At 50.4% G+C, this 69447-nt stretch overlaps 3 protein-coding genes across 3 annotated transcripts; all 3 read right to left on the minus strand.

Moving 5' to 3' along the window:
* Nucleotides 1–1955: 1955 nt before the first annotated feature.
* Nucleotides 1956–36602, minus strand: LOC144235792 (BPI fold-containing family B member 1-like). Its single transcript, XM_077769394.1, has 16 exons — nucleotides 36584–36602; nucleotides 19531–19687; nucleotides 18334–18475; nucleotides 17637–17744; nucleotides 16608–16757; nucleotides 15768–15849; nucleotides 12796–12859; nucleotides 10990–11075; nucleotides 9861–10040; nucleotides 8889–8942; nucleotides 8251–8409; nucleotides 6385–6452; nucleotides 5781–5826; nucleotides 4912–4975; nucleotides 3937–4013; nucleotides 1956–2017 (listed from the first exon to the last, which is right to left on the minus strand). Exons 2-16 carry the CDS (start codon nucleotides 19643–19645, stop codon nucleotides 1985–1987), a joined length of 1428 nt encoding a protein of 475 aa, XP_077625520.1. The 5' UTR covers nucleotides 19646–19687; nucleotides 36584–36602; the 3' UTR covers nucleotides 1956–1984.
* A 7466-nt stretch (nucleotides 36603–44068) lies between these two features.
* On the minus strand, nucleotides 44069–48916 carry LOC144235793 (BPI fold-containing family A member 1-like). Its single transcript, XM_077769396.1, has 8 exons — nucleotides 48757–48916; nucleotides 48434–48593; nucleotides 46862–46969; nucleotides 46568–46717; nucleotides 45618–45702; nucleotides 44961–45024; nucleotides 44519–44594; nucleotides 44069–44081 (listed from the first exon to the last, which is right to left on the minus strand). Exons 1-7 carry the CDS (start codon nucleotides 48914–48916, stop codon nucleotides 44554–44556), a joined length of 768 nt encoding a protein of 255 aa, XP_077625522.1. The 3' UTR covers nucleotides 44069–44081; nucleotides 44519–44553.
* An 8396-nt stretch (nucleotides 48917–57312) lies between these two features.
* On the minus strand, nucleotides 57313–67908 carry BPIFA3 (BPI fold containing family A member 3). Its single transcript, XM_077769397.1, has 7 exons — nucleotides 67586–67908; nucleotides 62659–62809; nucleotides 60789–60896; nucleotides 59792–59941; nucleotides 58520–58604; nucleotides 58052–58115; nucleotides 57313–57534 (listed from the first exon to the last, which is right to left on the minus strand). Exons 1-7 carry the CDS (start codon nucleotides 67698–67700, stop codon nucleotides 57500–57502), a joined length of 708 nt encoding a protein of 235 aa, XP_077625523.1. The 5' UTR covers nucleotides 67701–67908; the 3' UTR covers nucleotides 57313–57499.
* Between the last annotated feature and the right edge of the window lie 1539 nt (nucleotides 67909–69447).

Consider the following 69447-nt stretch of genomic DNA (forward strand, 5'->3'; position numbering starts at 1 on the left):
GGACCCCAAACAGAAGGAGGCTGGCACAGAAGACCACCCTCATCCTTCTTTATGGAAAGTAGAGATTGTAGGCTGGGGGGAAGGCGGAGATGAAGGCACAGAGTGGAGGGGGGCAGTGTGGGGTAATGGTTAGGGGCTGCTTGGTAGTCACGGTGAGTGTTCAGAGTCTCAGACTCTTCATTTGTCAAGTGGGGCTGCCAGAGGCCATGGGGAAGAGACCTTCAGCATGATACCTGCAGAGCAAACGCTTATCTTGGTTTGGGTTCCCCAGAAGCCGACCCTGAGAGCCAGATTTGAGTGCAGGCGCTGATTTGAGAGGTGATTCTGGGAGTTGCCGGTAGAGGGAGAAAGAGAGGTGGAGAAGGAGCTGGCCCAGAAAGGTGTGTTCACGAGCAAGTGACCCCTTTGGGCACCTGGGCTCGTCCTGTGCGGTGCTGTGTGGCATTGGCGTTGCCCCCTGCCCCTCCCAGGGGGTAAGGAAATGGGTTATTTATCCATCAACCTCCAGAAAGCCGCTCCTCCAGAAAGAGGTCATGCGTGGCTGGAACCTGGGAGCCATGGCTGTTTTGGAGAAGTGCCTCAGGCTGGGCGTTGGAGCGCTGCCCTTGGACAGGATCGTGGGTGGCACAGAGATCCCATCATTGGGACCAGATGGGACCAGAGACCAGAGAGAGGCCCTGCCTCATCTTCCGGGCTCCTCGAAACCTCCCTTCCCCTCAGATCCTTGCACGGCCCTAGGGAGCCAGAAGGGACCTGCCCCAGACAAGGTGGAGATTGACTTTCTCATCCTCCTGGTCAGAGATGGTTGAAACCTCAGAATCGGTAGGATTTAGGAAAATGGTGGGATGTGATGCGTGGGGAACAGATGGCGAAGTGTGTCTGGGAGTCGGGGGTGTATGTGGAAGCTGCCACGCGAAGCCTGGCACACAGCAGCTGCACAGCCAGTGTTTGCCGACCCTGTGTAAGCGTCTCGTGCAGGGTCTTGTCCTGTCCCCTTGTGTCCTTCGTAGCCGAGCCCATCTTGTAGACAGGAAAACTCCTTCCTGGCTGCCCTCCCCGGCTGTTCCCATGCCTGTTTATGCCCTGAAGGTGGGTAATGCCTTTTCCTGAGATACCCACTGTCCCTTGCTGTGAGGGCCTTTGTGTGACTGAAGGGCTCTGTGTCCTGGGCAACAGGGGCCCTATTGTCTGTCCTGAACCTGCCAACATCAGGGAGGCCAGGGAGACAATAGCAGTCACACACCGTCCAAGTGGGAGGGGCCCTTAGTGATAAGGCCCAACATCCTGAAGTCCAGGCAACAATAGTGACGATGACATCACCCACAGATGACATTGTCTGAGTACCTCCCATGTGCCAGGAACACTTCTCTCTCATTTCATCCTCATGATAGCCCTCCAAGGTGGGGATTATGATTCTCCTCATTTTGTAGAGAAGGAAACTGAGGCCCACAGAGCCACATCCCAAAGGTCAAACTACTATTGGGGGGTCATGCCAGAATTCAAACCCCAATTCATTTGCCTCCAGAGCCACACTGTTCAGAGAACCCTCCACCCATCACACGGTCTAGATCAATAAATCATGTGTCCCCTACCAAAGAGATGGTCCAACCATAGGTGTTATTGAGGCTGACACAGAAGGAAGGACCTCCTTATTCCTGAAGCCCAAGGAGGCAGCCATGATCTTGGACGTTATCTGTATATAGTCCACATATGGCCCAGGCATAGCTTGGGCATAGCCCGGATTGGCTGAGATGTGCCTAAACATGACCCAGATGTCGCCTGGATGTCCGGTTCCCAAACTTGCAAATGACTCCTGAATTGGGACAAAGATACACTCCACACTGTAGGAGTCACAGACAAGTGTTTATTTATTGCAGAGAGAGACAGTCTACACAGCTGGCCTCCATACTCCTACTGGGACCCAGCCTGCCCTGGGGGGCCACCATCCCAGTCTTCATGGGAGACAGGAGGGCAGTCCAGGGTTCTACTGGGAGGCCGGGATGATCACAAGGGAGTCCTGGAGTTGGAGGAGAAAAGCCAATTCAGTGTTTTACCCCCTACCTTGTTGTGGTTTGTGCTGATGTGTCTTCCACAAGGCGACCACTGGTGTTGGGAATCATGACCCTGAACTCACACAGAATTCTTGGACGGGTCAGAGGAGTGGGTTTGTCTGTGAAGAGTGACGCTGTACAGGGGTCTGGAGTACAGGTGAAGTATCTGCATGCAAAGTATGGGACTGTGTAGGACTGTTGTCCCCGAGGCTAGGTGATCACCAAAACTCCCCAAGAAGTTTCATAAAATGCAGATACTTGGGGAGATTCACTGAGTCCAGGCCAGCTAACTTTTTTTTTTTTTTAAATGTTTTTATTTATTTCTAGGAGAAAGAGAGAGACAGCATGAGCAGGGAAGGGTCAGAGAGAGAGGGAGTCACAGACTCTGAAACAGTCTCCAGGCTCTGAGCTGGCAGTCAGCACAGAGCCCGACGTGGGGCTCAAACCCACGAACCGCGAGATCATGACCTAAGCGAAAGTCGGACGCTTAACCGACTAAGCCACCCAGGCGCCCCTGGCCAGCTAACTTTTTAAAAATGCTCTGCCTTTTAAATTTTTTTTTTTAATATTTTATTTATTTCTAGGAGAGAGAGAGAGAGAGAGAGAGACAGCGTGAGCAGGGGAGGGTCAGAGAGAGAGGGAGTCACAGACTCTGAAATAGTCTCCAGGCTCTGAGCTGGCAGNTCTTTTTCTTTCTTCTTCTTTTTTTTTTTTAAACTTTATTTATTATGAAAGAGGGAGAGAGAGAATCCCAAGCAGGCTTCGTGCTGGCTATGCAGAGACTGACACGGGGCTTGATCTCCCATGAACTGTAAGGTCGTGATCTCCACTAAAGTCGAGTTGGACACTCAACCAACTGAATCACCCAGGCGCCCTGAATTTTCTTAATTCTTAATAATTCTGCTTTCTGGGCACCTACGTGGCTCAGCTCGTTAAGTATCCTTTTCTCGATTTCCTCTCAGGTCTCACGGTTTTGTGGGTTCAGGCCCTGCGCCAGGCTCTGCACTGGCAGCACAGAGCCTATTTGAGAAGATTCTCTGTCTCCATCTTTCTCTGCCCCTCCCCAACTCACACTGTGTCTCTCTCAAAATAAGTAAATAAACTTTAAAGAAATCTGCTTTCAATGTCTCCCCCACCTAGAGTGAACTAGAAACTCCAAAAAGGCAGGGTTTCTGTCTGTTTCATTCACTGTGATGATCAGTGCGTGGTACACAGTAGGTGCTCAGTAAATGCCTGCTGGCTGGCTGGCTGAGCTGGGCCCACCTCACAGTCATTGGCTCCTATAGAAGCTGGGGCCCAAAGCAGGTGTTAGGAGGGCAGGTGCACAGTACAGATCCCAGCTTTGCTACCTACTGTGTGTGTGTCCTTGGAAATGGATTTGCCCGTCGTGAGTCTCAGTTTCCCTACCTGCAAAATGGGGATTACAGCAGGATATACCACGTAGGGTGAGTGTGAAGACTGAACAAGATGCTGTTCAATGGCGCAGAGTGATTATGGGCCATTAAATATTATTAATGGTAATGTTTGGGGGTGGGAGTGATGCTGCCATAGCTCCCCTCTCTAGTTGGTGTCAAGGGGACATTACTTGGCGAGCATCTATTGAGCATTTACTGTGTGCCAGGCCTTACTCAATGAATGGGTGAATGAATGAATGAATGAATGAATAACAGGCAAACAGAAAGAGCTGGAGGCAAATGCACCCCAGGCTAGGAGAGTTGCACTCTTAAACTTACAGATGAAGAAGTGAGGCCATGAGAAGAGACTTGTTCAAGGCCCCCCATGAGTAACCGGTGGGGTCAGCATTGGTGTGCAGGCCCTACCTCCCAGCACAGGGCTCCCCCAGCCACCGTGCCCTCCCTGGGGCAGGATGTTTAACCCCACTCACCTTGGTAAGAAAGCTCGAAGCTTCCTCGAATCCCAAGGCCTTCACCATTGATATTGAGACCCCGGATCTTAATTTGCCTGAAATAACAAATGTGGTCAGAGACTGGTGGGCTTGGGGTGGGATTGAGCAGCCATAGGCAGGAAATGTGGGGCCTGGCACACCCAGTTCAGACTGTCCCCCTGCTTCTTGCCTGTTCTCTGGCCCCAGCATCTATCTAGCCTCATCTCCCCACCCCGTGCTTCCAGCACCAGTTGCTGGTGGCTCCAAAGGGCACTCTTCACCTCCTCCCACACCTCTGCTAAAGAACGATCCTGTCATTCACAAGGGTTGTGTCTACACATTGAGATTTCCTACTCTAATAAAACAATGAAAAAGGCGTAGTAGGCATAGCTTAGTAATTCTCCCCTCCCCTACAACTTGGGGCCTAATTAGAGTAATTGCACCTTTTCTCTTGACTTCAACCACCAGTAACACAAATACCAATGCAAACATCAGTAATAGTTAAGAGATGTTGAGACCCAACTGTGCCAGGCTCCTCTTTCAGCCCCTTATAGTCATTGTCTCCTTTATGTGCCTGAGAAATGTACTTTTATTTTCCCATTTTACAGATGGACAAACTGAGTTAGGAGGATAAGGCAGGTAGCCAACAAGAAGGGGAATCAGGACTTGAACCCAGGTCTACCTGAGGCACCTTAAGTGTGCTCTAGTTATCTGTTTACCATCAGCCCTGTGAGGCAGGGACATTGCCTGGTTCATCTTCGCATGCCTACGTACTGGCATTAGTAAAGGAACTGGACTGGAAGGTTGGAGATGGGAAAGGTCATTTCTAGTTGAGTGACCAGGAAGGCTTCCTGGAGGAGGTGGAATTTAAAGTCAGCTCCGGGGATGGGACAGAAAGTGAGATACAAGCAGGAGGAGTGAAGTACCCACCATCAAAGCCCTAGGGAGTGGGGGATGGACAGGAAAGGGACGTACCATTCTCGTTTGGCAGCAGGACAGAGGTGAGGATCTCAGTGGTGACGTTTTTCAGAAGTTCAGGCTGTGAGAGAGAGGGGCATTGTTACGCTGGCTGAGGATTCAGAGCCCCCCCTGGCCATTCCTAGGATGGGTATGGCCCAGCCCCATGGCCAGGGCAGCCGGGAGAGATACTGGAATCCCAGGCCTCTGCCAGTCATAGCTGTGAGGGTTCAGGGGGGATCAGACAGGCTGGGGGCAATACAAACCCATCTGGGTCTCCTCTGCTCTGTTCTAGCTGAACTTGCCCTGAGGGAATTTCACCCTGTCTCCTGAGTTTTGACTTCTCCAGTGAAGCCAAAAGTTCTGATTTTCATGTGGGAACCTGACCACTGAAAAATTAGCAGAAAAAAATTTCAAAACAAAACAAAACATGAGGACCAAAAACCAAAACAAAACAAAACCATGGCAGAAGACAGGATGCAGCCAGTTTGAGGTCTCTGATCCACTCTGTCTCTGGTCCAACAGAGGACCAGAGGGAAGGGGCTGTCCAGGGGCTGCCCATCTCATCTCTGAGATGAGTCTATGTGAGCAAAGTGAGATTGCAAAAAGAAGGGATTTTTTTTCTCATTTAGGACCAAAGCAAATGTGTATCTGTGTGTCTGTGAGTATTTGGCATGTTCTCAGTTGTGTCCGGCATACAGCAGGTGCTCAGTAAACACCAGAGTCAGGAGGGTGGACTTTGTGGCTGATAACGTGGAAGTTGGCCCGCCTGCCATGGGGCTGCCTGTGGGGACCTTGTTCAAAAGAAATCCTGGTCAGTGTCTCTTTTTGAAGTGGACCATCCTGGGCTGCCCCCTGTGCCCCAGGGATGATCTATTAATACTCACGTTGAACAGGCCAATGCCTGAGTTCATCAGGTGGATTCGATCAGAACTGCAACAGAAGATGCCAGTGAGAATGGCCCCTTGGAGGCTCCTTTCTTTCTTTCTTTCTTTCTTTCTTTCTTTCTTTCTTTCTTTCTTTCTTTCTTTCTTTCTTTCCTTCCTTCCTTCCTTCCTTCCTTCCTTCCTTCCTTCCTTCCTTCCTTCCTTTCTTTCTTTCTTTCAACAACTATTTATGGAGCACCTACTATGTAGAGCTTGACTTGTCCCAGCAGGCTCTAGTTTGCAACCCCTAAACTCCCTTTGGGGTAATAGGAGAGCTATGGGGGGTGGGGAGAAGTACAAAAGGCAGCTGGAGCCCTGTGCTTCTGGGCTGGGGTCAGCATCTGGGCTGGAGGTGTGCGGAATGGGCTGAGGGGGTGGTGCTGGGCAGGCTGTTCCCATGGTTGCTGCAAGGCCACTGTCCTTTCCGACATTTGGTCCCCAAGGTGGAATAGTTCAGGCAAGGACACCTTTCTGCCCATCCAGGAGTAGCCTCTACTCCATTGTCATGCCCCAGGGTGTGAAACATCCCATGGTCACAGGGTGAGACAGTGATTTACATGTTTACCTGATTTCGTTAAAGTTGAGCATAAGTTGGTCATCTTTGGTATAAAACTGGGCTTCTGAGCTGGCTTCCTGCAACGAGAGAAGCCCAGAACCCGTTTCTTTCAGGAGTTGCGTCAAGCATGGGGCGTGGGGTTATGGAAGGAGGATCTGGGGTCAAGCCGACACTGTCTAGATCTCAGCTACTGGCTCTGACTTTGGGAAAGTGTGACCTCCCTGGGCCTCACTTTCCTCTTCTGTTAAATGAGACAGTATTTGTACCACTATCTGCTGACCAGATTACAGCATGGGGTTGTTGTGGGCAGTGATGACGATGACTGCAGCCGAGATGCACAGAGCCCTCCCTGTGCGTCAGGCAGTGTTTTAATAACTTTATATGATTATCTCTTTTGATCCTCACAACCCCGTGAAGTGGCTCCTATTACTATCCCATTGTAAAGGTGAAGAAACTGAGGGACAAAGAAGACCAGTAAGCCTCCAGTGAATGCTAACCACTGTTATTATTGGAAGGTCAGAAGCTAGCAAGATCTCAAATATGGGCATCAAAGATATATATCAACTTGACCTGTGGGCTGGGGTGAGCCTGGGGGCAGAGCCAGGCTTCAGCTCCAGGTCAGATGCACCCAGAGAGCAGACTTGTCCTGCATGTCTGGGCTTGGTAGCCTTTTGAGAAGTGCCTGCCATGGCCATGGAGGGGCCAAGTCACCAAAGAGTGAGGCTGGCATGGGCAGTCCCTTCCTCCTGCGGGTTGCGGGATCAGAATATCCTCTAATATAGGAAACCAGGGCCCTGTGCATCCTGCATTCTTTGTGAACGGCACCCCCTGACAGTGTGTGTGGACAGCTTGTACAACTGTACACACCAATCCTGCTGTAAGAGAGTGTCAACTTTAGTCTTCTGCCAACAGTGAGATACTTCGAGACTCCTTGGTTAAGGGATGGTTCCAGTGCCCAAACATGAATCCTGCCTTGTCTCTTCCCTTTGCCCTCTGTTGTGGATGTGGTTGGCAACCTCTCCCCCCACAAATCTCCTCTATGGGGCTCTTCTGGCAGCCTTTCTTGATACATTACTTTTATGAGAATCCTTCTCTCAGGCTGTTTCTAGGGTCCGACCCTAAGATACCATACTATTGGGATTGTCCTTTGGTGATCCCCCATGTCCATACCTTTACCCACAGAGTCCTCCTGCTAAATGGAAACTCTGAGATGTGAGCTGCTGGGCTTACTGAGAAAATCAACTCAGAGCTCACCTGGAGCTGATTTAGTTCTGTTCCTATTTCAGAAGAGGAATTACCCTCCCCCCCTCGGCCTGTGTGGTTTGGATAGAGCCAAACTCCTGACTCAGGTATATTTTTCTGGCCACACTGATTGGTTCAGAAATGGGCACATGACCCGAGCTCATCCAATGAGAGTTAGCTTTGGGACTTTGCTGGAACTACTGGGTGGGAAAGAGGCTGTTTCAGCTGATGTTGCCAACCTGATGGGATATTATCTTGATAGAGCTTAGGGCCCTTCCATGAGGGGATAATCTGAGGAGGAAGGCAGCACATAGGAAAACAACTGTCAGATGGGAAGAGAAGAATGAAGATGCCATTGTTAGAGCACCTGGATCCAGCTCTTTCTGAAGCTAGACCATCTGGACTTTTCAGTTCTGTGCACATGAATTAAGTTTCTGCCCAAAGATCCTAACTAATAAAGTCACAGGACCAGAGTTGGACCAAAGCTCCTGATTCTTGGTTCAGAACCTCACCTCCCCCATCCCTGCTGGGTGACAAGAGTGGTGGACACAGCTAGCAAAGCAAGAGGGTGTGAATAAGAACAGTGAGCAGGAAGGCCCCCCAGGTTGCTGCTCATGCCACAGACAAACTCACAATGCCCAGGGTAAAGAAGGGGCGGCGGGCTTCATTGGTGGCGAATACTTCCAGCACAATCAGTTGGGCCACATTGGCACTGCCCTGGTCCAGAAGGAGCTCCGGGGTCTCCTGAGTTAGGATCTTCACCAACTGTGTGGGCCCCAGCTGCTGCGCAGCCTGCAAAGATACGAGATCCGCACGAGGCCTCCCATGTACCCCTGTGGCCTGGCTCCTGTCCACCTTCCTGGCCTCCCTACTTCCTCTCTGGGCTCCAGCCACTGTCTTTCTCTCAGGGCCTGGAATGAGTTGTTCTCCCCATCTCACAGCCTTTGGTCATGCTTCTCCCTGTTTGGAATACCCTTCTCTTCAGGGAAGCCCTCTCTAATTTCCCGGATATCAGGTGCCCCAGTAATGTCCTCATAACCCCTGGAATCCATCCTTGTTACCACACTTGTAACTGAACTATTATCTGTGTAATATTGGTGCACGTTGCACTGCCTTGTTAGACTGAAACCCTGTGAGGACAGGGACCCGGTCTGCTGCAGAAACTAGGGCTGGAAGGAAACAGAACTGTCCTACATGTATTTTACTCCCCAGAAGACAGTGCACAGATCACAGCAAGCACCCATCAAAGTGCAGACAGCAAGTGGACCAACCTTGGTACTGATCACATTGATGCTTGACTTCAACTGGCGGGCCAGCTCAGGAAGCTGAGGACGAGGGGAAGGCAGAGCGGGTCAGCTGTAGGGGAGAGGGGAGACGCCTCCAGCAGCCCCACTGCCCGGATCCCCAGAACCCCAGAAAAGCTAGTGGGCCTGATGGTCCAGGCCCCGTGACTGTCACTGGTGGAAAACAACCCCTGTGTCAGCTGCTGGGAGGTGAGGGGTCCTCACTGGGCTGGACTTTTACTGTGAGTTAGTTGTTGGTGGTTTTGGGTCTTGGGAAGCTCCCTGAGGACATAGAGAAGTGACCCAGTTCTTACTATTGCCATGAATGTGGTTGCCAGTGACCATTCCTCTTTCCTCATCGTTTCGGTTCCTTACTCTGAGTTCTAATCCCTGAGACCTTGGTTATGTGTTGCCTGTCGGCTGACCCGAACTCCTGCCACCCTCCCATAACTTTTGGCCTCAGTTTCCCCTTTGGTCACTCGGGAGGAGGTGGCACACTCCAGCTGACGGGTGGTGATTGTCTGCTATGCTAGGTTGATAGAAGGATTCTGACGCTGTGTTGGCAACTAGGCTCAATCGTAAGGAGGACCCTGATCGATTAGTGATGTCTGCCACGAGCCCCATAGTAGACAGCAGGGGTACGATTGCTGCCCCAGAACCAATCAATATCTAAGATGCCCTTTGGTGCGAAGGGACTCTTATTTGGTAGAGGAAGCCATTGTAACAGGTTCCAGAGGACAGAACTAGGTCTGGCGCTGGACGTTACAAGGGAAGTTGCAGCTTTAGAGCAATATGTCGGAGGCAGGGTCTGTTAGAGGAGCTCTTCATTACTGGAGGGATTTAAACTGAGCCCGACATGGGATTCCTGCTCAGAGGCTTAGGGCGTCCTTCAGCCCCCTTAATTCCAGAAATTCCCATGATGCGGCAGAGGGGGCCCCATCCTCTCACGCCAAGACTTACCACATAGTCCAGCAGGACTATGAGTTCTTCTGGAGGAAGCAAGGCCGCGATGGCAGCGTTCACCACATCCTGCCTCACAGTGAGGCTGAAAGGGCTGTTGTCCAGGGGGGGCACCGTCAGGGAAACCGCAGACTCTCTGAACCACTTGGTCACCTTTCCTTGATAGTCCAACAGCTTGGCCTAAGGAGACACAAAGCAGAGAGTTGGCTGGGAACCTTAAGTCCAAAGTCTCAGCCAATAGCAACCTAGAAGAAAATGGATACCATTCAGCCTATTTCCCTTTTTGCATTTGCTGACCGGAAGCTTAGCCTGGAATTCAGTACCTTGCCTGAGGTGATGAGTTATCTCAGGTGGCCAGCAACCTCTACTCCTCCAGCACCCCTCAGTTAATCTCTGTTTTTAAAACCTAGGTATCATATTTAGCATTTAGGTTTCAAGTTCTCAGATGTCCCACAAACCCTTTGGGTGAAGGAACAACTCAAAACTGCAACAAAATCGATAAAAATGTTGGATTGTGGCAGCTTCCCAAAAGATCCATGAAAACTGGTCTGGGATTCAGGCTTTCCAGGTGGACCTGGTCCCTCAGTGTGTGGGTGGGGACCCACATTTTATAGAGAGCGGCCCCTTCTGCCTGCCACTTCATCTTCTTGGTGACTTTATTGTCTACATTTTACAGATGGGGAAACTGAGGCTCAGCGAGATGACAAAGCTTGTCTGAAGTCACACAGCCAGGGCATTGTAGATCTGGGAGAGAAACTTAGGTCTGTGTGATCCCCAGATCCTGGGCTCTTGTTTCAAAGTCATCAGATATTTGGGGTTTGGCAGGGCTTGCCTGAGAGGAAGGCCCCGGTGCGTACTCTGGCCTCTGAGTGGGGAAACCGGGGTCGGAGGATAGGGCAGTGGGGCCGAGTTCTGCGTGTAGCCCTTGGACTCCACCTGCTGGTGTCCCTCCATCAGGATGGTGTACAGGGGACATATTCGGCCCGTGGAGAGTTTTCTAAATTGGTCTGTGGGTCCTAACCCCAAGCGGTATCTTCTCCCCTGAAACAGACTCACGGTGTCTGATCTCTGGCCGTGAGAGAAGGGCAGTGATGTCCCCGCTGTACTCTTGAGGCCCCATGACACTCACCTCCAGCTTGAGCTGGATGACATTACCCTTGATGGCAGGAGACAGAGGGTCAAACTCCAGGCGGTTAGAGCCGAGGGAAATGGGTGCTGCTTGGGGACAGAAAGAAGTTCTGTGAGGGAGGAGGGCAGTATTGGACGGGGGCTTTGGGGGCTGCATTTGGCTGGTTGGGCTTTTGGTTTGTAGGGAGGAGCAGGAAAGCAGTGTTGATATGACGATGGGAATGACATTTATTGAGCATATGTGAAGGGCCACAGTCTGTGCTAAACCTTTACACTTACACTCGTTTAGTCTTTACAGGAACCTTACCAATCAGGTCCTATTATTAATCCCATTTTACAGATGGAAAAATTGAGGCTCAGAAAAGCAAAATGTCTTGCTCAAGGTCGTACTCTGAAAGGATTTGAACCCAGTCGGTCCTATGCCAGAGTCCTGGTTTGGAACAAGATCGAACAATGCTTATAACTCTCCTCCAGAGGACGGTGATCAGCTCCCCCACCCCGCTCCCTAGTGTGCCTAGCGCACGCCCATTTATGCAATGGATCCCTTGTGTTCCTCAGGATGCCCCACTTGGCCGCCAGGTGGCAGTGGTGTCTCACTTGCCCTGGCTGTTGGGCAGAGAATGGTCTGGGCTGCAGAGGGGTTCAGGGACAGGCGGGGGAGTGAGTCCTTGGACCTCCTGCCCTGCCCCTGAGGAACAGAAGAGCCAGACAACTTCTGTTCGAGCCTCAGTAGCCTTGGCTATTCTGTTCCTAACTCTGAACCTCAATTTTCTCCTCTTAAAAGGGGGGATAGGTATAATAATAATATCTGCTTCATGGGTTGTACAGGACTGGTACCTATTTCAGTTGGCTCCTATATGAATGACACCAGACTTGAAACTTGCAGAATTGAGTTCAAACCTTCCTTATCACTAATTTCCTCTGTGAACGTGGACAAATGACTTAATTTCTCTGAGCCTCGTTTTCTTCTCTGTAAAATGGGGTAATGATGCCACTTCATGGAGTTATCTGAGGAGTCACTGAGATAGTGTATATAAAACACCCAGCCCAGCTCTGTTGGGTGCTCAGTGTGTACTGATTCCATTCTCTTCTCCCCCCTCCTCCCCGGTCACCCTTTGAGTGAGCTTCTTCAAATCCTGAAACAGTGAATGGTAGAATTTTCTTCTTCCTGCTAATCCCCACTCAGAGACCTCTGAGGACAGCACAATTGTGAGGTAGGGAGAGAAGCCTGAGTCCTCCTGTCTCTGCTACTCTTGGGAAGGGAGAAATGACCTCCTTCCTGAGCACACATTTTGTCTTTTCCCTTGTTTTTACTTTTCTAATAAGGCCGCAGTAGTTGCTGTATCATCTGTTCATTCATTGATTCATCCATTCAGCTCACATTTGTAAGCTCTTCTCTGTGCCAGACAGAGCACCTGCCATGGGCCTGGGACTTCCCTGTAAACTTGTAATCCTCACTAACAGTCTTGTGAGGTAGGGATGTACAAGCCCCATTTTACAGATGAGGAAACTGAGGATAAGGAGGTGGAGTGGCTTTCCCAAAGTGATGGAGCAAGTCAGCGGCAGACCTGGGATTCGAACTTAGAAATCTGGCTCACACAAACTTGCACATAGTAGGTACTTGTGAAGTCACAGCTGGGGTGAATTCCTGTCTGCTTATCTTTGGGAGGGGTCCATGGATGCTCATTCTCTTGCTGCTGGGCCAAGTTGCTGCTCAGATGTGACTTGGGAGGCCTCTTCTGGGCAGAGCCAGAGCGTGGAGGCCCACTCAGCAGCAAAGGAAGAAGGTGAGAGAGGGCTCACCTACCCCTCACCAGGTTCAGGAGGTCCTCATGCATGTCCTCAAAGGCCTCCTTGATCACAGGACACAGCTGCAACAACGCAAATGCAGAGGTCCCATTACTGAGGGGCCAGATCACAACCCCATGGTGATCCGTGCCTAGACCACCCAGCCTGAGCCCATGTGTCCATGGCTAGACAGGTGTTTGTCTATGGGATTAAGGGTGTGCTGTTGAGTCCATTCCGCCAGCCATCTGTGCCGTCCAGAGCCCTCCCCAGCCCTAGGGATCGTTTGCAGTGGTTTGTCCCTTACCCCATGTCCACGGTGCACCTGGCCAGCCAGCTGCCCTCCCCATCTGACTCTTTGTCCTGTTCACAAGAGCTCACGTTTTCCATAAGAAGGAAATGGAGAATTCATTTCTTCATTCACTTACTTACTCAGCCACTGTTTACCGAGTTCCTTCTGCATGTCAGACTCTAGAATGAGGACCGGCAAGGGAGACCCAGCCAGACTCATGAACAATCTCTGTTCCTTTTGTGGGTCTCTAGCTCCAACACGTCCCTTTGCCCAGTGAGCTCCTCTTCCCCTAAAACTGCTAGCAGTTCTCAGCAGGGGGCTGATTTTGTTGCCTAGGAGATATTTGGAAGTTTCTGGATACATCTTTAGTTGCCACAGCTCGGGGGCGGTGTTATCGGCATCTAGTGGACAGAGGCCAGGGATGCCACTAAACACCCCACAGAGTGTTTAGTTATATGACCCACAACAAACAGTTATATGACCCAACTGTCAGTAATGCAGAAGGTAGGAAACTCTGGCCTAACCTAATCCTGGCCTCGCCTGTTTTGCTTAAGGAGGAGGTTAAACCTTCCACTCACTTGCTCATGGGACTCAAGAGCCTGGTTCTCTGGGCAGCCCATTTTCCAGGGCAGTGCACTGAGATTTTGTCACTTTGTCTTAGATGCAGTATCTCTGGAGGAAGAATCTTCTGCTTGACCACCCATTGCCACTCTTGAGAGAGGACAGGGCACTTTGAGAAACTTTTCCTATGGAAGTTTTTTATGAACAGTTAACTTTTTCTGTGAAAAACCCACTTCCTGCCCCCAGCTGCTTTATCAGCCCAGAACCCAGGGAGGATGAGGGGCTTGAGCTCGGAGACCCACTCACTTGCCAAGGACCAGCCGTTCCTCATGGGAAGGATGTCACTGGCCACCATGGAATCGCCTCTCACAACTCTCTTCCGTTTCTACCAGCGGCTCTCAACCCTGACTACCCATTGGAATCCTCCGGGACACCAGCTAGAACCCTCTGGGATACTATGGCCCCACCCCCACCCATGACATTGGAGTATCTGTCAGTATTTTCAAAAGCTATCCCAGCTTGTTCTGATGTGCAGCTGGGCTGGGACCCACATATTTACCCTGAAAAGGGCTTCAGCATTTTCTAGGTGGGCTCCTGTCAGATATAAGCATGCTCTGCCTTTTCTCTTCATTTCAGGCAAGATATTCACATGACCATTGAATCAAATCCACTGAGTCATGGTGAGGAAACCATGGTGATGAACAGAATGCCAGTTTTCTCATATCATTCATTACACTTAACTTTTCACCCTTAAAAACAGGTATTATGCAAAGAGCATTTTTATGCCATAATTTCTAGTGGAAAATACATTTTTAGCTAGTGAAGTGGTATTTTATGCCAGTTAAAATATGAGTTTGCTGGGGACTGGTAAGAAAAATTTCTAGCTGGACTCTATTTTAAGAAACTCCCACCTCTAAGTAGAAAAAAAAAATCTTAAAAGAAAAAATATCTCATGTAAGAAGAGACAAATTTTACAAAATTCTTCACTTTCAGATTCCTTTTAGAAGTCTCTCTGAATAGTTTGGTAAAGTATTAAGTATGATGCAGCAGCTATTATAATTATGAATATTATACAGTGGCATAGAACATGGGTATAGCTTAAGGACTATCAAATTATATTGATGCTGAGAATAGCACATAAAACTATGAATGCATGTGGATGGAAATTGGAAGGCAATATATACACAAAAGAGAGAATAGCTACCAAGTTAAGGTAGAAGGATTATGGGCACTTTTCCCCATTTTAGTTATTATATCACCTTTTCAATTTAGTTATTATATCACCTTTTCAATTCAAAGAAGTATTATTATAAAGGGCGTCAGTTATCCGACAAGGTGTTTTGAACTCCAGGAAGCCCACTGTGGTGAACCCATCTTGAAATTTACAGTGGAAATCAATGGTCAAAGTGGATGAATCCAACTTTCAGTTATAAGGGATGTATACATTGAGATTGACGTATGTGTATTGCCTCAGAAAAAAAGATCCAGCAGGGTCTGGTGGGGGACAGACCCCTGACGACTACAGGTTGATGTGAGACGCTTGGATGCCAGAATCAGACTGTTACCACTTTGCAAGGGCCAAGGGTTAGCTTTTCAGGAATTTCTGAGCCATGTGCTAAACCCAGACATTATTAAAATTTAAACTAAATAAAATAAATAAAAGCAAAGCTCCTGAGAATTCAAAACTCATCACTTCCTGATTACTTTGTTATACTTTACCTTTATCTATTGCTCTTGAGGTCTGTTGTATCTGTGTGGCAGAAGTACCATACAGTAGTGTGCTCCTGTGCCGTTCTTCCCAACTCTGCTCACTGACCTCACATTGTAGCTGGAAATTGGCCTCAGAGGCAGTGTTTACACCAGAAAAATCAGCAAGTGCTACAAATCAGGCTTCCTTTCCCCTCAACCTCTCAAGAGTCAGTCGTTAATAATAATTTATCAGCACATCACTGTTCAAGGCCTCCTGAATGACTTCTGGCAGTTCTGTTACCTTTACCTCAATGATCTGCTGAAAGAATGGTCAGGCCCAGAGTTTCCCTAACTCATGGAGACACAGGGTCCCTTAGCACCAGCTTGCAGTTCCACCCCAGACCCATAGGGGAGCAATCTTTGCAGGCCAGAGAGGCCCTGATTCCACTCACCTGGGTTTTCACCAGTTTGGGCAGGGCTGGCACCAGGAGGCTCATGACCTTGTTGGCTAAGGAGTTGACCAGGAAGGAGAGCCTTCCGGAGAAGAGAACAGGAGAGAGATAAGGAAGGGTCAGACGCTGACGCTGTTTTACAGAAAGGAACTCAGAGCCCGGGGGAAGAAGGCACTTGCTGGTGGTCACACAGCCTGTTACAGACAGGGCTGGGAGTAGACCCCGAGCCAGATGTGGATGGCGGCAGAGAGCTCTCCCAAACTAGGGGCTGTCTTTAGAAATGTGTGCTGGAGACTGGGATGATGGCATTGGCATTTCTCCCCATTCTCTTGATAAGAAGTGGAGGGAAGCATGGTGTTGAGCACCTGCTGTTTGCCTTGCATAGTGCTCAGTGCTTATGGCTATAGCCCAATCTCGTCCTCTCACTGTGGCCTAGAAGTGGAGCCATAGGGACACACCTTGCCAGCATTGCACAGACAGTAAATGAAGGTGATGCATTCGCCTGACTCCAAAGTATGTTTTCACCCAATGCTCCACTCAAGGCTTCCTGAGGTGGTTGGAGGGGCCCTAGGAATGTGGCTCCTCTCCACCTTCAAATATTTGCCCCACTTCCTGGCATGATACCTGAAATCCCACCATCCTTGTTTCTGTTCTCGATGTCTTGAACTTTCTTTGGCACCACAGATGCCCTGGAAGGAGCCTCAGCTCAAGAGTCAGGGGGGGATAAGTCCCTTTCTTTCTTTGGGCTTCAGTGCTCTCCATCTGTAAAATGGGGCCAGGCCACCACCCAGCTTCCCTCCCGGGCGTGGTGGGAGCCCAGCGGCAGGTGGCCACACTCACTTTTGCAGCAGGCTGATGCGCAGGCTCTTGTGGCTGTTGGAGCAGTCCTCGAGGACGAGGCGGGTGTGGCCCCTCTCACTGGCGTTCACTGTGATGATGGCTTGGACCTCCGTCTGCATGTGCATCTCCACGATGGTCTTGACCAGGGGCCTGGGAGTAGGGGTGGCCGTGCTGTCTCAGCCCCAGGTCGGGGCAAACATGCTGTCTATCTCTGTCTTCTGCCTCACCTTCCAGCTCAAGTGCCTCTGCTGACTCTCCTCATCTCCCCCAGTCTCCACCCCACCCCACCGTGTCCCAGGCTCGGGTGTTGGACCCCTCTCCTGCTTTAAATCCTCTGCATAGATCAGTAGCTCCCAAACTTATACCCAACTCCTTACCCAGATGTCTTACAGGTGCTGCAAATTTAACATGTACAAAACTGAACTCCAGCTCCTTCCCCAAACCTGCTCCTCTCATGATTGTTCCCATCTTGGTTGCTGATCACTCCATCCTGCCAGTTGCAGAGGCAAAACCCCTGGGATCGGTCGTGACCTCTGTCCCTCTCTCTCTGACATTCAGTCCATCGGGTAATCCCGTTGCCTCCACCTACCTCTGAAACATATTCAGAGTCTGATCACTGCTCATCACCTTCCTGCCTCCAAACCCTGGTCCAAGCCATCACTCTCCTTCTGAACAGTAGCTTCTGGATGCCCTCTCTGCCTCCAAACACAGCAGCCAGAGGGATTCTTTAGAAGTTAAATCATGTCTTGTCCCTCCTCTTCTCAGAACCCTCCGTGGTTCCCATTTCGCTCAGTAAAAGCCAGGTCTCACCTTGGCCCACAAGACCCCACAAAGCCCTCACCTCCCACCATTCTCCCTGCCCCCCCCTCCACACTTTGCCATTCTTTGGCCAAAGCAAGTGCCTCAGGATCTTTGCACTTGCTCTTCCCTCTGCTTGGGACTCTCTTAACCAGATACCTGCATGGAGAAAAGGGGCGATGTGTAAATGGACCTTTCAGGCCTGCTGTGTCTGACTGAGGGGACACTCACGTGTTGAGTCCAGCCACCATGTCCAGAGGGATCTTGACCGCCAGCCCTTGGCCTTCATCTGAGGGTTGCACCTGCAGCTGGAGGATGTTGGCTGTGGTGACTTTCAGCCTAGATGGGACATGGGAGAGATGAGATGCATGCCTCGTGCTCAACTGAGCATCGTCCCCAAACCCGCCCTGCATCTTTCCTGTCTTCCCTGGTGGCCAGCCAGAGGTTTCCAGCCAGCAGCCGGGCCCACGTCCTATCCCCTGACTCCTACCCAGCATGGCCTGGCCCCGTCCCTCCCCTCCACCACTGCCCAAAATGCCCCCATGGCTTTCTGCCACGTAGGAGATGAATCCCAGATCTGTGGGCTGACTTGGAAGACCTCCCATGATGTGGCCCTGCTGACCTCAGTCCTCGCTTTGGGGGCTTGAGTGCCAGCTGCTCTAATGGACTGTCACCCATCTGTGCCTTTGCCCAGGCTGGTCCCACTGCCTGGAAGGCCATCTTTTTGTCTTCTGGCGAGCACGGGGTCATTGGCTCACCTGTTACCTCCGCCGAGAAGTGTCACTTTATCTCTTCACTCTCCTATTCCAGGTGACCTTCCTCTGGGGTCACCCGTGTCACTCTCTTATGGTCACTGTTCACTCCTCTGCGAGCTTCTGAAGGAGGTGTGGGGAAGGAGCTAGCGCCTAGCTGGTCCCTCTCCACTTACCAGATGATATGGTTCAGGATGGAGTTCACCAGGTTGCCGAGTATGGGGATGCCCCCGGCTGGCTTCTCCCGTATGCTGCTGAGCAGCGGCAGCTGCTGGAGGATGTGGGTGGCATTGTGATCCTTCAGCCCCTGTGTCAGCCCTGGAGGCAGATCCCAGAGATTAGGGCCCCACAGGAGGGGCAAGACGGATGGCGTCGCAGTGGCTTCAGAAGGGGAGGGGCATCACTCAGGGCTACCTGGACCCGGACGTAAGGCAAGGGGATGGATGACCGTCTACTGTGGAGATGTGGCCTCGAGGATGATGGTCTGGATGAGTCATTTTCTCATAAAGACTAAGGTAGGGGCATAGGTGGGACTGTTCACACTCTGAGCACTGCCAGCCTCTGTGGGAACGTTGCAGGATACTGGCGCATGGACCCGCCCGCATCTCTCCCACTGGCCAGCAGCAAACTCTGGAGCCAAGAGGTAGGAAACCCACAGGACCCTGTTGGGGGCTGTTTTGCTGCCCAAACGCACTTGCTAACAACTCTCTGGCACCCACATCATATGGTCCTGTTGTCCAAAGAGCCTCAAGATGCTGAGCGGAGGTAGAAGAAGCCAGGAGTCCTGGGTCCTGGTCCCTGCTGGACTTTGCCCCTGGTGGTCACAGCCCATTTGGCTTGTGTGAAGAGCAGGTCAGAAGTCCCAGCTGCTTCAAAAGTGACTCCAGAAGCAGCCATCAGCCCATGACTGATGGAAACTGGTGTATAAATACCCCAGCTCCCTCAACCCTCGGGCAGGATGACCCAGCTGTGTGTACCCCCCTGTGACCCAGAGTCCTGGTGTGTTATGGCTTCTCAGCCACAAAGCCATCTTTTTGTCTGTTCTCTGATAATGGAGGTGGGCCCTGTAAATATTCCTCCTTTGCCAGCTGGCAAAACGTTAAGCCTTGTCAGTGGAGGCTCTGGAGGGACATAAAGAAGGAAGGGGCCCAGTGGACTCATGGAATTTAAAGGAGGATCTTGGAATCATGGACTCTTGAGATCATAGACACTCCCAATATTTATAACTCATCCACTCAAGTCTCACCCTAGACCTGGGATTGCAGCTGTGCCTTGTACACTCCCAGCGACGGGGAACTCCTTCCCTCATTTGGAGGGCTGCTCTACCTGCCCTCTTGCCTTATGGTGGTGAGGCTTGGGCAGCCAAGACTTACTTTCTTTGATGACCTCACGGCCAAGGCTAAGAACCGCAGCGGGGCTGAGGGTGGCTCCGGCCAAAGTCGCTGCCAGCAAACCACAGAGGAGGGTGAAGGTTACTGGGCCAGCCATCTTTCTGGGGATCAGTGAGCAGCAGGTGATAGGTGAAGGAACCTGGGGTGAGCACAGAAGGCCCTGTGAGCTGGGCAGAGAGGTCAAGGGCAGGCCCACCATGCCTGGTGACTTCAGGCATAAAGTCCAGAAGAGGCTATTCAGTGAAGTGGTTAAGAGTGTAGGCTCTGGAGCCCGACCTTTGGGTCTGTGCCCTGCCTCTGCCACTAGTTGCTAGTTGTGTGGCCTTAGACAATCAGTTTAGCCTCTCTACCTCAGTTTTCTCATCTGGCAAATGGGCACAATGAAATAGTACCCTAATCGCAGAGTCTGGCACTTAAAATCCTCTACAGCCCAACCTCAGCCAACTTCACCTCCTGCTTACCCCCCTCTTGCTCTATAAAGTTCCAGCCATTCCATACTACTTGAAGTTCCCAGAACATACCCTATTCTCTCCTGTTTCTGTGCCTTTGTTCTAACTCTTCCTGCTTCCTGTAGTGTTTTCCCCCTTCCTTATCTGACCACTGAACTCCTATTCATCCTTTAAGCTCTGCTCACATTTCTCTTTCTCTGTAAAGTTTTCCCTTGACTGCAGCCAGGGCCTGGACCAGCTTGAAGAAATGCTGCCTTGGGGGCTGCTGTCGGTCCAGGACAGGGAGTTCGGAGTAAGGAGGGCAATGGTATTCAGGGAGGACACAAAATGGCAGGAAAGCGGTTTGCTTGGTTTGCTTGGCCAATATTCAGGGTCCTGAGAAGGGCATGGGTGGCTGCTTGGAGCCAGGGAGAGAAAGGCAGAGAGGGGGAGAGAGAGAGAGAGGGGGGAAGAGGCCCATGGGTGCCTCCTGGGTGAGGAACTGGGGTATTCTGGCTCCTTGGCCGCTCTGTTCCCCCTGTTCCCCCGCCGGGGCAGAACGTCAGCCCCTGGGAGCTGGTCCTGAGCCTGCCAGCCTGCACCCTGGCTCAGGCTCCAAGCCCCCAGGCCAACTTCTGCCTCCTGCTTAGAGGGAGGGAAGGTGCTGACCTGGAGATCCAAGCCCTGGCTTGGCGCAGCAGGTGGGTCTCTTGCTGCCACAGACAAGCATGGCATCGGGATGACATGTGTCTCTCAGCTGGAGCAAATGAGCTCTCCGAGACACTTGCTATGTGACTCAACATCTGTCTTCCTGCCTGGGCTGTGAGCTCTGGGAAGGAGCACTGGGTCTGCCTGCTCCCTGTTGTGTCCCAAGCATCTGGCACAGTGCCTGGCGCACAGTGGGCGTTTAATAAATACATGGTTGCTGAATGAATGAATGGCCTCAGGAGCCTTGGAAGAATGGGGAATCTGAGCCTGCTAAACTAAGCAGGTCTGAGTCATCAAGACAGAGTGGAGGAGAAATATCATGGGCCTCAGGGCCAGATAGACCCAAGCTGGAGGCCTGCCTCTACCACTTGCTGTGTGATCTTGGGCAAGTCACTTACCCTTTCTGAGTCTCAGTTTTCCATCTGTAAAAATAAGGGTAATTATAGTACTTATATCACAGGGTTGTTGGGAAGATTAAATGAGCCAAAAGTGTTCATGAATATTAGCTGTTATGATGATGATGACAGCTAGTATTACTAATACTGGAGTCAGAAGGAACCACCTTGGAATCAAAGCCAGAAGACAGAGAGGTATTGCCCTGTACCCTGCTCTTCTGCCCAGGAAGCTCAACTCCCACTCCATAATCTTCTTCTTTCAGGCATCTTGACCCTATGTCCCCTTCTGTATATTTGCACACCACCCTGTCCTCTGATCAGAGTGCTCAGGGAGCCAATAGTATGTTAGCATCCCTCCTGTGAAAAAGTGTCTCCTCCCTGGATCCAAGCACCATACACACAGCCACCACATCATATCTCACCTCCTGGCCTTTGCTTATGCTGTTCCCTTTACAATGGGATGCCTTTCTCTCTTCCTTTGTCCAGCCAACTTCAGCTTGCCACCTCTTCCAGGAAGCCTTTCCTGACTGCCCTTTACCACAATGTCCCTTGTCTTTCCTTGAGCACAGCATGTATCACACTGGCCCATGTTGAGGATTTCCTGAGGGCCCGGTTAGTCTGATACTTCTCTTGTCCCCCAGATCACTCCAGCATAGAGCTGGGGACAGAACAATTGGTGTGTGCAGGGTGGGTTTATGTCACTGGGATCAGGCCAGGGAAAGACTCAGCCAGTCTGATTCCTTCATCACTGCCCTTTGGTCTTCTGGGCAAGGGAGCTGAGAGCTGAGAGCCTCTACCTTCCATTAGGAGGGTTCTAGGGGACTAAGGGATCTTACCTCCTGGCCAAGCCTCCCTTCTGTTCTTGACCTGAGTGCAGCAGGTGTCTCCAGCTTAGCACCTTTCTGGTGCCCTCAGGTCTCTGGCCCTTTCTTACACCTTTACCTGAACACGCCGGAGTCTGCAGTCCGCTCCTCTCCTCGGACACTGGGGCTGGAAGTCTAACCTTATATCCTACACACCCCAGTCTGGGAAGGCACTCTTTGCATCTGGGCTGAGACCTTGGGCTGGGCTGAGACCTTGGGCCGGGCTGAGGTCTCCAAGGTAAATATTTGTGGCTGCCCGTGAACCACATCCCTGCCTGGAGGCAGCCTTGGGACTCCAGCTTCCCGGCTTTGGGGGAAGGAGGGTCGGGGCCCCCATGAGGGGTAGGCGGGGCGCTGGGGCACCTGTCGGAGGAGCCGAACCCAGCACAGCGTGGCCTGTGGAAGGGGCTTCCTGCCTTCTGGACCGCCACTCCCACGGGGACAATGATGAGGATGGTAGCAGTGACAACGAAGTAAGCGCCCACACCATGGCAGGCGCTGCCCTCAGCTTTACTCGTCATGTCAGTGGAGACTGGTCCCCACCAGGATCGGTATCACTATCCCAACATTACTGCTGAGGAGCCGCCTCACACAGCCGGAGAGTGGCTGAGCCGGGATTCAGCCAGAATCCTGACTCCAAAGCCCCTCTGGGGATGTGTCTACAGCGGGCAGAGAGAGAGTGTCCTGAGGACAGTCTGGGTCCGAGTCCCAGCTCCAACATTTCCATGATGTGTGACTTGGGGGACGTTCCCTAACCTCTCCAAGTCTCAGTTTTTCATCCGTGAAATGGGAATAATAGTGGCGCCTACGTACTAGTGTGCTGAGAGGAGCACAGTGGGCGTGGCTTCTTTGAGCATAGGGCCCGGCACAGAGTATGCGCTCAATAAATGTGAGTGGTTGTTGCTGCTCTTATCACTGCTTGTAATAGGAGGGGCCTTTCTTTGTTGAGCGGTAATGATCCTAATTTAGTCCAGATAATTAACTTGGGGGAAGGAAGTAATAGCCTTGCCCATAGCTTCTTCCTCAATACCTCCAAGGTTACACATCCCCATTAATTAATTCACTCAAGAGAATAGGTTTGAATCCCATTTTTGCCTCTGCTGGGTGGCCCTGGGCAAAGTGCTTCACCTCTCTGGGCTTCAGTGTCCTCATCCATAAGGTAGGAAGGATAGTATCACCTCCTTCACAGACTGCCTGAGAGCATGAAGTGAAGTGTGTGCTCACATAGCAGGTGTTTTTTAGTTATTCATTCGGCAGTAATTAGTACCCACTTTGCCTTGGACCCCCTTCAGGAATCTCCATGAATATGTGTGGAAGGAATGAGTAATGAGGCATGACTGGGAACCAAGGGAACAAAGCAATCGTCCCAGGGGACCCCCATCACCCACCCCTGGGTACAGCCTTGCCTCATTTACCCCACAGTCACTCAGGCTGATGTCAGCAGCCCTGGGTTTATACTAAGGGTACCTGAGGCTCAGGGAGGCGAGTGACTTGCTCCAGGTCCCACGGCCAGGGCTGTCAGAGCTGCGACTTGGATCCAGTCTGTCTGGTCCAGACCACAAGCTCGTTGCCACCCACCCTTCTTGACTCCAGGCCCATGTTGGGAGGGTGGGATGTAAACATGGCCTTCTGACATGGTTCAGCGAATCGTCCTTGATGCCCTGCTTCAGTCTGGAAGATAGCTCAGAGCTGAGAGGGCTGTTGCTGAGTCCCATCTCCACGTGCGGGGCACCAGAGAGGGGCAGTGAATGCCTGAGGCCCCTCAGTGCGTGTGTGGCCTGGCCCTGGCCCTGTCTCCGCCGCCTGGAGGTGTCAAGGGGAAAAGGCAAGGAGCATTTGCTATCCTGCCACGTCTGCAAATGTGCCAAACGCCTAAAGATGATACGCTTTGGGAGTCACGGAGGCCTCCTGGAGGGGTCTTGCCAGTCCCTTGGGCGCGGCTCCAGGGACCCAGGTGCTCCCTCTTGGGATCCCCAGCTGGTCACGCCTGCTGCCTGGGGACAATGCCCCTCTGTGGGAGGCCTGCGTCCAGTGCCAGGGCCTGGGCCTGCCTCCGCTGCCGCTTCCTGCCTCTTGGCCCTGGTACGCTCGCTGGAGTCGACACGCACGACTCCTATCTGTTGGCCCGGCCACCTTGCAGCCCAGGGCCGGCATGGCTCTGTCCTCGGTGCCACTCAGCGCTCCTGTCAGGCTGCTGACGGCCTTCTGTCCTCTCACCTCTTTGCGGCTCCCAGGCCTTTGCTTGTGCGGCGTCCTGTTCCCGACCTTGTCCGTTCCCCCCAAAAGTCCATCGTGCCCTGTGTAGGCAGCAGGACAGGGGAAAGCCTCTGGACTCTGACAGAGGTGGTCCAGTCTGTGCTCTTGGGTTCATCAAGTGTGAGGCCACAGGAACATTGCTCTCCCCCCGCACCCATGAGCCTCTGTTTCCTCAGTTGTGAAATTGGACTGTATTGACGGTCACATAACGATAATGTGAAATACTTGGAACACCAGAGAATTTAGTAAATGGTAAATGCTGTTATTGTTGTTGGGATATTAGCATCACTGGTCTTCAAGGCCTAATTCAGAAGGTGGGATCTGCTTAAAGCTGCCCGACTGCTGTCCCACCTGGACCAGTGTCCTCCTGGGAGCCCCCAAAGTACCAATTATTTACTCTCTTGGAACTTGGATCCTCTTCTGCCTTGAGAGGTGTCCACTTTATCCATCTACCCATTCATGCATTCATTAATTCATTCCAGTCTCCTCTCTGGTCTCCGTGTTTCCACCTTTAGTTCCCCCCGACCCCGCTCCCAAAATCCAACTTCCACCCAACAGCCCCAGTTAACTTTAAAAATGTCACTCAGATTTTGCCACACCCCTGCTGATTAAAACCCTCCAAAGGCCTCTGTGGCTCTTACAAGAAAATCCAAGCTTGACAAGGCCCTACGTGCTTGGCTGTTGCCCACCTCTCAGTGCTCATCTCTTGCGCCTCTTGCATCTTGTGCCTCTCACTTCTACCTCAGGGCCTTTGCACATGCTGAGCCGTCTCCCAGGAGTGCTCTTCTGCCAGCTTGGCTCCTTCTCATTCACCAAGCCTCAGCTGCAGTGTCCCTTCCCTGGAAAGGCCTTTCCTTGCCACCCTTGCTGAAGTAGGGGTCTTCTTGCTCTTCTCTCTCACTGCTCACTCATGGGTGTCTTCACTGGCACTCATATCTGGAAACAAGCACGGTGGTTCCACAGATGATGCCATGTACCCAGAAAAGGGGCCAGAACACAGTGCAAGCTGATAGCCAGGAACCGGTCACACCACCCTCAGGTCCGCTGTGTTGAGGCTTCTGACCCAGATCAAGGTGATAAAGAATCATGAGGGCAAAGAAGGAAGGTCTGTGAAGGCACCTTTTATGAGACAGCTACAGCTGTGGTCCCTCCTGCCACTCTCCCGGCAAAGAGAGCAGGGGGGGTGGGGGGTGGGGCCTCTGCTCCTATTGTGGGCCTAGAAGGAGGGGGCTTTCCAGGGACCAGGTAGGGGCTTCGGGGGACATGCAGTGGCCTGGTTTCTATCTTTTGCCTGAGACAAAGAGGCTGTGAGCTGCCATCACAGTGGGCAGAGTGGCTTCTGAGGAAAATTATGGCTCTGGATAGGGTCAAAGCTTGTGTGCATGGTTTTCCAAGAACCCTGCAGGGATTTGCTTAAGTCCTTCACAACACCATCTCCTGGATGGGCAGGGAAGGATTCTAGAGAGCCAGGGGCCAGGGGTGGCATGCGGGGTGGTCAGCCGCTGGAGGGGCTCTGCCCTTGTCTGAGCTTGCAGCTTGAGAGGCCTGGGAGGGAGGTTTGAAAATACCCCCAAGAAGGTGACCACCAGAACTCTAAACATTTTTTGGCTCCCTAGAGGCGAGAGAGCAATACTAGCAGCCAAGGGAAACTTGCCCCTTTTCCTCTCTTTTCTGACTGTGCTCCATCCCTGGATGGAACCAGAGAGGAAGGGAACACGTTGTTTGTGTGTGTGTGTGTGTGTGTGTGTGTGAGCGAGAGGGAGAGAGAGAGAGGGCGAGGGGAGGGAGAGAGAGAGGGAGAGAGAGAGAGAGAGAGAGAGAGAGAGAGAGTGAAAGCCAGTTCACAGAAGCCTTGGTTAGGGGTGGGGAGAGAGGGTGAAATCAGAGATACTGAAAGCTGGACACACAGGCACCACAAAGTGTCAAAGTAGAAAAGACCTCTTCCATTCTCGAGATGACCAAACTGAGGCCCAGAGAGGAAAACAACCCCATTTTCCAGACAAGCGAGGTTCTTAGAGAAGGGAAGTGATGTGCCCAGGGCCCCACATCGATAAAATGTGGAGCCAGTTCTGTCTGACTCTGCAGCCTATGACCTGCCTCTTTGTCCCAGCTGACCCCATCACCTCCAGCTGGGACAGGGATGTCTTTCTCTGAGAAGTGCATGGTCCTATGGAAACCCAGAAAGAGTGAGAGGACGTGGCCAGGCCGGCCAGATGAGATCTGGAGGACTTACACACTGTGACTGTCCCAGAAGGCAAGGAGGAAGCCGCCTGCAGGAGCTCTCCCAAGTGGGCTTCGGTCCTCAATTTAAAGGGGCTCTTTTGGGGCGCCTGGGTGGCTCAGTCAGTTAAGTGTCTGACTTCAGCTCACGTCACGATGTCACAGTTTGTGGGTTCGAGCCCCGCGTTGGGCTCTGTGCTGACAGCTCAGAGCATGGAGCCTGCTTCAGATTCTGTGTATCCCTCTCTCTCTGACCCTCCCCTGCTCATGCTGTCTCTTAGAAATAAATAAAACATAAAATTGTTTTTTAAATAAAAGGGCTCTTTGTCGGCACCAAAGATGCCACGAGAATGGCAGAAAGATTTCATACGTGGTGCCCACCCTGTTGCCTGGAAGTGGCTGTTGGAGTCCTCGAGGGTCAGGACTCCGCAGAAGCGCGTGATGGCGGATTCGCAGTGTGGCCACGGGCCATACAGATGCGACGCTCTTGCTGAGTGCCACCTGTGTTCTGGTTAAGGATGTTGCATTCCCTTGCAGCCATCGAGGAGATAACAGCGTGGAGAAAACATCCAGACAGGATGGAGGTGGCTAGTGCTTTCGGACACATCAGTTCTCCTCCCTGGGCCTCAGTCTCCCTAGCTGTCAGGTAAGGATGCTGGGCTCCTGGATGCTGGAGAGGGGGTCAGTGAGTAAGTAGTGAGGAATGGGCAGCTCCCGAGGGCACGTCTGCTCTCAGGAAGGCTCCAGGGCCATGCGGGTTCTGTCCGAGGGACCTGTCCAGCGACCTGGGCAAAAGGACCTGTTAGGTGGCCCCCCACAGCATTATGTATAACAACCCTAAGGTGGGACCAGCTTAAATGTCCAGCAACGCATGGGATTCATCAAATACATTGTTTATTTTAGAAACTTCTATTTTTTAGGAAAAAAAAATTTTTTTTTTCCAATCTGGAAAAATACTGGAAGGAAACTCACCAAAATGGCAACAGTGTTTATTTCCTGGAAGAGTCATCACAGTTGACTTGTACCATCTTCCTTGTGTTTTCAGAATTGAAAAAGTTTTTATGCTGAATACATTTTTTTTGGATCAGCAAACAGCCCCATGAAATGGCTTGAAAATGAGTAAATAAAGGTCAGGTGGAGAGCAGGGGAGTGGAGGAAGCCTCACCCCTTTCCCAGCACCACCCACAGCCCCCTCCGCCCAGGATTCCAGGCAGACACGGCTCGGCTCGGAAGGGCCAGCAGATAGACAGACAGATAGATAGCCGTTCCAAGAAAAACCCAGTCACGCCAGTCCCGGAACCACCGCTGGAACTTCATGGCCATAATCCCTCTTTTGTGGGACAAGAGTAGATTAGATTCACTGCAAATACGTAAGCCAGACTTCTGGCTTCCCAGGGACACAAAGACCAGATATGCCCTGCGCTCGTAGGGCTCACGGTCAGGGTGGGGGACCACACAAGGTGGGACACACAGTGTGTATCTTACAGGGACAGACAGGTCAGGCTTTGGGTCATGATCAGGGTCAATGCAGGCAGAGGGCTAAGCGTGGTGACCNGCATTGGTAAAGTGCTCTTAGAAGGGGAGCCCACGGCGACAGTGCAGTAACTGAGGTGAGCCCAGGAGCATGGCGCCAAGTGCTGTGATGGAGGTTGGCACGGGACTTGTCGTCAGGGCCAGAGTGTAGGACACAGGCAAAGGGTGCCAAATGGTAAGACTGTCAAATGACCGTGAGGGGGGTTCACATGCATCTAGTATGTGACAGTTCCCAGCAGCTCAGAGGGCGTGCGTGCACTGCCTGACCGGGGAGGAGGGTAGATCAAAGAAGGCTTCATGGAAGGGGTGACATTTGATCTGGGCTTCGGGGATAATGGTAAGAGGCTGGTAATGAGGGCTAGTGGAGGAAGGATTTCCAGGAGGAGGGGCCAATGAAGGAGGTGGGTTTTGGAAAGAGGGAGTCTGGGGGGCTCCTCCAAGTCTTGTGATGGAACAGAGTAGGTGGTAGGGAGGCGGGGTGGGGCCATCTGCACCAGAAACTAGACTGCAGGTTGGAGGTGAAGTGGGGCTGGGGTCCTGGAAGCCCCTTGGCGTGCCCTGGAGCCTCCCTCAGCAGAGGGCAGTCTGGTGTGACCTCCGAGGCCAGGCCTCAGGGACCCTGCTTGTCCGAACACCCTGGCCCCAGCTGTCCTGAGGCCTCTGTTTCTCTCACACGTGCACCAGCTGGTTTCTGTAGGTTCTTGTCATCTTTCTTCTGCCTCTCCCTCTGTCCCTGTCTCTGTCCATCTCTCGCCACCTCAGAGGCCCAGGAGGGAGCTGGGGGAGCCAGGTGGAGAGCACAGGTGTGGGCACTTTGACAGGTGGTTCCCCACCGCCCCTGCCCCCCAGCTACACATGGGTGGCCTTAGACAAATGTGTCCCCAGGAGGTGCTTGGGCCCTGCCCTCGTCCCTCAGCGATGACTGACTTGCTGGCTCAGTTGTGGGCCTTGAAGGGAGCCACCCAGCCATATGAGTACTCACTCCCTGTTCTGAGCACTTCCAGGCTCCGTTCTGGAGCGCTATTAACTCCTAACCGCCAGAGGTCAGTGCGCTGTGGTAAGTGCTTCCTCAAAGCCCAGCCAGGGCCACTCTTAATATGATTTCTACTGAGATCGTTTCAGTCGTTTTTGTTGACATTGTGTAGCTGTAACCGGAAAGACTACGTGGCTTTACAAGCTGGGGGATGAGAACTGTCCTCTGGAGTTTCTGTCCATCCTTAGAAACAGGGTCTGGCTGTGTGTGTATGTGTGTGAGCTGGAAAGTGAGGGTTCCCCTGGGAGATGGGGGTCCCTGGGTCAGGCCTCTGAGAGCAGCTGAGGCTCCAACTGGGGAGCCTCAGTTTGGGGGACTCAGAGGTTCAGCCTCATAACCTCCCAAATGGTCATCCTCAGAGGCAGCCTCTCAGGGGTGACCAGGTGGGGAGGGTGGGGAAGGTCTCACCGGCAGCCCTGAGCAGACCCAGGGAAGCACCTATGCCTGGAGNCAGAGAGAGAGAGGGAGACACAGAATCTGAAGCTGTCAGCACAGAGCTCGAACCCATGAATCGTGAGATCATGACCTGAGCTGAAATTGGACGCTTAACTGACTGAGCCACCCAGGCGCCCCTCCCTCATTCTCTTAAGGAGCTCAGGACAGGTGGGACAGACAGACACAGTCAGCCAGCAAATAAGTGGGCCGGTCAGGGAGTTGTATGACACACTCCATGTGTGTGGACACAATTCTGGGTGTACTTTGGACAAAGCAGGGAGCAATCAGTGCCCCTCCCTTCCCGGGCTTACATCCTCCTGGGGAGAGAGTGAGCCAGAAATGGACAAGGAAACAGAAGAACATAGCACTCACTTGTCTCAGTCATAGGACAGAGATAAAAAATAAGGAACAGGTATGGAGTCCTCGAACCATCAGGGCCTCAGGAGGGTTTGAGTGGTTTTAGCCCCTTGGGGAACTAGATGCCCTCCCCCAGCACCACACACACACACACACACACACACACACACACAAACACACACACCAGGCAAATCCCGCCTTGTTCTGCTTCTGAATTTCACATGTTTCCTTTCTTTGGAATGCAGTTTTGGGGGCTGATTATGTATGGAAGGAGAGCTTGTCTGAGGTATGGAATAGGAATGGCCCTACCATTTCTGAGCACTCATTCCCTGCCAGACAGAGCCTCCGGCCAGTTCACTCTGCTCCCCTCATTGTACAGATAGGGGATTGGAGGTGTAGAAAGGAGGGTTGGCTTGCTCAAGGTCACACAGCTCCCTGGATAAGAGGCCAGGATCTGAACTCTGGTTCGTCTGACTCTGAAACCGGCGCTCAGCCTTTTAGTCCCCACCTCCCGCCCACCTGCTGCTAGTGTACGGGCCTTCCCTGCCTGCCGCTTCTGCCTTCATGGTTTGCAGTGTGTGCCAAAGCCTGGGCTTACTCTCTACTCAGCGTGCATTTTGGAGTCATGTTTGAAAACGTAAATACATTCAATATTCTATTTCTTACGGAAATGGTGTAACATTACCCAAAGTGAGAAAACAATACTGCTTCCCATAAATCAGAGGCGACATCACGACGCTAGTGGCCACAGTGGACATTTGTGGCTATAATTCAGCTCAGTGAGCACTTATGCGCCCTTTGCTTGCATTATTTAATGGGACCATTTAACCCTACACTGATGCCTGGAGGTGGGCACCGTTTTATCCACAGTTTTCAGGTACGGTTTGGATGAGTCCCTTTCCGAGAGGTGAGATATTTTTCCTAAGGTCACAGTGAAAACAAACAGAAGGACGTCGTTGAACTCTGGCCAGCAGTGTTGCGGCTCGAGGCACCTGGAGGGAATCCCCCGTGTTTGGAGAGGTGTTGCACGAGCATATTCTGCCAAGCCCTTTGTATTGGAAGGATGGGGAAAGAGTGGGAAAGTGACTCACTTTCTCACCCCACTGATGGTGAGGGAGGCAGCTCCGCTTCTGGAAAAGCTGCACCAGGCTCTCTGTCATGCATCAGAAAGTGCCTTGGAACGATTTCTGAGTGCGTGCGAGCCGGATCTGAAACGCCTTACCACCGTACAGCAGTTCTGTCCGCTGGCACCAGCAGAGGCTCTAAACCCCAAACGAAGTTGAGTTCTTGAACATCTTCGCACCTTTTCTGGCCTTGCAATCTCTGTGGATTGACAGTGTCTTGCGCTTTGCTTCTCTTGACTTCCCGGCTGGGGTGAGGGTGGGGGAGCCCGGGAGGGGAGCAGGGGGACCCATCAGCACCTCACTCGAGGTCACCCACGTGGGAGTAGGTTCCTGTGCTAACATATACTACCAAGTCACCCAGTCCTCCAGGGGAGCAGAGAGGAGAGCCAGCAGGCCCATCTGAAGGCGGGGGCATCGCAGAGCTGGAAAGGGACATTAAGCATGCCCCCACCCCCGCCCTGCCCCTCCCGCCCTGCTTCTCTGCCTTCAGCATTTACTGCTTCTGGGAGAGGCCATTCCAGAGTTTCCTTGTGCACAGAGGACCTGGCTTCTGGCCTGCTCCCCCTCATTCTTCCCCTCCCCCTCTTGCCTCCTGAGTCCCCCCCACAAATGGCATCTCTGGCCTCCCTGCTCTCCCCTCCTCGGCCTGATCTCACCTCCAGCCTCATTATTTCTTCCCCGGGGCAGTTGTAGCAGCCTCCTCACTGTCCTCCTGGGGTCAGACCTGGCCCCCTCAAATTTCCCGTCTGTGCTGTAGACCTAGGCAGACCCATCTCCCCTCCCCACAACATTCGTACCAGTTTACATTCGTACCCACAGAGTCTGAGCGTTCCTGTTGCTCCGCTCCAGCACCGGCACGTGGTGGTATCTGTTCCTGTCAATTTTAGTCTTTCTGGTGGATGTGCCAATGCTGTCTTGTCATAGAGTGTGCCCCTGGCTCGGTATGGCCTCGGGAGGACACCCAGCTCTCAGCCTTAGCGCTGAGTTCCCCAATGTCCAGCCCTTCTCTGTCCGGCCTCCCCTTTAACTTTCCTACCACATTCACCTGAGTGTGTGTTTTTCCTCCATGCATCCGACCAGTTCATTTTCTCTCTGCTTCTTACATGGCTGGTTCCTCCGCCTAGAATGTGCTCCTGCCCTCGCTCATCTGACGACTCCCCAGTGATCTTTCTAGACCATACGTGTCACTTTCATGCAACCTTCCTGGACTTCTCACTCAGAGGAAGTCATTTCCTCCTTGGTGCTGGGACAGTCCTTCCCAGCTACTTCTCCTGCAGCTCTGAGCACCCTGCTCTGTAACTGCCTCACTCACTGGACTGGGAGCTCCATGTCCTGACACCCGTCTGACCCATTCCCATGTCTCCAGCATCCAGCAGAGTCCGCACCTAACAGGAGCTCGGGAGGCACTTCACAACATCGACGGAGGTGGCCGTGGCGACGGCTTGCCTGCTGACGGCCACCGCACGCTCGTGTGTGCTGGGCACATCGGCTCCCTCACTGAATCCTCACCCCTGCCCTGGGAGGGAGAGGTATTAGCATCCCGGTGACACAGGCGAGAAACTCAAGGCCCAGAGAGGCCAGGAGACCTGCTCCAGGAAACAGCTGCCATGTGCCAAAGCTGGAAGATGTGGGCATCTTCTTACCACTTGGGCATCTGCTCCCATGTCCCCTCCTTGGAGGGGTCTTCCTGCATTTCCTTCCTGCACTCCCCAGCCACAGCCCCGTCTCTCTCCATTACAGACTTTGTGGCCTTCATAGCCCCATCACAGCCTTCAGTGGTCCTTGTTACTTATTCATTTATGTGCTTCTTGTCTGTCCCCCCAACCCCAGACACTGAGCTCATGGGGACTGCAGCTTTGTCACGTCCACTACGTCGCCCCAGCACATTGCCACACTGTGTGGCAGACAGTAGGGGCTCCATAAGTGCTGACTGGATGCGGATCAATGGATGCCCATACCCATACTCTTTTTTAGAAAGGTTAAGAAATGGGTGTAAAAAACATATGCAATACACTTAAAGATGTGTACGTTTCATGCTGTATAACTTTTACCTTAAAGTTAAAAAAACATAAGCAAAAATTGAACTCTATAGTTAAAGAAATGAGTCCTGAAGTGTTTAAAGATAAAGTGAACTGCTATCTGCAGTTTACTTGGAAATGCATCAAAAGACAAGACGCTTGGATGGATGGAACGATGGATAGACAGACACATGATAGCAAACTGTTAATTATTGAAACGGGGTGGTAGGTCTGTAAGGTGCTTATTTTGCAATTATTTCAAATTTGCTGTGTGTTTGAATACATTTATAACAATGAAATGTTGAGGGACAAGTCATACGTGAATGGGATAATATTCCACCAGCACAAAGGGTACTGAATGAAACACAGACATACAGTCTCCTCACCCTCAACTCCCTATACTCGAGTGTTGTTGTTGTTGTCTTTTTTTTTTTTTTTTCATTTTTAGAGAGAGTGAGTGAGAGCNTTAGAGAGATGGGAAGAGGGGGAGAGAGAGAGAGAGAGAGAGAGAGAGAGAGAGAGAGAGGATCCTGAGCAGGCTCCAAGCTCACATGGAGCCCAATGTGGGGCTCGATCCCACGACCCTGGGATTGTGACCTGAGCTGAAATCAAGAGTCAGGTGCTCAACTGACAGCCAACCCAGGCACCTTTGCCTGAAGTTTTAATCACTATAAACACTTCCTTGTCTGTGCTTCCAGGAAGGACCTGTCTTTTTTCAATAATCACAGAAGGACCAAACTACATTGCATTTGCATCTTGTTCCCCTCACCCCTCATTAATGTGCGTTGGAGATTTTACCACATCAACATATACAGATTTAGTGTTTCACCTCCTTCTCTCCAACCATGGGCATCTCATCCACATGAATTCACTCCCTCCTCACTGCCTCCGTGGCCCCTTCCAGCTATTTCTACTGCAGCTCTGCTCACTGTTAGGAAGGGAAGCATAAGGCACCCTGCCACCTAGCTGTTCCATCTTGAGGGAGGGGCTGGCCTTTATGACACTCTTATCAATGGGTGATTGGCCACTCCCATCTGAAGGCAATTCCCTAGAGAGAGGGGCACCGTCAGTAGCGAATGCCTGCTGACAGCAGCTGGAGGTTGGTGCCCAGTAAAGAGGATCTGGGTGTGGCCGGCCAGTGTCCACAGCCCACCACGTGCCCTGTCAGATGGCCTTTTCTGTCATCCTAAGTTCACTGCATCCAGGCACAGCTGCTCCAGAATTCTGGGTGATCATTGTTAGGGGCTGAAATGTGTGCCCCCTAAATTCATGTGTTGAAGCTCTAACCTTGAGTACCTCAACTGTGACCATATCAGGAGATAAGGCCTTTAGACAGATGATTAAGTTAGAATGAGGCCATTGGGTGGCCCTGCCCCAATCTCACCAGTGTCCTTATGGGAAGAGGTGATTAGGACACACAGAGGTGTCAGGGGCACGTGTGCACAGAGGGACGACCGAGTGAGGCTGCGGCAAGAGAGCAGAGAGGGGAAACCAATCCTGCCGGCACCTTGATCTTGGACTTCCAGCCTTCAGAACCGTGAGAAATTGAGTTTTGTTGTTTAAGGCACCAAGTCCATACTCCTTTGTTATGGTTGCCCTAGCACGCTGATGGGTCACGACTCATGGGAGACTCCCAGTACTAACTAGAGGCCCTGACATTGCAGTTGACTGTGGGGCCTTAACTGATACTCATAATCCCCCTCCTCTACTGTCCATTCGAAACTGCCCTGATCCTCCCCAATTCTGCTGGTGCAGGTGGCAGGCTGGTCACCCGAACAGAAGGTACCATATCAGGAATGCAGTATTAGTCCCTGTTGTTAACAGGTCGTATTTTCAGTGGCGGTTAACTAAATCAGCCTCTTTAAATCTTACTTATTCCAGATTCCTGACTAAACTATGCAGTTACTTCCTTCACTAAATATCCTGTCATTTTTCTCTTTCCTCAAAGTGGGTGACAAAGTGCGCAGCCTGAAGCTTAGCCTGCTGAGAGCATTTCCTCCCATTGCTCTTCCAAGGTCACCCCGGAGGGAGGCTACGGTGAGGGCTGGTTCTCTCTCCTCCGTCAGCCGTCAGCCAGTAATGGGGAATACCTGCTGTGGCCTCCTATGGCCATCGATGTGAGCTGAGGGAGGAGTGTCAGTGCAACACTAGGAGGTGACGTAGGTGACATGGAGGGTCTGGGTCGCGCTGTTTACTTCCTCCTGCTGGGTCTTCTGAAGCCCAAACTAGATGTACTGCTTCTATCAGATGATGGATCGCTGTTGGTCCTGCCTGACCCTATGGCTTGGTGGATAACGTGCCGAGTGCATGTTCAGTTCTGGTCTCATGGTCAGTTGATGCCCTATGGTCAGGTGCTTCTCTACTAACACTCAGATGCCAGGAGCTGTTTCCCTTCCCTTCCCTTCCCTTCCCTTCCTTTCCCTTCCCTTCCCTTCCCTTCCCCCATTTCTCTTCCCTTCTCTTCCCTTCCCTTCCCCCCCTTCTCTTCCCTTCTCTTTCCTTCCCTTCCCTTCCCTTTCCTTTTCCTTCTGTTTCCTTTTCTTTCCTTTCCTTGTTTCCTTTTCTTAAATTTATTTATTTATTTTGAGAGAGAGTGTGTGTGTGTAAGTAGGGAAGGGGCAGAGAGAGAGAGAGAAGGAGAGAGAGAGAATCCCAAGCAGGCCCTGTACCACCAGTGCAGACAGTGGAGGGCTTGAACCCATGAACCGTGAGATCACGACCTCAGCCTAAGTAGGATGCTTAACCAACTGAGCCACTTAGGCACCCCAGGAGCTGTTTTCCAACAGATCACGGCTGAAAATGGCGTGGCCTTGACCCAGAATTCTAGCAGTCTTCTCCGTGACTCCCTTACTGGGGTGTGTCAGAAACGCCACATGGTTTCTTTCTCTAACACAGATACTTCTAGCACCGTGAAGTCAGCCTGATCACATGGCTCCAGCCACAGCGCTGGAGCTGCTGCAGAGCCTTTTTATTGCTCCAGACCCCACTCGAAACTAGCATAGTAGATGCTCAGTAAATATTCCCCTCTGTGGGAGGAAGGAGTGCAGAGCAGGAGTTATAGATGCAAATGACGGTCGGGCAAGGTTGCCAGAAAAAATACAGGCAGTCATTTAAATATTTTGGTCAGAAAACATACAGGATGCTTACTTGAATTTGAACGTTAGATGAATAATATTTCAGGTTAAGTATATTTCTTGCCACATTTGGGACATACTTACACTAAAAGTTATTCATTGTTTATCTGAAATTCAAACATCCAGTGGTTTTTTAAAAAAATATTTTTATTTATTTCTGAGAGAGAGAGAGTGACAGCATGAGCAGGGGAGGGTCAGAGAGAGAGGGAGACACAGAATCTGAAACAGGCTCCAGGCTCTGAGCTGGCTGTCAGCACAGAGCCTGATGCAGGGTTTGAACCCATGAGCCGCGAGATCATGACCTGAGCTGAAGTTGAACTCTTAACCGACTGAGCCACCCAGGTGCCCCAAACATCCAGTGTTTTTATTGGTAAATCCAGCAACCGTACTTTAGGGACTAAGCATTTAATAGCATAGGGCAGTTTGGTGTGGTAGAGTTCAGGGAAAAGGTGAATACATTTACAATCACACCCAATTGGCAAAAAAATCAGTATTTAAAATAGTTTAAAGTAAAAATGCAAAACAACTTACCAGATTTGGCTGGAGGCTCATAAATTGGTAACCCCTGGCAAAGAGCTTGGGCTCTAGAGGTTGACTGCTGGGATTCAAATCCTGGATCCACTGCCCACAAACTTTATGACCTTGAACCTTAGAGGCTTCATGTCTGTGAGGATTAAATAAGATGTGGCTTTGAAAGAGCTTAGTAAGGTGCTGGACTCACCATTACTGCTAAATAGATGTTAAGCTTCAAGATGACTGCTGGGTTGCCTGCAACAGCAGGCACAGTGGCCACAGGACAGGAGGGCGAGCGGGAGCTGGTGCAAGGCTAGGCTCCTGCGGGCTTGGGGGGAGATTCAGTAGCTAGGCTAGCGAGGCACTGGAAGATGGGTCCCCAAGCTCCTTAGATTCCAGTCACTCACATATCAACCCCCTCGGCCACACAGCTTCTGCCATACACCAGCCACCGTCACCTTTACTTAATATTCTCCTTCACATTGTCTCCCTAGTTTTAAAGAAATCTATTCTAATAGGAAACATTACAATTTTCAGTTAAATGCCCCAACATCAACTCTCAGAAATAAAAGACAATAACATGGTGGTTTCACAAGGGAAACAGAAAAATTAAAAATTTATTTAATAAATTAATGGAGCATTTCCTGGAATTGGAGCAATTCTCTCTATCTCTCTCATCAGAGAGCCTGCAACACCCCAAGTATTAAAGACGGGCTAGTTCCCTCCTGAGACTTTGTTCTGGCTGTGATCAGAAGGGGGGAAAAGAATGAAAAGGGAGCAAGGACGTTTCCCCTTGGTGACTGGACACCACCTCCTCCGCGGAGTCTCACAGAGCAGATGCAGGAGCACCTGTCGACACCGGAGGAGACATTGATGGGGGCAGACGTGTGCCCTTCATCTCCACTTCGACTAGAATGCTCCTTTTTTTTTTTTTAAGTTTATTTATTTATTTTGAGAGAGAGACAGAATGAGTGGGGGAGGAGCAGAGAGAGGGAGACACAGAATCCCAAGCAGGCTCTGTGCTATCAGTACAGAGCCCCACACAGGGCTCGAACTCACAAACTGTGAGATCGTGACCTATGCGGAGATCAAGAGTCAGAGGGTTAACGGACTGAGCCACCCAGGCATCCCTTGACTAGAGCATTTCTGCTTTTATCTGGTTTGAATCAGTGAAAAGGAAGATTGCTATTAAACAGTCAAAACAACAATACAAAATCCATACATTGCACTGCACCTGTTACTACTTCCTGTGAAGGCTGAAGAATTTATTTGAGGATAAAAGGCTCGTTTGCTCCGGAAAATGTGCTCCTGGGCCTTTGGCCATTGAAGGCAATGCCCAGGGTAATAAGTGATGTGGAGAAGGGCATAGTGGTTTTAAAATGTGTCCACAAATTCTTTAAGCCCCCTTTAAGAGGGAGTACTACTTCTCCTTTGGGTGTGGAGTGGGTATAGTAACACTTATAATGAAGAGATTATGACAGAGAATGAAGGTGTGTGATGTTTAAGACTAGGTCACAAAACCTTCTGCAGCTTCCCTCTTTCTGCCTCTCTCGGATTGCTTGTTTTGGGAGAGACCAGCAGGTATGTTGAGAGGATAGTCAGCAGCCCAATGGAGAGACCTGGGTGGTGAGGACCGGAGGCCTCCAGCCAACCATGATGTGTGTGAATCATCTTGGAAGAGGATTGTCCAGCCCTGGTCAAGCCTTTGGGAGATGCAGCGTTGGAAAACATCTTAACTATAACCTCATGAGCGACCTTAAGCCAGAACCACCCAGCTAAGCCTTTTCTATATATTCCTGACCCACAGAAACTACGTGATCACAAATGTTTATGGTTTTAAGCCACAAAGTTACAGGATAGTTTGTTACACAGCAACAGATAACTAATACAAGGGGGAAACAAAGGGAACCAAGGACTCAACAGCTGAACTCTGGACTCTCCCATTTCACAGTTTAGAAGTCTGAGCTGCAAAGAAGAGGATGCCATGCATGGAGCTCTGTGGTCCCATTGCTGTTAATCCTCAAGAGGGCTGTGGGATTGTGACCGGCCTTGGTTACTTTGCATCCAGGGCCACATGCAAGTGGGAGCAGGGTCTGGACCAGCACTCAGCCCCTGGCTTCTACTCCACTGCCTTGTCAAGCGGCCAGGCTCTCACCAGAAGAGCAGGAGCCCTCCTCTGCACCCCTGTGTCTTTCGGCTTGATGGCTCAGAGGTGGGGAGGCACGGATGCAGCTTCCAGCTGTCTTTGCTGCCCCCTGCATCACAGCCATCTTCCATTGCTGCTGTCTGCCCTGCTGACCAGCTCCAGCTGCGGACACAAAGACAACAGCCTATCGGAGCCCTTCTTACCCACTCCCACAGTTCTGTGAGTTGTAGGGATCCCTTATCCCTATAGGCCCCTCATGCATCTTCCTAGGGGTTCTGTACAGATCAAACCCTGACTGACTCTGATAACTCATTCTTGTTTCCACTCTTGGATCCTGGCTGATTTGCGGTGAAATCACGATTCCTTCTGAGAGACCTTGAAGCTAGCTAACTCAGGGCAGCAACATTTCCCGCGCCAGGTCTTGTACACATTATTCTGTGTTTACAGTAATGATGCCTTGGTACTTTTAGGCCCCTCTCCCCTCTTTTCCAGTGACAAAGTGAGGCTCAAATAATTTGCTTGAGGTGCTCTTCCAGGAAATCGTTGGCATGAATGATAATAATAGCTTATGTTTCTTTTTAAAAATTTATTATTGTTATTATTAATGTTTATTTTTGAGAGCGAGAGAGAGAGTCAGAATGTGAGCAGGGGAGGGGCAGAGAGAGATGGAGACACGCAGGCTCCCAGCACAGAGCCTGACGTGGGTCTCAAACCCACGAACAACGAGATCATGACCTGAGCTGAAGTCAGATGCTTACTGACTGAGCCACCCAGGCAGCCCATTAATAGCTTATGACTAACTACATGCCAGGCACGGTGATAGACATGTGTTCTACATGCAGTGGCTGGTTTGATTCTCACAAAACTCCTCTGAGATGGAGGTTTTTGCACCCCCAGATGGACATGGGGACTCTGAATGTCTGGCCAGTGGAACATGAAGGAAGTGACACACACCACTTTCAGGCCAGTCTTTAGTGATATCCGGCCCCTCTGCCCGCCCTCACTACCCGGTCCTGGTGACGGTGGGGGTCGTACACTGTAGATGGGGTGGCCCTGAAATGGAACGTAGAGTGAATGTGTGAAAGAAGAATCAAACTTCCTGTGTTGGGCCCGTTGAAGTGTCAGGACTCCTTTGTTACAGCAGCACTTGATCTGTTGTAACTAATACTGTGAAAATTTAGATTCCAGTTTTTAAAGAGGGAGCAATTTCTGAGACATGACTATTGAGGATAATTAGTAAAAGAAGGAAAAAGGATGTTGGGAATAGAAAGGGAGTGAAAGCAGGTGGCAGAGAAACTGCTGAGGCTTTATGATGAAGACATGAGAGAGAAGGGGTCTGGGAGGCAGTAGACCCAGGCCCTCATGAGGGAGTTGGGGAAGGGAAAGTGAGAGAACAAGTCAGGTTGCTGAAATCTGAAATTAATGGGGGCTCCTGGGTGGCTCAAGTCAGGTAAGCGTCTGACTCTTGATTGCAGCTCAGGTCATAATTTCACAGTTCGTGAGTTCAAGCCCTGCATCCAGCTCAGCACTGACAGTGTGGAGCCTGCTTGAGTATTCTCTCTCTCTCTCTCTCTCTCTCTCTCTCTGCCCTCCACCCTCCTCAAAAAAACAAAAACAAAAACTAAACTAAATTAAAAACTAAAAAAAATCTGAAATTAATGATCAGACAAAGAGTGGTGTGTGTTGTAATGAGAAGGACTCAAGCCCATTTCCTCCTCCCCAGTGTCTGACATTTAAGGTGGGCGTAGCTCTGAAAAGCTGGTCATTGTGAAGGGCCTGCCTCCCTCCTTTCCTCCTGAGAATATCTCCACTGGCTGGGGCCCTGGGCTTCACGGGCCCAGTTCCTGCCCCCTAGTGGTTCAGAGCCTTCATGGTTTTGGTGAGACCTGAAGTCTTCACTCCCCCTGGGACGTCAGCTCCAGCTCCCAGCAAATCTTTGATAGTTGCCTTGGTGTCTCATGGAGGCTTTCGTGGCCTCTGTAGAATGCCAGAGGGAATGCCACTGGACAAGACGGGCTCACAGAGCCCAGGCTGAAGGGCAAGAGCTGTGGGCCAATTTCTCTGGAGATGAGACAGAGCCTACAGAGCCGGACAGCCTGGCGTTGAATCGTGGCCCCTGCTCACCAGCTGCGTGTCCTCAGGCAAGTGAGTCCATATCTCTGTGCCTCAGGCTTTGCATCTGAGAAATGGGGCAATAACAACACAGCCCTCCAGGGCTATTGGATTAATGAGATTAATCTACAAAGAATGCTTAGAACAGAGCCTGGTGCAGAGTCAGGGCTCAATAGGAGTCTGCTGCTGTTCCTCCCGCCTCTCCTTGCAATGCTCGTGGGGGCCGTGGAATCGTGTTGGGGAACAGAGTGGGGTGTGAGAGGGGGAGGGAGAGGGGGAATGAGCGACAGCTCCTCTGATCTCCCTTCTGTGGGCCTGGTTGCCTCGCTGCTGCCCCAGCTCCCCTTGCCCTGGCTGGTGACTTCAGGGATCTGACTCAACTTCTCTGTGCTGCTGCAAAGGGAGGCCAGTCATAACAGTACCTACCTCAGAGGGCGGTGTGGAGGGTTAAAGATGTGATGACAAGTTAAACCTGCAATTGCAGAGAATATGAGCCAGAACTTCACCCTGAGCATTCCTGAATTTCTGACCCACAGAAACTATGGAGCATCACGAAATGAGTATTGTTGTTTAAGCCACCTAACTTGGGGGTGGCGCGGGGTAGGAGCTGGAACACGAACATGAGAGGACCCTTCGGACTACACCCTGTGACAGAGAGCAGGAGTTGTTCCAGTCCTGTTCTGCCTGTCTCCACTCGCTTCTGGGCTACCGATTTTCACCCAGGTTGTGGGCATTTGGTTTTCAAGTCTTCTGTGAAGCTGGGGAGTGGGAGATGGGACTAGAGTCAACTAAAAGGCCACAGAGCTTGCTGTCCTTACCAAGATTCAGCAATTTTAGCTGAATAAGCAGACCCCAGACTGCTGCTAAACTTTGGTTAATTTAGAGTTCTGAAAAAGCCGGTTCTGACAAAATTTTTTTTTTTTTTTGCCAGTTTTCTCATGGCTTTTCCATAGGAGAGAATTTTCAGAGGGCTTCAATCAGCCATTGTCACTGACATCCTTTTGTTTTAAAAAAAAAATCTTCTAATGTTTATTTATTTTGAGAGATAGACAGAGCATGAGCAGGGGAAGGTCAGAGAGAGAGGGAGACACAGAATCTGAAACAGGCTCCAGGCTCTGAGCTGTCGGCACAGAACCTGATGCAGAGCTCAAACTCACGAACCGTGAGATCATGACCTGAGCCAAAGTCGGATGCCTAACTAACTGAGCCACCCAAGAGCCCCTCACTGACATCCTTTTAAGAGAATTTTTTAAATGTGAAAATGTTATCACTGTTTAAAAGCCACTAATGTGTTCTGATTGCCTGGGCTGCCCGTCAGACTGTCATGTATCCAGGGCAGTCTTAGACTAGTTAGTTAGGAACTGACATTGTCAGCAGAGGGGAAAGACCCATCTGTGGGCTCTAGAAAGAAGTCCGAGGGAGCAGTGGGAAAATAGCCTTCAGAGATGGGCAGTGGACGTGTGTTCACATAGGAATGCAGTTCGGTGCCACGGACGAAACTTTGTTTGCAGGACCAGCATGGATGGTGCCAGGTGTGTGTGCCTGTCCTTATTCAGGTTGATTCTTGGGACCTCAGCCAAGGGGGACACTCAGTATTGACTTCATGCCTAACCCGAAAAGGGACGTGAAAGTAACTAACACCTAGGCTCTCCTCAAACCCAGTCAGGTCCCGAGTGCTCGTTTCCAGTCTGGAAGGTCCTTCTGTACTTGCAGTCACTGACTAGGTAGACAGGTATTCACAATGGTCATTCATCTGCTTACAAAATTCAAAGATCTTCCACTTTTGTGAAGGTGGTAATGCTTCCTCCCTTACACCCTCACCAGAAGGCACCTGCTGGTTTCCTGCAATAAGCTCTGCAGTTCTGAGCTAGGGGGCTCTCTTCCCTCGACGTCATGTTGCCTAGTGACAACAGTAGGTGGGTGTGGCGGTGGGTCTGGATGTGATGACTGATGTCTGCAGGGCTTGAGAAACACCAACCTGAATCTGGTCATTCTCACAAGCTCACTGGGGTCTCCCAAAGCACAAGGGACAAGGTTTTCTGTGAAGTGTGGAACTTTTCAGTCCTTGATTTGCCTTTTTGTCATAGTGTGACTTGTGCAAGTCATTCACATCTGCCCCAAGGCCTCAGTACCCTCATCTGTGGAGTAAAACAGTTGGGCTAGGCCTCTAAGGGCCTCAAACAATGATAGCATATTTAGTTTTTATTTGAGGGAACAACCTTCCCCAGCCTGGCTAGCCCTGTTCTTCATTCTTGCCTCCAATTTTTCATAAATCTTATCTGCATTCAGTCTCCTCAACTTCCTTTCATCTCTTCTTCTTTTCGGTTCCTAAAAATCAGGCTTCTTCCTCCAAAAATAAGACTCTCACCCACAGCATCGATAATCTTTTCATATGCATCTCTGATGAGTCTCCTCCATGCCTATGGGCAACGAACACTTTGGACCAGTTTGTCTTTCCTCCTACACTTCCTCCTTGTCATCTCTATCACCCTCTTGCTGAGAAAATGGAAAAGAAGTTAGTGTGACTGGACACCAGAGGGCAAAGAGGAGACCCGGATGACTTGTGCTTCATGAGTCCTGGATGTCTCCCCCTGGTCTCCCAGACACTTCCAAGCAGCATGCCCAAAGCTAAAGGCATAATCCTCCTGATGGAAGCTTCTCACCCTCCCACAGCCCCAGTTGCCTTCAAGCTCCCCAACCTGACACATGGGCAGCAACCTGTGCCTCACCTGGTCCCTCACCTACACCCAGGTCCACCTCCCAAACATCTCTCAAATCTCCCATTTCACTTCTTGTGTCGTAAACTTGTGCGTCATCATCTCTGCCTGGAGTATTATGTCCACCCCCGACCCCTTGTCCACCCATCCTAAGGACCCCAGAGCAGTCTCTCTGACTTCCACACTCATCTGAACATCTCCCTGTCTAGCTGAAGACCATAAAGGTCTACAATGTAAGAAGAAGAAGAACTAAACTCTGTTCTGTGACTCCAACCACCCAGCCCAGGATTCTTTCCGATCTACTAGCTCTCAAATGATGGTGAAGAATGACAAGGGCCCCCTTGCAGAGAAGGAGCAACTTTATTTGGCGAGGAGCATGGCTGTAACATGTGCCTGTGGGAAAGGAGGGAGAACAGTTTCCTTGGAGAGAAGTCTGTTCTGGTCCTCACATAGTGGCCATGTCATTGTCCAGGACGTGGGTCAGCCTTCTGTGAGCCCTCGGAAGCTGAGCAGGGAGTGGATTGAGCAGCAGGAAGTGGTTCTGTCGGGAGAAGCCCCCAGTCAGAATGGAGGCTGGCGGTCGCTGACTCTTGCTGGTGTTGGCCCATTATCAAACTTGCCCTCCAGAGGGAGGGGAGGGGGCTGAGAACCTAAGGCTGGGGTCTGAGGTCTGGGGCCTGGGAGACTCCATGTGCATGTGTTTGAGTGCATTTGTATCCACGTGTACCTGTGGGTATGTATCCATGACCGTGTGTATTTCTCTTTGTAGCTGTGTTGTGGTGCTGCCTGTGTCCCCCCACCTCTGTCAGCATTTCTGTGGACTTCTCTGTGCATCTCTGTGTATCTCTGTGTAGCTGTTTGTCTCTCTTTGGAGACAGACATTGTCCCGAGAGAGTCACTGTCCCAAGCCCCCCGCTGTCCCCTGCCAGGAGAAGAGCAGCAGCACCCAAATCCTGGGGATGGGGGAACAGCACTCACTGGTTCCACAGAGACTGGGTCCCTTTCTGGAAGGCTTAGACCTTGATGACAAATTCCAGCCCATGGATCAGCATGTCTGGAAAATGAAAGAACAACCACTGCAGACCAGAGTGATGATCCCAGTGTGAAGGAGTTCAGGGATATCCCATACTCCCCCTGAGGCCTGGGGCTGGGCTCTGGGAAGTCTGGTGATCCCACGAAACTCAAAACTTGGTGAAGCTCAGCAGGGGTAACACCTCCTTCCACCCATCNGGGGGGGCGGGGGAGGCAGGGCCCATCCCTTAACATTATCTGGATATTTGAAGGCAAAAAAGGAAGCCAGAAATGGGAGGAGCTGAGGCTGGAAGGATCTAGCTTTCCCCTACGATGTGCAGGAACAGGGCTCCTTGGGGGAAAATCACTGTTCTGAAAAGGGAGAGAGGCCTTGAAAGCGGGTCCTTACCAGCAATGGAATGCACCAGGGTGACGTCCAAGTGGCTGAGAACCTCATTCACCAGAGGGCACACCTGACCCAGGGGCAGAGAGAGGCGTCAGGCAAAGTGGCACCCATAGGGATGCCCTGTGGGCACATCAGCATCCCCAGGATAGATTTTCTGGGGGAGATTTTCTATCATTTTTCTGCATCTGAGAGTGTTTGGTTCTAAGCAGTCCCACAGATGAGTGTCTACACGTTCACATGGGCAGAGGGAGGAAAGGAAGGCGTATGTTGGAAGCACCCAATCACACGAGGTCTAGGGCACCTGCTTCTAACTCGGGGGAACTTCTCTGGGAGGGGTGAGTGTCTGGCTATAGGAGCCATAGGCTGGAAGAGTGCTTGCCTACAGCCCTAGTGAGGGTGGCCTGGGAGCTTCCTGGAATAGGGGCCAATCCACTTCAGCTGTAGTGTGGACATGCACAGGGCCTGGCCCCGAGCAGGAAGCAGACAACGCATTTTGAAGGATGGAAGGAAGAAACACAGGCAGATGGATCGGTGGACAGGGAGACATATCAAACTGAGGGGGTTTGATAGGGGGTTCAGAAAACCTCAGTCTGGGGACTTCTTTCAGGCCGAGAAGCTCTATGACCCGAGGACCGGGAGCTGCCACTTCTCCCCACTTACCTTGCCCTGTACCAGCTCAGGAAGGACTTCATTCAAGATGCTGGTGAGACTGTCAACAAGGCTTTGGACAGGGAGGGGGCCAAATCTGAAAGAGAAAATCCAGGAGGAGGTGCAGAGGCCCGGGGTTGGTATTGAGAGGCCTTCTGAGGGCCTACTGCACTCGTGTAGGCGTCAGTACTCCATGACTAAGACGGGGCCTTGTCCACCCACACCCTCGTGCAGGCGAACACCAGGGGGCCAAGCCAAAGGGAGTGCACCCTACACAGCACTGCACATGGTAGGTATGGATAGAATAAACACATAGTTCCAGTATACAGTAGGTATTCAGTGAGACTTTGTAGAATCCATAAACAGATGAATGGTGCTTAGCACGTTGTTGTCATGAGGATTTGATGAGATGATATGTGTGAAACACAACATATGTGTTCAGTAACTCTTAGCCATGATAAGGATGACTCCTGCATACTATGCATGACTTAGTCTCCCCTGTGTCAGGGAACTGAAATAAGTAAGCCAGGTAGGCTGTTTTACCCAGTACTGGGACAAAGCGCTTTTACACCTATTATCTTGGTGGATTCAATCAAGAGCCCTCAGGTGGCTCTGTAGTGCAGTTATCTGAGTAAGCTGAGACTCTTAACTGGGGAAGTACTGTCCACTTTCAAGACAAGAATCCCTCTACTTCTCCACCTGCCCCTATGGTAGGTGGGCTTGAACTCAGATTTTTGATTGGCTAATCTAGTGTAAAATTGGTCAGCCCCACCCAAGAAAAGATAAGTCCATCCGTCCGTCCATCCATCCATCCATCCATTCATCCATCTTCCCTCCCTCCTATCCATCATCTTCCCACCCTCCCACTCATCCATATTCCCATTGTTCCATCTTCCCAGCCATCTATCCATCATCCCATCAATATTGTTTCTAGGCAGGAGAAGCCACCCCTCTGGCCTCACCCATCAAGCAGGGAGATTTGCAGTCTCCCAGGGGAGTGAGTGCAGTCACCAAGAACCAGGTGGATCTTCCCCTGTTCATTTTTCACAGCTAAAATTTCTGCAGTGATGTTTAGCTTCACAGCCAGCTTTAACAGACTTCCAGCCACGGGCCTGTAGAGGAAACAGTTGACTGCATCTGTATTCGAGTTGAAAGCTCATGTCTGTTAGACTCCAATGCCCCCTTTATGGCTATACGTGGTCATCAGGGTCTCCTTTGGTGAGCCACCCTTCCCTTCCTCTGTGGAGCCCACTCACATATTCACATTGAGGATCATGCCCAAAGGGATGGTGACGTAGAGACGATGGCCATCAGGGCTCTGCACCAGGCCTAGTTCCAGGAGCTGGGGATTAGTGATCTTCAGACTGTACAGGGAGCAGCATCAGAGAGAGAATATTAGCTCCTTCAGCCCCAAACCTAGAAACCACGTTTATCCCAACTGTACCCATCCCAGAGGAGGAGCTACCCATGAGGTGTAGCTACCCATGGGGGAGAAAAGAGGAGAGTCTTGCAGCGAAAGCCACTTTAGTTCTGAGTGACACATCAGTCTTTCCCAGCCTCTGCACTGGGTCAGATCCTGACACACCATGTCCCTCTCCTCATCTCATGTCTGTGAGGTATTCGAGGGTGGAGGCTGTGTCTGGATTATATTTGCATCCTGTATGCCAGCTCAGAGTCTTAAAAGAAGGGGCCTGCTCCATATTGGTTGACTTTGTGGATTGATGAATGGGTGGGAAGATGCATGGGAGAGTAGCTGGTTAGATGGAAGAGAGGATGGACAAATGGATGGATAGAAGAGTGGGTGAATAGGTGAGGGCAAGTGGAGTAAGTCCCTCACAAACATTTATGGGTAAGAATCACTTATCCCACCATAACCTTCAGTGGTGGGTCAATCAACAATTGTCACCATGGAGATTGAGGAGCAGGAAATCAGGGAGGATGGAGACAGGATGGAAGCAAGCCTCTCATCTGAGCCGATCTTACAACCACTGTGCCGGATGATTACATCTCTCCCAATCTCCCTGACAGTTTTTTTCTGTGGGTACTATGATCTCTTTTTACAGATGGAGAAACTAAGCCCAGAGAGACTGAGTGCCTTGGTTCCCTGTCACCCAGCAAGTACATGGTGCATTTGGAAATCAAACGCAAGGCTATTGTCTATCTTCAAGTCAGGGCAAACACCTGGGTGGGTAGGAATCTTGGAAATGGCTTTGACCCAGCCCTATCAAGGACCCAGGCTTTGCCAGCTCCCTGGCATCAAGCTTCCCATTACTGCTGCTTGCATAGAGAGCTCTCAGGTGCCTCATGGAAAGCCCACATCAGACTGCTCCATGGACATCACACTGATGGCGTAATTGCAGAGAATAGCTTACACCTTCTTGCTTCCATCAAGGGCCACCTGTGTTCTGAAGGCTCCCACAGGTGAGGAGAACAGAATTGCCACTATGTGGGGAAATAGCCTTGGCTTTGGACTTCAGTAAGTCAGAGTTAGATCGCTCACTCTGCATCACTCTAGTTGCGTAAGCATAGGCAACTTTCTGTGCTTCAGTTTTTCCATCTGTAAACTAGAGATTATGACTTCAAGCTGAAAGAGTTGTGAGGATTATAGATGATGCTGGGGCCTCAGGTTATGCTTCAGGACTAGGGGTGATCTCTGGTTCAAGAGGACTGGTGTTCCTCAGCAGACTGCCAGAAGGGTCTCATGCTGAGTCCTGGCCTCATGTCCAGACCCCACCCCCTCCTCCAGGGCCACTGCCTGGGGCTCCCAGATCTCCGTGGAGGTTCTCTGGTGGGGGTGGGGACCAAGGACCTATATTATAACGACTCACTCAATGATGTTGTTCAGGACAGGGACCAATGAAGTCACTTTCCCAAGCAGACCCCCAAGCAGGCCCCCAGAAGTGTCTCCTTTAGTCTTCAGGATGTCCAAGAGTGGGAGGTTTTGTAGAATGCCCAACAGACCCTTGGAGAGTAGGCCATCGGTGAGACCTGGAAATGGGTGTGGGGTGGGTCCTTGGAGGCTCAAATCTGATCATTCCAGATCCTCAGCCCTTCTCTCCCAATCATCCCCTGCCTCCCTCCCCACACTGAACAGCTGGACACACACACACACACACACGCACCTGAAAGAGGTTGTCACAGACTCACTTACCACTCAATAAGCTTCCAGCAAGATCTGTGGGATGTGGGTCCTGGGGTGGAGTCCCAACCAGAGGCACGTTCTTGTCCAGGGGCAAGGGCAGGACTTCCAGCAGCGCTGTGGTCTGGGCCAGCAGCCCACAGAGGACAATGAGGCCCCCAGTTTGAAACATCTTCTGTCTTGGTATCTGTGGATAGAGTGATGGGTACAATGTAGCACAGGTACCAGAGAGGAATTCACTCCCCATCTGCCTCCTGGCCCCCAGAACACCAGGGGGTGAATAGGAATAGCTAGTAACACTACTCAGCATTTCCTCTGGGCTAGGCATCAGGCTCGACACTCCAGACCCTGGTAACTGATTTCATCTTAACTACCCCCTAAGATGTGGGTGCACATTACCTGCATTGTACAGATGAGGAGAGGGCAGTCTAGTGAGTTTAGGTACCTTCCCCCAAGGTTTCAAGCACACAGTAGGGGTAGGATTTAAAGCCAGATCTGTCTGACTCAAAGGCCTCTGCTTAAATTAAGTGACCATCAGATTTACTCTCCAATTAGGCTTGCTTGTAATGGCCTGAATCGTTGTCCCTAATTCTCCCTCTTCAGACAAGCAAATGAAAAGGCTGAGACTGAACTGCTTTGCCATTATCCCCATGAAATCTTTTGGCCCAGGTCTGGCCTGCAATGGTTTGTGGAAACCCTTTAAAATCACAGAATATCAGAGGCCATGTGGCCGTGACCATCATCTCATCCAGACCAGTGCTAGGGAAATCCTGGGGCCATTCAAAGTCCTCACTGCATAAGTAGAATCAAGGGACCAGAGTGGGGCAGTGACTTTCCCAAGGTCACACGGCAACTTGATAGCAGATGTAGTTGGAGATAGGTTTCTGAGCCTCCATCCCCCAAACATACACAGCATCTTTTCTACACCTTTCTCTTCTCCCTCAAGGTAACCTGAACAAAATTTGGAGGCAACCCCTGACATCTGGCTGCCTTTTGGACTGTCCCCTCCCAGATATCACCAACCTTGTCACAGGCCTATTTGGCAGCCACCAAAGGTGTCGAAAGCTGCTTTGGGCAAGATTCTATCAACTCTCCGAGGCGGCCAAAGCACCATCATTGCTGTGGCTGGCTGGAATCGAGAGCGCTTTTTGGTCTAAAGAGCCAGTTGTGGCCTCCCTGGGGAGACAAACTTAGCTTGCATTCTCTGACTCTCTTTAGGGAAACAGACCTTTTATGAATCTGGTGGAAGCTAAGGACCCTAGCTAAGGATGATGGTCTCAATCCACAATGGCAGCCTCAAGTTAAAACTCCTGCTGTGAAGATTTTGATTTAGGGCATGAGGAGAGTGCTCCTGAGCCAAGCCCATAGTGGGACTTTGGCAGAGCAGCCCCACGCTCCCTGTCACCATCAAGTTCTCTTCTGTACATTTCCACATTCAAACCTGGCATCGATGTTACTGCTCTCTCTCAGGCAAGCAGAGTGAATGGCCATTCCCATTCCCCCAAAAGTCCCCCTGAAAAAGACCCCCAGTGCGTGATCCTAAGTGTAGTCAGCCGGTGCCCACCCCACAGAAAGGAGCCTGACGGGGGTTGGGGGGGGTGGGATGGGTGTGGGATGGGCACGGGACAGGCAGGGCTGACCTGNTCTCGCCTGCTCGCTTCTGCTGAGGAGGTAGCGTCTTTTATAGTGTGCGAATCAGGAAATGTGCTGATTGGATGATGGATTTCTAGATAATTCAGAATTCTGCGATCCGGTGGTGTCTTTCAGGGCTCTCCAAAGTAAATAATTGCCAATCACATTAGTAGGTGGGACACTTAAGCCACCTGATGGGCAAGTTAAACAGAGAAAAACTTGAGATGGGGATGTTACTCAAGACTTTACGGTTTCATGCGCAGGGCTGAGGCAGGGGGCCCACGGGCCGAGGTGGCAGGTCACATTTGGAACTCGGAGAGGCAGCCAGCTGGGGCCCGAGAAGAAGCCTCTCCTAACGATGCTTTTTTCCATTCTCTCCTTTTGGAGGATTCTTGTTCTCAAAGTGTCAAAAGATTCAAACTGCCTCTGATTTTCTTACACCCGGGGTCTCCTGTTTTCTGAGTCCCTAATGTACGATGCGCTGGGGGCTACGCATCCTCACCAGGACCCTCAGAGGGAGGGGTGCTGCCCTCCTCCTTCCCACAGGGGGGCAAACGCCCAGACACAGTGAGGTGGGGGCAGAGCCGGAACTTCTCTCACTGGACGATCACAACAAAACCAGCTGACGATTGCCGAGCTCTTGCCGAGTGCGAGCCGAGCATTGTCTTTCATATTCTGCAACACAAATCCTCCAGGGTGTGGGGTGGGAAGGAGTAGCCCTGTTTTACAAGGGGAGAATGTGGGCTTGGAGTGTGAGTGGGCACGTCCAGATTTGCACCGCGGGCACGGACCGAGGCCTTCACATGCCAGCCTGTTCTCGGAGTCCCTGTGCTGCTGCACGAAGACACCCTCCGCACACTCACTTGTCGATTTTGCTTTCCTACATCTCATGCTCTCATGAAATTTCACTTTTATATCCTGGAAAAGTCTTTCCGGGTCCCCAGGCCTGAAGGATGCTGCAGTATCCTGGTCTCTACCTTTACTCTCTCTTCTTCCCTCCCCCAAATGAAGTAATGAGGCATTTGTCCCCACCTCTTGGACCTTTGACTCCATCTTGCAGATGACATAGCTGAGGCATGGAGAGGTCAAGATCCCAGACTGGTGAGAGCAGCTCTTGCCCTGCAAAACCTAACACCTAATGAGCAAAAGCAGAAAGAGGAGGAGAAAATGCATATTTATGGAGCACTTACTGCATGCCAGGTGCTCTCCCTATCTGAGCCTCATCCTCATCAGGTGGGTGGGTATTTTTGTTCCTCAAATGTCAGATGAGGAGACTGAGTTTCAGAGAGGGAGACTACTTCCCAGGGACACACAGCTTGTGAGTGGTGGAGTCAGAATTCGGCCATGTCTCATGTGCCTGTATCAGAACCTTGCTGCCTTCCTTCAGACCAGGCCCTCCCTGGATCTGCTCTCACTTCCTGTCAGAGTCTGGCTGATGTTCCAATAGGCTAAGACCGTGGCTCTGAACTGATGTATCCATTGAAACACTCTCTGGACTCTTCCCACAGTTGGATGTTGTCAATCATCCTCAAAGTCCTGTTTTTTGTTATCTTGGCACAACTCTTACAGGTTGGGTCTGGTTGCTACTATCTTTATGGGGAAACTGAGGCAGATAAGTCGAGGGACTGACTTAAGTTTGTGCAGCTAATTACTAGACAGCTAACAGCTTCTGGTTTGAAGTCAGAGGCCTGCATATATATGCTGGCAGAGAGGGGGTGGGTCTGGGTGCAGATTGCCTGATTCAAATCTTGTGACCCCGGGCAAGTCATTTTAATCCCTTGAACTTTAGTTTTCTCATCTGTAAAGTGGGAGGATAACATCTCCCTCACAGGGCTGTGGGGGATGCTCTCTGGGGAGCTGGCATGAATCTCGGTTCATAAACTCATGTGTCTGTGATTTTCTTTTTTTTTTTTTTAATTTATTTCTAGGAGAGAGAGAGAGAGAGAGAGACAGCGTGAGCAGGGGAGGGTCAGAGAGAGAGAGAGACACAGACTCTGAAACAGGCTCCAGGCTCTGAGCTGGCAGTCAGCACAGAGCCCGACGCGGGGCTCGAACCCACGAACTGCGAGATCATGACCTAAGTGAAAGTCGGATGCTTAACCGACTAAGCCACCCAGGCGCCCCTGTGCTTTTCTTTCTAATGTATCTACAGCTTAGTCACCATTTCAAAGGCCAGTTTGCTGGGTAGCAGAAACTTTCCCATTTTCCTCTGGGGTTTTATTTCTGTTCCAGGGCCTTCATTTGTATCAAGAGGCTAAAGGAGGCTTCCTTGTCCCCGTTTTGACTGGAAATGGAGAGACATCCACATGCTGTCTGGTCCCCCCTAATTGCCAGGGACACTGTGCTTCCCTTCCGTCCAGAAGGCCCCCCTTAGCTTTACTTCTTACTCCCTGTCAGACACCCAGCATCGTTCTGCTGTTTCTCAATTCCTTGGGCCTCAGGCAGGACTGGGGGGATCCACCCCAGACCATCGGCCGGGACCCACCTAGACCCTCCGGTTAACCTTCTTTCCCTGGGGTCCTGTCACCTCTCATGGCCCTGGAAGGGAACATGGGCACAGATGCCCTCTGCTCTTGAGTCCAGCACACTGACTGGGGGTGTCTGTTGTCCCTCTTCTTATGCCAAGTTTTGCCTGGGGAGTAGCAAGGGCACTACTTTTTAGAACCCACTAGAACAGTGTTCTCTTCAGTATCTTGTGGACTTTCACACTCCCCTAACCTGACATGGAGAATTTTCTAGTCTTGGGGGCAGAAAACCTTGCTTCAATTCATTATATATGTGTGATTCTATGCCTTGGGTTTCAAAATTTAAAAACCCAGGCTTGGGATACCTGGATGGCTCTGTGGATTTAAGCATCTGACTTTGGCTCAGGTCATGATCTCATGGTTTGTGAGTTCAAGTTCTGCATTGGGCTCAGTGCTGTCCATGTGGAGCCCACTTGGTATCTCCTCTGTCCCCAATGTCTCTGCTCCTTCCTTGCTCACACACACAAACACACACACACAACACACACACTCTCTCTCTCTCTCTTAAAAATAAACATTTTCTTAAAAAGGCTTAAAATTTTTTTTTAATTAACCTACAGTAAACTTGGCTTTCCTCCTTTTGGTGTATAGTTCTATGAATCTTAACACATGTAGAGTTTTATGTAGCCACCATAGTAATGAGGACAAAGAACAGCTCTGTCATTCCCCAAGCACCCTCCAGCTGCCCTTTTACTGTCACCCCCCCGCCCCACTGGCAACCACTGATTTGTTCTCTGTCTCTACCTTTTCATCAAAGACCCAGGCTTTGAAAACTCACAAGCCTTCTCTTTGCTCCTGCTGGACGTGCCCTTCCCTGAAACCACAGGAGCCGCGTGTCCCACTGCCCTGGGGAGGGCAAGGGGTGTGGGGTGTCTGGAAACGTGGAAGGTCCTGCTGCTAACATTCAAGACGGTGTTTTCCATGTTGGTGACGTCAGTGCCTTCCCAAAGTGTTTCTCAGAAATTGTAGGTGGTGCCTTTTGCTTCCTACAGGTCAGTGGGGTCCTGGTTTTGTGGCTCAGGAGCAAGATCAGGCTGGAAGCTGGGTTCGAGGGGGATCTTCAGGTGGCCTTGGAAACCCCAGTGCTTTTTTTCTTTTTTTTTTTTATTAAATATTTTTATTTATTTCTAGGAGAGAGAGACAGCGTGAGCAGGGGAGGGTCAGAGAGAGAGGGAGTCACAGACTGAAGCAGGCTCCAGGCTCTGAGCTGGCAGTCAGCACAGAGCCCGACGCGGGGCTCGAACCCACGAACCGCGAGATCATGACCTAAGCGAAAGTCGGACGCTTAACCGACTAAGCCACCCAGGCGCCCCATGAAACCCCAGTGCTTTTGTTGAGGGGCAGAGGCACAAAGGGCTCGCAGGGAGCTGGGTGCCCCGACTCTGATGAGAAAAGTATATTTGGTTCAGCAGGAGTTTGCGTTAAGTTCTGCTTACCGTGGAGATTAATTTCCCACCTACCCTTTGCGGTTAAGGATAATAGTAGTTTTTTCTGAGACCCTAGAGCGCAACGCCAGCTTTATACCATCCAGAACAATCCTGTGGGGGCACTGGGGCTCAGGGAGCACGGTGACCCGGCTAGGGCCAGCCCTGCTGGGAAGAGGTGAGGCCAGACTGTCGTCCTGGGATGTCCAGCTTCAGGGCTCTTAACTTTGAGAGCAAGTCTGGGTCACAGAAACTTCAGAAAGTTATTGCTCATATTCTCTGGAGCCTTCCGACACCGGAGAAGTCGGCTACCCTGAGTGCCAAGCCCGGCTTGGCTGATGAGTCTGGGTGAGTCGCTTTCCCTCTGGCAGCCCTAGTTTCCTCATCTAGAACACGGACCTGACGGCACCCACCTCCTGGGGCTGCGGAGGTGGTTAAATGGGGGAAACACATGCAGCTTGCAGCCCAGTGCGTGTCGCAGAGTCAGAACTCTGTAATGGAAGGGTGTGAAAGCTACAAGGCACAGAGAGGTAGGACCTAGGGCAAGCTTTGGGGCACTTGGGGCTGAATTTCTGCACAAATCAAACCCCAGACCCTACGATCATAATAGAAGCGCATTGTGCAACAAGCTGCCGGCAGAAAACATGATGAGTCATGGCTCCATGAACCTTAAAATAAAAAGAAAACAGAATCTGAGAAACCCAAGAAGGCCCCTGGAGGAAGGAGGCCCCTGAGCCACCGCCGGAGGGGTCAGGAGGAAGGCAGACAAAAGCCGCCTTCACCAAGAGACCAGGCACCCTCGCTGGAGGATGGGGCCCAGCCCTCTGTTTGCTCTTTGAGTCATGAGCAGGAACCCCCCCTCCCCCAGACTTGAGGCTGTCAAGGGGAATCCTCTGTGTGAATGAACGTGGGCGTTTAGGGTTGCAAATACCCAACGAAGCATTTCGGATTAGGCAGTCTGAATTGAAAGAAGGAGACATGAGGCTCCCTCACCCTATTCTCATCTCTGAGCTGTTGACACTTCCTTGTTTGAGCTTGTCAATCCAGCCCAATGCCTGTTTCATCATTTTTTCCCTCATTGTGTGTGTGTGTGTGTGTTGGGGAGAGTGGTGTTAAGAGGAAGGGAGGGGAGACTGGAGAGGGAGCCACAGCAGTCAAGCATAGACTCTAGAGTCTGGCTGCCTGAGCACAGTTGACTTGATCATTTCCTTGCTGTGTGATCTTGGGCAAGTGGCTTTCTCTCTCTGAGCCTCAGGGTCTTCATGCATGGATTTGCTGTGAGGATTTGATGAGACGTTGCATATAAACGCCAAGCACCAATCTTGGCACATGCCAAGAGCGTAATATGTGTGTGCTACTATTATTAATATGTGTATGTTATTTCCCCTTGATTTCTCAGTATGTTTTCCCTCCCCCCAAGAGGAGGAATCACTATTTAAGAAATGAATAGTCATTAATCAAATAATTAATGAACTAAGTCACTTAAAATTTTTTTTAAATGTTTATTTATTTTTGAGAGAGAGACACACACATAGCACGAGCACGGGAGGGGCAGAGAGAGAGGGAGACACAGAATCCGAAGCGGGCTCCAGGCTCTGAGCTAGCTGTTAGCACAGAGCCCGACGCGGGGCTCAAACTCACGAACCGCGAGATCATGACCTGAGCCGAAGCCAGACGTTTAACTGACTGAGCCACCCACGCACCCCATGAGCTAAATGACTTTTAATCAGTGTTTCCCATGGACCTAGCACGGTGCTAAACATATGGCAAATGCTTTTTCACAAGCTCCTACAAACGTTCTGCATGGTAAATATTTTCTTAAAAATGTTTGTTAATGTCCAACATACATAAGAAAAGTGCACATAAGTGAATACAGCTCAATGAATTTTCACAAACTGAGCAGCCTCCCCATAACTAGCATCCAGACCAAGAAACAGACCGTTACCAGCTCTCTAGAAGCCCCCTTTGGGCCCCTCCCTCCCCAATCACTAACCCTCCCTGCAAGGGTAACCACTGTCCTGGCCTTAGACAACACGGATTCGTTTTGCTGCTTTTGAGCTTCATATAACCGGGGATGTAACATGTGCTCTTTGGTGCCCGGCTTGGTTATGTGCATGAGATCCACCCATGTGGCCGTGTGTAGCTGTATGTCATTTTCATTACTGTAGAGCATTCCTCTGTGAGACCAACCCACGATATTTATGCACTCTTCTGATGGGCATTCAGGGCTTTTCCTCAGGGACCCTTATGACCATTGCTGCTATAAGAGTCCCGCGCACATCTGTGGCGTCCACACACATGTGTTTCTGACACAGGGCAGGTCTGTGTTGTGCTTCTGTAGCGACTGCCACCCGGGTCTATAATGAGGTGGGCACTTCAACTCCACCAGCAGGACCCAGGCTCCTGTTACCCCACATCCTGTAAGACTTCTATCCCTACTTTGCAGGCAAGGAGGCCTGGAGGTAAAGTGTCCCAAAAACAGTGAGCGAGTCCTAAGACCAGACTCGTCCACCGCTTACCCACAGATATTTGCTGAGTTCACACTCTGAGCCAGCCCCGTGCCAGTGGCCGGTGGAGAAAGGGGGCAGCAGTCACCCTGATGCACATGGTTCATACCCACATGGAACTTCTCGTTGGGCTGAATTGCATTGGAACTCAGATCTGTTCGGTGCCGACGTTTATGCTTTTCCACTGTGTCAACCTTTCTCTCCATTCCTTTGGAGCCTGGCAAAGTGCTTGGCACGTAGTAGACACTCAACAAATATGGCTTGAGTGAGCGATGGAATGGGGAATCTCAGCAGGGCCTTCCCGCATGGATGAGCAAATCTCCAGATGGGCTTCTGGCTGCAAATTACAGGAAAAGAAAATGTTTTCTCTGCTGTTTCTGGGCTGATGAGCAAACCCAGGCATATTTCATCTCAGGATGGACCTTCATCAAGTCCGACTTGTGGAACCCTAACCTCAAGACTCAGCAAGGGGGACCTCTGTACCCTTCGGAGCTAAAGTTTATTGGGGATAGGACAGGACTCCGCAGGGCCTGTGGTAAAGGTTTTGGGGGCAGTGGAAGCCCCACTCTGAGGGAGGCTTAAGGTCTCGAGATGTGGAATCTCCTTCCGATTATCAGTAGGTAGCTGGAGGACGCTCCAAGTCTGGTGTACGGAGGGTTGGCTGGACTCACAGTTGGTTGAATTTATGAGCAACAGCCTGTTCTGTAAGGAGAAGAGACAAGATCAGTCATCAGGGTGACAGCCTGTTCAATCCCTGAAGGGGACTCTCATCCATCCAAGCCACCAAGGGCTTGTGCCTGAGGTGTTTGCATTAAAACTCTTTCCAAATGGAATGTAGTTATGCGCTTCTTGTAGGCTTCCTCTCACCGAACTGTGAGCTCCGTGAAGGCGGGGGCTGTGTCTGCGGATGGAGGGTGTTCTCAGGTTTGGGGTGGGGCCAGTGCTCCCTGAAGGATTGAGTGGAAGTCCTGGGAGGGGTCACAGTTTCTGGTGGTCTGGAGGTTCTGGTGATTTGGCGGGGCCCAGACTTCTTGGTAGGGGTGCCTTCTGCTGTCCTAGCTCCCTCGGGGGACCGTAGCAGTCATTGTCATATGGTCACCTCTAAGTGTCCTCGGAGCACATGCAGACACCCCCCAGCAGGCCTCCCTGGGACTCTCCCGGCACACCTCTTCCATTTGCCCTCCCTGAGTCCTCCTCCTGGACAGATGCAGACACTCACCCATGAGGCTTTTCAACAGTTTCACGTCCAGCTGTCTGAGGATCTCGCCAATCAGAGGACACACCTGGGTCACCAGCACAGAGACAAGAGTCAGGCCAGGGGTTGGAGAAGAAAGCTAGAGAGCCTCTGGCTGGAGGCTTAGACTCCACTGGATTTCCACGAGGAATCATGGCAGCCTGGGCAGCTCCCTTGTACTGAGCGCCAACTAGAAGCCACACAGAGCACTTACAAGTGTGCCTGAATCCTTATGAAGGGCCGTGAGAGGGGGGACCGTGATGCCTCCCATGCTACAGATGGGGAAACTGAGGCTAAGCCACTTGCCAAGGACACACAGCCAGGAGATGACAAAACTGAGATTTTTCGGATTCTAAAGCTCAAGATTTGAAACTCTTTCCTAAATTGCCAGTATATACGTCCTGCCCCTCAGACTCAAGATACCCAAGGGGAAAATATTTTTCTCAAACTTACCTGACTCTCTACCAGGCGCGGGGTAACTTTTACCAGGTTCTCCCTGAAGTTGTGGAGAAAATGTTTCATCTTTGGTGAGATATCTCTGGAAAGGGAGGTAGATGTACAGAACAGAACAGATAAATCTATGCCATCCCGGCACCGGGACTGAATGCTCGAGTCACCTCACACAGACATTTAATCATCAGCCGGCCCCCTACGAGAGGTATCACTGTTCGCTATCACTGTTCGCGGCAGCTGCGGGACAGCTCAGATAGGTATGGGTCTTGCCCAAGATCACACAGCCAGTAGGTGCTGATTGGATTAGAAGCAGGTCAGTAGAGCACCAGAGCTCAGTTCTTCCCCTGCACTGTCCTAGCATGAATGTCCTGCATGATTTAGGCATTCAGTGAATGTCTTATGAATAAATAAATCAAAACCTGGCTGCTTGCAGCATTCTGCCTTCAAGGGACTGATAGTCGGCTGAGGTTGACAGACTTGGTCAGCCAGTATATAGCTCTATTATACACTCTTAATAAATACACCATATAAATAGCTCTATTTTTTTTTCTGTCTGGTTCACTACTGTATCGCTAGCATCAAGTATGCCATGTCTGGCCCCTAGTGGGTTCTCAGTAAATATTTGTTGAATGAATGAGTGATGAGGAGGAGTTCTTGACAAGGAGGGAAGGGCATTCCAGGTGAAAGGCTCAGCATGTGCAAAGGCAGGGTGGTATGAAAGTACATGGCATGCTGATGGAGAGGTGGGCCCTTCAGTGACACGAGAGGGTAAAGAGCTGCAGAGTGGGGCAGAGAGAGGACAAGTGGGGTCCTGACTGACCTCTAGGAGTCTGCTCTTCACTCAGAGGGCTTTGGAGAACACCTGGAGGGTTCGGAGCAGGGGCTGAGGGACATGACTGCATTTCTGTGCTAGAAAGTTATTTCTGCTGCAGGGGCAGAATGCAGGGAAGGAGGGGAGGTCTGAGTCAGGCAGTGTCAGAGTGGCTCCTACAGGGTCCAGGAAGTGGTCTATGAGTGGGAGCGGCGGCTGTGGGGATAGAGAGAGAGGGAGCAAGCAGGGGCTGCCGGAAGGTCGTTGATGGGAGCCAGGGAGGAAGGAGGAAGGGTCCCTCCTGGAGGGTGGCCGGGCCATCACTGGATGCTGAGTCAGGAAGAGAAGTAGATTCTGGGGAAAGGATGAGGTCTATTTTGGGCTCATCCAGGAGGTGGAGACGTGTGGTGCACCCAGGGGGAGTCGGGAAGGAGCCGTGGGGAGGGCAGCTGGGATCTTACTCAGTTAGAACTGTCGTGTAGATGCTGCTGGGCTCCACACAGCAGCTGCCTATCACCAGGTCCCTCCGGCCAAACTCATCTTTCTCCAGCCAGAACTCCACAACAAGGTTCATGTATGCGCGTGTCTTTATGATCTTGTTATCAAAGGGCCTGGGGATGAGAGAGAGGAGGAAGAGGTGGGAACAGCTAACACCAAGAGAAGAGTGACTCTTTCAACAGCCCAGCCCTGCCTGGTGGCTCCTGCAGCCCACGACAAAGGAGAAGATGCAGTTAGGCAGAGTGGCTTCTGAAAACCCTTTAACTAGACTGGCTTAGGGTCCTTTGGAAATTGAGAAGTTGAGAGTTAATCTTATTTTAAAAATCTTTATCGTTTAGCTGTGGCCTCCCTTTTCTTGGGGGCACCTGATGTTAAAGGATAGTCTTGACAGACAGAGGGAGGGGTGATGATCGAATTAAAATGTTTCTCTCTTTTCTTTCGAATCAGTGTCATGAACTCACATTGGTTTAAATGACCAAACCGGGGCACCTGGGTGGCTCAGGCGGTTAAGCACCGACTTCAGCTCAGGTCATGATCTCACATGTTCGTGGGTTTAAGCCCCACGTCGGGCTCTGTGCTGGCAGCTAACTCAGAGCCTGGAGCCTGTTTCAGATTCTGTGTCTCCCTCTATTGCTGACCCTCCCCTGCTCATGCTGTCTCTTTCTCTTAGAAATAAATAAAACATTTTTAAAAATTAAAAACAAATAAATAAATGATCAAACCACCTGCCTCCACGGACCAGCACTTGCCATCCACATTTCAGCTGAAGAAACCGAGGCTCAGAGATGTGAGGTGACTTGCCCCAGGTCACACAGCAAGTGAGTTCAGAAACCAGGATTTGAACCAGGTTGGAGTCAGAAAGATCTGGGTTCCCTAGGTTGCCAAATTCCACCCTACCCCCACCCAGCTCCCGGATTCCGGTTGAGGAGGAATAGCCCCCCACCGCTCTGTAGGACTCACAGTCTCAAGTCAATGTCAAATTCAAGTGAGATGTTGGCTGAGAACCACTCCTTGTGGAAAGACATCCGGATGCCACCATAGTCCAGCTGAATGTTGGTGACGTTGGCGCTACACAAGGAGAGAACAGAGCCCTTCAAGGGTGAGGAGATTTGGACAAACAGTGGGCTTTGGAGTCGATCCTTTTAAAGATGCTTGGAGAGCAAGAGCTGCCCGCAGGAGCCCTGGGCTGCAGGCCGTCCCTAGGGCTCTCGAGAGAGTTCCGTACAAGGAATGTGTACAACCCACAGCTGACTGCTGATCTAGATAAAGACCCACTGCTGCCTCCTAGCACAGGGCCCCGCCTTCTGCCCAGGGACCCAGACCCAAGCCCTGGGAGCCCTCTCTGCCTCCTTTCCATCTCTCACCTTCACCTTCAGCTCATCTGCGAATCACGCTGGCTCTGCTTACAAAATACACCTGGAATTTGGCAACTTCTCACTACTCTGTCCCTTTCTCCTGGTCCAGGTCACCACCATCACTTCTTGCCTGGAGATACTCTAGTTCCTCTCTGGGTTCCTTGCCGTGAACTGGACCTCTCCACAAACTATTCTCCATGTGGCAGCCAATAGGCAGCCCTGTTACTTAACATTCTGCCTGGGTTTCTCACTGCTCTTGGAATAAAATCCAAACTCCACACCATGACCTCTAAGACCTGCAGAGTCTGGCCCCACCTGCCTTCACAGCCACATCTTCTACCACCCTCCCCCTTGCTCACCCAGCCACACCAGTTTGCTCTTCCTCAGACATACCAGTCTGTTTCCTACCTCAGGGCCTTTGTACTTACTGCTATATCCTTCATGTCGCTTGCTTCCTTCTCTTCATTCTTCTGAAGGATTATCTCTTGAGAAAGATCTTCTGGAGCAGCCCCTCACTGTCACCCCTTACCTTGCTAAAGTTGTCTTCCTAACATGTCCCTCTACTTGAAATGGGTTATTTACTTGTGTGGCTTATCTAACTAGGATGTAAGATCCAAAAAGGCAGTGGCCATCTGTCTTGTTTATAGCTGTATCCCAAGTACCCAGCCAGGTCCTCATTCATAGTAGGTGTTCAATGAATACGTGTAATAACTAGTAAGGGAATAAAAGAAGGGAGGTGGTTGTGGACACACATCAGGGAAAACCCTGCTGGCTCATTGCAATGGTGAGAATGAGGGACTGAATCAGGAAGACAGGAGCCCCAGGGTCCAGCCAGCTGGAGCCGCAGTGGAGAGGCTGGGAGCTAGGGAGGCAGAGGAGGCCGCAGAAGGAGGGAACTGTATGTGGGCAGCCCAGGCCAGCTCTGCTGGGTTAATGGGAGCACCTGATGCCCCTGAATCCACTATGTGCAGCAGAGAAGGCTCCCAGCTTCCAAGGCAGGGACAATTATTATGCCCATCTCACTGATGGGGGCTTAAGCTGCAGCTCAGAGACCTCAAACGCCTTGCCAAGAGTCACACAGCTATCAACAGTGGAGTGGAATTCAAACAAGCATCTGACTAGTTCTGGGTTCCTTTGGCACCCCAGACATTTGTCCAGGCTGTGCTCTGGGTACCCATGTTATAGATGAGGCTGGAGTGGCCCCACGATTTCCCCAAGTTGGTGGCAGACCCAGGATTTAAATGCAGAAACTTTTATTCCTGAAACTTTGCTTTAATTACCCTGCTTTAATTATGCCCCTCCCCAAATGGTTCCTCATACTGACTCCCTCCCATTGTTGTATTGGACCTTTTGTTCCCACCTTCCAGTCTTCCTTTCCCTCTTCACAGCCTTGTGCCTTCATCGCCTCAGCTCTCCCCTGTGATCCAGGGTCTTATAAAGAGCCCCAGGGCCAGGGGTGGGGTTCAGGGCCTCACCTGCTTTCTTGCTGTTGCTGGAGGCTCATGCTGCTGATTAGCCAGCCCACCATCCCTGGGGCCATCTGCCCTGAGGCATTCAGACTGTCCATGATGCGGATGTTCTGGATTCGGCCCTCGGCATTGTGCTTCATGAGGCCCTGGGCGATAACTGGAAATGGACAAGGGACCAGTGACACTGCAAATCAGGAGGCCTAGGTTGTGGGCTGGGGCCTGAGTGATCGGTGCCTGTCACCCTCCAACTCCACTCTCTGCACCGAAATCCACATTCCTTATCTGGGAGCCTGTGCTTTGCAGGGTTGATGGGACACACCTGCCACAGGTCTCACAGGCAATTAGCTGCTCCAATGAGATATAATAGTTGAAATTCGCCCAGTGCTCTATCTCTGAATCTGGAACAGAGAACCTGATGTATGGAATGTACATCACAATAAATGTTGGCTGAAGAGAAAAATAAGGGTAAATAAGAAGATAAGGGTAAAATAAGAAGAGAATAAATGTAATTTCTCCCACATTGTGTCCGGAACAAACCGCAATAGTATGTGGAGCTACCAGCAGAAAAGAATGAATTCCAAGATGGAAGGGGATTTTAGAAGTGATAGGTATGCTTCGACCCTGCCTCTCGGCGCTAGACCCTCCTGTCCAGGATTGGGCGTAGTTCTGATGAACCTCAGAGTGTACCCAGGACACTCAGAGTGTTCCCTGTGGTCAGAACCCACACCACACCACAGAGCAGCAAAAATCATGGTTACACTTACTCTCCTCCCTCCAGCTCCCAAACCCCCTTTCAGTCTCCCATGTTTCTGTTGCCTGCAAAGGAGAAAGTGCATTTGGAGTCATAGATCTTGGTTCAAATCCTGGATCTGTCACCTTCCTGTGTCTTGATTTCCTCATCTGTATAATGCAGGCAGTAATAATACCCATCTCACAGGATTCTTTTAAGCAATGTGGAGATAATTTATCCAAACAAGAGTATTATTGAGCATCTATTGGTCATCAGGTCTTGGGGTGCATAATAAAGACACAAACCAGTTTTCTGTCTAGTAAGAGAGACATACATTGTTTCTCAAATAGTTTTAAAGATAGAGTGATAGTATAGATATGCCTAGAACTCTTACTAGTTCTTGGTTAATGATGATAGCAATGCTTGGAAAATTTGTGAGCAGTATACACTAGTAGTTACCAGTCCAATATCCATCAATTCATCCATCCATCCATCCATCTATCCATCCTCCATCTATCCAATATCCACCCATCTATTCATCTATCCACCCTCCCACTCATCTATCCTATCATTCTCATCTGAACCCTGTTTTGATTCATGCTCTCTCCAATTCCTGATCCAGATTAAGGCCTTTGATCATCTGAACCATCATTGTCTTGTAACTCTTTCAGGTTGAAAGTGGGCGTATCACCCAAGTTAGTCCTCTCAGACTAAACAGAAGATCTTCTGTTTCATGTTAGAGGGGAAGTTTCTTTCCCTGTCTCCTACTGGAAGGGAACAAGGCGGTCTGTAGCTCTGATGGCCATTGGCCATCATTTTTCTATCACACTGGGAACTAGTGGTCTGAAGATGAAATTATGATGATCGAGCTAAAAAATTGGACAAAATCCAGTTCTGAATGGCACCTTTGAGTTACTAATTGAATAAGACCTGGAGCTTGTCCTACCTATGATTTTTTATTATGTGGATTTTTTTTCATTGTTTAGGCCATATTGAGTTGGGTTTTCTATTATATGCAGCTAAGGACCCTAACTGATATGAGAGGTAGTTATAGTGATAAATATATTCACAGTTGAAAAAGCACTTGGCACATGCTTTCCTTCATTTAAATCTCAAAAGCAGCCCTATGAAATACCATTCTAACTGCACCCATTGTAACTATGACGAGGCCCACAAATACAGTGAATATATTTCTATTTCGTAACATAAATGAAATGGATACATTTGTGGCAAACCACAAAATACCAAGCTGTGATGAGGGAAATGAGAAATATTGATTATCTAGAACCCTTAGGAAATAGAAATAGTAGTTAAAGATTTCATTCCCCAAAAGTTTTTGATCTTGGATGGTTTTGGGGAAGAGTTTTACCAAACTCTATAAAGAGATAATTGTGAAAGAAAGCAGAAAAAGAAGATGCCAAATTCATTTTATGAGGCTAGTACAACTTGCCTAGCTTCAAGAAAAGCACAAGGAAAAAAAATTACACATCACTTTCATGTATGAAAGCTTTGCTAACATCCTATAAAATTATATGATAGCTAATAGTACATTATAAAAATGTTACAAAATATATTTTAGTATGATACATTATATAACATTCTATATTATAAAAAATAGTACAGTATAAATATTGTAGTAAATTATAAAAATATCATATTTAGGGGAGCCTGGGTGGCTTAGTCGGTTAAGCGCCCGACTTTCACTTAGGTCATGATCTCGCGGTTCGTGGGTTCGAGCCCCGCGTCAGGCTCTGTGCTGACTGCCAGCTCAGAGCCTGGAGCCTATTTCAGAGTCTGTGTCTCCCTCTCTCCCTGACCCTCCCCTGCTCACGCTGTCTCTCTCTCTCCTAAAAATAAACAAAAAAAATATTTTAAAAAATATCATATTTATTCCAGAAATGCTGGGATGGGTTCAACATAAGAAAATCTATTAATACAATTCATCACATTAATGGTTTAGTGAAAAAAAAGGAGTAATTTTTAGATGCAGAAAACACTTGTTAAAAGTCAATATTGATTTATGATTAAGAAAATTTCAGAAAAATTCAGAGTATAGGGGATTTCCCTAACATGATAAAAAATATTTCAGAAACCTATGGAAAATGTCATACTTAGTGGAGAATTCTAGATACCTTCCTGTTCCTATAGGAGGCCTTAGCTGTACTATGAGATAATCAAAAGGCACAAGAAGTATAAAATTTAGAAAAGAAGAAATGAACCTGTCACTATTTACAGATGATCTGGGTAGAAAATCCTCTGGGTAGAAAAGTCAGCAGAATACGTAAACTATTGAAACTAATTAGGGGTGCCTGGGTGGCTCAGTCGATGGGCGTCTGACTTCAGCTCAAGTCATGATCTTGTGGTTCGTGAGTTCGAGCCCCACGTTGGGCTCTGTGCTGATAGCTAGCACAGAGTCTGTTGCCTGTCTTTGGATTCTGTCTGTCTGTCTGTCTGTCTGTCTCTCTGTCCCTCCCCTGCTTTCACTGTCTCTCTCTCTCAAAAATAAACATAAAAAAAAACTTAAGAATAAGAAGTCAGTGAGACTTCTGGATTGGAGATTAATTTCCGAGAAACAACTTTCCTCTCATCTGAACCAGTGATACCAACTAGCAAATACAATAGAAAATTAGACTGTGGGAACTACCTTTGACTGAACTACTAAAGAAGCAAAGGGGGTGTGGTTATGAGGGTCCAGCCACCCAAGACAGACTGGATGTCCTTCAAAAACAGCTTGGGTTCCCAGCTAAACACCCTAGGAAGGTGAATTGAAACTTCTTCCTCACTGGTTTATTCTTTCCAAATTCATTTGCTTTTAGTTTTCCGAGAACTAACATGGCTCTTTTCCATGCTCTCAGCATCCCTCGGTAGACAAAGCTTGATGATTTCAGGGCAGACATAGGCTGAGAAACCATGGCATTGAGTGTGCTGGGTCCAGACAGATGTTATCTATACACACATTCAAATTTGAAGAGAAAGTTGTATTTCTTTAGGTTTCAAACACTGTACCAGATATAAAGCAAAAATAAAAAACTGTTGCAAAATTAAAAAAAAATAGGCAATATTTACTATAGTAACAAAAACTATACATTTCTCTAGGAATCAATTTAACAAAGCATAGGCTTTCACAAAATTCATAGGACTTTAAAATTCTATTAAGGGAGGGTCGCCTGGGTAACTCAGTCTGTTGAGTGTCTGACTCTTGGTTTCAGTTCAGGTCATGATTTCACAGCTCATGGGTTCGAGTCCCATGTTGGCCTCTATGTTGACAGTGCAGAGACTGCTTGGGATTCTCTCTCTCTCTGTCTCTCCCCTACTCATGCTCTCCCTCTTTGTCTCTCTCAAATAATTAAACTTAAAAAAATTCTACTAAGTGATATAAGATAAAGTCTGAAATGGCTGTTGTTTGAGCCACCCAGTCTGTGGTATCTTGCTATTGGTAGACTGATACAAATGGGTACTCTCCCGTGTTGGGAAACAGGTCTGGGGAGACAGGTATGCTCGTTTATTCCTGGAGTGGTTGTAGACCAGCACAGCCATTCTAGAGAACAATCTGGCAGTTGTTACTTAAATTGAGTTTGTATCCACCCTAGGACCCAGCTACCCATTCCAGTTCTGGGTATATCCCAGAGATTGTTCCACGGCTCCTAACGGGGACACACCCAAGGATGTTCATCTCAGTATAGCTTAAAACACTGGGGAGTTAGAGACAACTCAAGAGTCCATCCCTAGGGAAATGGCCACATGCTGGTGAAGTGGATGAATCTCATGGACGTCTCTGTACCAGCCTGAAGCAACAGATGTCAACAGCATAGCCAATGAAAGCAATAAAGAACAACAATGTCTATATAACAATACCATTTATGCAAGTCAAGACACTGCATGTTTTATAAGGGTATGAGCATATATAAACACAAATATTAAACACATTGCGGGGCCTGCTGAGGCAGAGGGGATGGGAGTGAGAATAAGAGGTAAAAAGGAAAATGACAAAACAAAACACAAGATGGCTTTCATAGTAATGATGATGAGCTATGAACTAGCACATGATCAATTGAACCTCAGCTTTCTGTACCTAAGGTCTAAGAGAAAAAGGAAGAAAAGAGGGTGACTGACCCGAGGTCACCCAGCAAATCAGTGATGGAACCCAGATGATGCCTCCCCCACCCAGCCCGTGATGGTGGGCAGGGCATGGGCTGAGCTTACTTCTCGCCAGAGCCGGTTTGCTGTCCACGTGGGCCTTGGCCAGGCCCTGCCTGTGCAGTGCTGAGGGCAAGGACAGCAAGCTGAGGAGGACCAGGAGCCTCCAGACTGGACACATCTCAGGTTCTGGGACCTGTGGGTGTCAACACGGGTCAGATGGTACTCAGACAGGTGGTCGTAGGGGTGGCTGCCTGAATGAGTGGACTCATGGTTTTCTGTGGAAAGGTGACACCAGAGTTAGCCTGGAGCATGCGGTGGGGCGGTGTTGTGATGGGCTCTGGCAGCTGCCGCTGGGGTTTGCTCCCATGGTGAGAGCAGCAGGTGGAGCCCTGCAGAGAGGGCCAGAGATCCAGAGGGGGCCTCGTTGCTTGGATACGCCCAGGAGAGCCCACTGTTGGGTCATCCAGCAGGAGTTGTCTCCCAGACCCTGCACAGGCTGAATGTTGGGGATTCTACAGTAAATGAATGAATGAATGAGTGACTGAGGATGACTAATTTCAGGCTCTCCAATTGGACTAGGACTTATTTTAATGCTTATTTATTATTTTTGAGAGAGAGAGAGAGAGAGAGAGAGAGAGAGAACGCATGAGCGGCTGAGGGGCAGAGAGAGAATCCTAAGTACTGACAGTACCGAGCCAGAGGTGGGCTTCATCCCATGAACTGTGAGATCACTACCTGAGCTGACATCAAGAGTCGGATGCTTAACCAACTGAGCCACCCAGGCTCCCCTGGACTAGAAATTTCTTAAGGGCAAGATCATTCACAATGCCTACTGTGATGCTTGCTTGCTAGGAATTTGGGGTTAACGAATGTTTATTGAGTGACTGAATGACTAAATACATGAATGAGTGAGAATGGCTGGTCTCGGAACTGTCTACCAAATTATAAAGGCAGGGTTGAGTCCAGTGCCTCCCATGTTTACCCAATGGTAGTTACTAATAAATGTTTGTTAAATGATAAAAGTGAATGAATGATTGGATGGATGCATGGTTTATGGATAAGATATATAGGAAGGGGACAGAGAGCCTCTCTCTTATTTCATTGCTCTGAAGTTGGGGGTCAGAGAGAATTCAGTTTAAATCTTCCTGTCCTCAACATCTCAAGAAATGGCACCACAGCCATCCAGTTGCTCTGGTCCCAGCCCTTGGAGTCCCTCTTGACTCCTCTTTCCTCGTGGCCCACAATGCATCTGTCTTGTCAACACTTCCAGCATCTGACCACATCTCCTAACTCCTCAGCCACCATCACATTGGCCTGGATTATCACAGAGGGGTCCCTACCTGATTTCGTGGCTTTTTCCCTTGCCCACCCACAATCTCTTTTGCACACAGCAGCCTGCATAATCATTTTAAGACATTAATCAGACCACAGCCCTCCTCTTCTCTTCTAAAATTTTTTTCACATTTATTTTTGAGAGACAGACAGCGGCACAGCACGAGTGGGGGAGGGGCAGAGAGAGAGGGAGACACAGAATCTGATGCAGGCTTCAGACTCCAAGCTGTCAGCGCAGAGCCCAACAGCGGGCTCGAACTCACGAACTATGAGATCGTGACCTGAGCTGACGTCAGAGGCTTAACCTACTGAGTCACCCAGGCGCCCCCTCAAAGCTCTTCAAAAGTTTCCCACTGCACACAGAGCAAAAGCCAACTCCATGCAACGCCTCCCAGGCCCTTCAGGGTCTCCTAGTATTTGTTCTCTCTGACCTCACCTCCTACCAGTCTGTCCCTCATCTGCTCCCTGCTCCTGGCAGCCACACAGGCCTCGGGGGGTCTGGGCTCCACAATTCATCTACTGTGAACTCCTGAGACAAAGGTACTCTTCACTCCCTGTGCTCCCCTCCCCGCCCCCCAGCCCCGCCCCCTGGG

Source organism: Crocuta crocuta, unplaced genomic scaffold, assembly GCF_008692635.1.
Source record: "Crocuta crocuta isolate KB4526 unplaced genomic scaffold, BGI_CrCroc_1.0 scaffold445, whole genome shotgun sequence".
Taxonomy (NCBI): Eukaryota; Metazoa; Chordata; class Mammalia; order Carnivora; family Hyaenidae; genus Crocuta; species Crocuta crocuta.

Excerpts from the sequence above, each read along its gene's own strand:
- BPIFA3 (XM_077769397.1), bottom strand. The coding sequence starts at position 67,700 with ATGTGTCCAGTCTGGAGGCTCCTGGTCCTCCTCAGCTTGCTGTCCTTG. Across the intron at positions 60,897-62,658 it reads CAGCAACAGCAAGAAAGCAG|CGCCAACGTCACCAACATTC; the intron begins GTGAGGCCCTGA and ends CTCCTTGTGTAG. Across the intron at positions 57,535-58,051 it reads ACTGTTGAAAAGCCTCATGG|AACAGGCTGTTGCTCATAAA; the intron begins GTGAGTGTCTGC and ends TTCTCCTTACAG.
- LOC144235792 (XM_077769394.1), bottom strand. The coding sequence starts at position 19,645 with ATGGCTGGCCCAGTAACCTTCACCCTCCTCTGTGGTTTGCTGGCAGCG. Across the intron at positions 11,076-12,795 it reads CCTCCTGAACCTGGTGAGGG|CACCCATTTCCCTCGGCTCT; the intron begins GTAGGTGAGCCC and ends GTCCCCAAGCAG. Across the intron at positions 2,018-3,936 it reads CTTCGAGCTTTCTTACCAAG|GACTCCCTTGTGATCATCCC; the intron begins GTGAGTGGGGTT and ends CTCCAACTCCAG.
- LOC144235793 (XM_077769396.1), bottom strand. The coding sequence starts at position 48,916 with ATGTTTCAAACTGGGGGCCTCATTGTCCTCTGTGGGCTGCTGGCCCAG. Across the intron at positions 48,594-48,756 it reads TGCTGGAAGCTTATTGAGTG|GTCTCACCGATGGCCTACTC; the intron begins GTAAGTGAGTCT and ends ACCCATTTCCAG. Across the intron at positions 46,970-48,433 it reads GTCCTGAACAACATCATTGA|TCTGAAGATCACTAATCCCC; the intron begins GTGAGTCGTTAT and ends CTCCCTGTACAG.